This window comes from Miniopterus natalensis, chromosome 4, assembly GCF_054644295.1.
Source record: "Miniopterus natalensis isolate mMinNat1 chromosome 4, mMinNat1.hap1, whole genome shotgun sequence".
In the NCBI taxonomy this organism is placed as follows: Eukaryota; Metazoa; Chordata; class Mammalia; order Chiroptera; family Miniopteridae; genus Miniopterus; species Miniopterus natalensis.
Genome location: NC_142084.1, coordinates 3,600,444 through 3,664,206, shown reverse-complemented (window position 1 = coordinate 3,664,206; position 63,763 = coordinate 3,600,444). Strand labels below are relative to the sequence as shown.

Here is a 63,763-nt window from a genome sequence, read left to right as displayed (position 1 = left end):
ACTCAAGTAATTGGCTGAGGGGGCCTGGAACTCGGGAGAGTCTGGGCAACTGAAAGGGGTGCTTGGCATTTGGGTGATACTTGAAGCTCCTGGAGTGGATTCATTCATTCATTTATTCAACAAGTAGTTTTTGACCATCTGAGTTATACACTGTTCTAAAAGATGCAGCGAGGAACAAAGACGAATCCTCGACTTCGTGGAAGTCAGACGGAGACAGACCAGTGTGTCTGGGGCGTTGGGCAAACAACAAGGAGTAGGGTGCGCGAGGGCAAGGGTGGACATCAAGGGGTGGGGGCCTTACTGCTCCTTGTAAGGACTTTTATTGTTATTCTTTGGGAGCCATGGAGACCTTGGAAGGATTTGAGCGGAAGCATAACATGATCTGATGTGTATGGGTGATGTGGCCGGGGGCAGGTATGGAATGTAAAGGGGAGAGGAAGAAGAGCCCTCAGAAACACCCTTTTTTTTTAATAGCTTTACTGACGTACAATTCACACGCTTTTCAATGTACCTATTTAGAGTATACAATTCAGTGGGTCTTGGTATATTCACAGAGTTTTGCAACCACCACAGTCTATTTCAGGACATTTTTGTCACACCAAAAAGAAATCCCATACCCATTAGTAACCACTACTCAGCTCGTAACCCCAGCCCTCAGCAGCCACTGATCTACCTGCTGTCTGCGGGTCTGCCTGTGCTGGGCCTTGCCTGTGACTGCGGTCACAACATGTGGCCCTTCATGAGTTGCTTTCGTCATCACGCTCTCAGTGGCCGTGCGTGTGAGTCACGTGCCAGTCCCTTAGCCTTCCATGGCGGAGTGAGACTCGGTCACATGGACTTGCCATCTTGTCCTTATCTGTTGGTCAGTTGACAGACATTTGGGTTGTTTCCACTTTTTGGCTGTTTTGAATACGGATATGAACATGTGTGTGCAAGTTTTTGTGAAAACATGTTTTCATTTCTGTATCTACCTAGGAGTGGAATTGCTGGATCCTGTGTCAGTCTGTTTAATCTTTTAAGAACTGCCAAAGTTCTACAGTGATGGAAATAGCAACATTTTAAGGGCTGGGGGAGGCATGCTTGTGAATGGCTACAGAGACATGAGGAGACACCTCCTTAGTTTCCTTTCTCTCCCTGTGCCTCCCATGCACAAGTCCTGTTCATCCTGCCTCGGACACAGTGGCTGCCTGCAGGCCTCGTCATTGCCTGACCTCCCGCACCATGGTGGCCGTCTCACGACTGTCTCCTGCTTTGCCTTTCACACATTCCCACTCTCTTTGCTTCCCAGTCTACACCAGAGCCTCCTGGCAGGGATTGTTTTTAGTTTCACGTGTGTGCCTTCACCCTGACTGAGTGACGTTTAAAACAGACACCCTTTCTAATCCAAGTTAAAGTGAGTCACCCCCTTACATGATTTACTCACAGAACAATTTTAGATTTGCTATTGAAGATGTTTAAGAAAAGCAGACTTATGTTGTGTCCTATTCTAACATTTAATTTGTTTTAACATAGGCAATTTTATATGATGACAAAGGAGAATGTTTGGAGAGTTTATTTCTGAAGCACCTTGAGGTATTTTAATGTATCTACCTTATTTTTATTTTATATTTGTTGATTTTAGAGAGAGAGAGAGAGAGAAACGTCAATCTGTTGGTCCACTAACTTATGCATTCATTGGTGTGCCCTGACTGGAGATTGAACCCACAGGTTTGGTGTATCTGGACAATGTTCTGACCAACTGAGCTATCCGGCCAGGGCGTGTCTACCTTATTTTTAAGTATTGTTTAAAAATCTCTTTAAATATATCTTTTATGAATGTTGTTAAATAGTGTAGTCAAAGCTACTAATAGTAATAATTATAGCTAATGTTTATTGAGCACTTATTATCAGCCAGACTCTGCTAAATGAAAGCTTTTAGATATTGTCTGATTTAATGTTTACATGACCCTGTGAATTGTAGGTTAGGAGAGATGCACAGAAAGTTTAGTAACTTAGTGACTCTCATCTGACTCTGTTACGTGGTTTGACAGGCAGAGCCACAGTGGGACTCCTTTGTGGGTTAGTCCTATTTAACCTTGTCTCATGCATTGACCCTGTACTTTTCCCTGTTGCAGGAGCAAGGGAGGGGAGCTAAGAGCATGTTAGTGTGAAGACTTAAGGATAACCGATTGTGTGTTCCAGGTCATTTCCCACTTTCTGCTACTCCTGCAGCTCAGCTGTGCATCTGACTCTGCTGTGACATGCAGGAGGGGGCAGACTGCTGGGCTGAGCTGCGCACTTGGGAGAGCTCATGAAAGGCGCCCAGCAGTTCAGTGCAGTTACTCTAAGGTGTTAAGATATATCTTTTTTCTTTTTTTTAATATACCTTTATTGATTTCAGAGAGAGGAAAGGAGAGGGAGAAAGAGAGATAGGAACATCAATGATGAGAGAGTCGTTGATCAGCTGCCTCCTACAGGCCCCAGACTGGGGATCGAGCCCCCGACCCGGTCATGTGCCCTGACCGGGATCGAACCCTGAATGCCTGGATCCTAGGTCTACGCTTGACCACTGAGTCACACCTGGCTGGGCAAGATACATCTTCTTGTCATTGTGCTGGTTTGGGCCATGTTACTCTACTTTTAAAATTTATATGACAATAATAGTGCTTGTGGTATTTCTATATTTATCAAAAGAGGGTCCAGAAGCACTTTTCATTGGTGGTAACTACTGTTGTTATTTCATTTAGAATCATTTCCCTAATTAAGTACATTATCTCTGATAATACTCAGATTTTATCAACTAGGTTGATCATTTATTTTTATGCTGCAGTCAGAGATTTTCGCATGTGCTATACTTTATTTAGGTGATTAAAATGCTTTTTTTGGAATACAATTGTTTAAGCAACTAATAATTAAAATAATATTTAATTTGTGATAATTAAAGGCATATAATTGATATTTAATAGCTCTGATTTTTTAAAATTGCATTTAGTTGTATGGATTCTAAGTGTGGTCCTTGAGAGGAGTCAGTTTTTCTTGCTTCTGTGTGTATCCCCAGCACATAACAAAGGGCCTCCTGTAGTTCCCTGTTGTATACTGTTGAGTAAACAAGTTAGTGACATTTTTGTTGTACTCTTATTCTTTGTTGTGCTTGTTGGTACTTAAGTAGTTCATAGTAATAATCATTCAATAACTTTATCAAATATCCATTGTGTCTACCAGTGCCAGTGAGCTTACAGGACACAGAGGTCATCAAATAATTAGATATATGTGATTTTTACATTTATTCTTTAACATCTAGGTGAAACCCGGAGATGGCTTAGAAGGTGATCGATATTTAATCACAGTGGAGGAGGCTAGAGCTGCTGGAAGCATGGCTGTTAACCAGGAGGCCATCCAAGAAGCACCAGGGTACAAACCAAGGCGGGCCATGCCCTCTGGCCGGTCCCCCAGATATCAGCCTCCCGGTTTGAAAAGGAAGTATGCTGTAAGTTTCTCTGAAAATACTGGACCAATTTATACCTGTAAAGTCATTTAAGGAGTGGTGAATTTTGAAGCTGTTGTAGTTTCCTTCATGTGGCATTTTATAGTATATGTTTAGGTAGAAAGTAAACCCTAATTAGAAAGAATCTTAATAAAAATGAGTTTACATTTTAACTTTGCAAACTGTAGGTGTTAATTATTTATTACCTTAGAAAACACACACTCCTTTTTCTTTCCTTCTTTTTTTTTTCAGCTGGTACATTTCACACTTTATAAGCAATAAAACAGCTAATAATTGCTTTAATATTTTAGGGTTTTCAAGGACCATGTCAAGTGCCAAAGAAAATGGCTATTGTGGAAAATGGCGAGTCAGCTGTATCACTTGAAGCTGTTACCCCTGGTCCTGCCTTTCTCTCTCCATTCTTGAGCACCCCTCCTTTATTTTCTGCTGCTGCCAAGAAAGAAGTAAACAGGATGCCAGCAGAGCCCAAGAACATTGTCGTCTATGAAGACACAGGGAAAAATGGCCCACCTCTTTCTTACATAGGCTCTGCCCTGTCTTCCCGGAGTAACCCAGAGGTGCTGTGGGAAGAGCGTCATCTTGGCTCCCCTGTCAGCTCTGCAGACAAGCACGCCATTTCTTTACTGACCGACAAGCCCACAAAAGGACATAGTGTGGACCCTCACTGTTCAGGAGTTGCACAGAACATCAGGAGCAAAGCACAGATCCTAGCTCTTCTGAAGTCCAAATCAACCAGTATGTCCAAGGAAGTGGACTCTGAGATGTTAGGACATGTCCTTCACGTACAACCACAAGGAAGTTTACAAGTTCCTCCTAAACCACAGTGCTCGATTGAGTGTGCTGAGAGGAGAACAGAAAGCTTACAGTCCCAGCGACCACCAGAAAGCACCCTGAGAAGTACAAGCCGGTGGGCTATGTATTTATCCTTACAGAGTTCACCTGTTCATTCTGCTGTAGATGGAAATAATCTAGACAGGAAGCCCAAGGTTCAAGGTGATGACATAAATTTAAATCAGAGAGACATTTTGATACAAAAAAGGATACAGTTATTTGAAACAGGTGCTGAAAATGGGGAAAAGTGTAATGAAAACAAGCTAGTAGATACTACTGATTCACCCTGGGATCAGGAAGAAAAATTGGAAATTCCTTTGTTTTGTGAAAGCAACAGCTTACCCATTACCTGTGGCAATGTGGAAAATGATGGCTTAGTGTCAGAATCTAACATTCAAGAAAATACTCCAATACCTGTTAATCAGAATGACCAGTTGTGCATAAAAGGATCGATTCCCATTAGAGAAAATGCTCAGGAGATAAATACATGTAGAACAGCAGAAAAGGGGTACAAACGAACCGTGGCTTATCTGCCAGAATCGGAATGTCTACAAATTGAACCTTCACTGAGTAACAACTCTAAAATCAATGATGCCATCACTGACATGTTTTCTAGAACTAAAACTGATAATGAAAGTCTTAGTATTTGTGGACCCTTGAGTAATGTAACACAACCAGTTTTGGAGGTAAATTTTAATCTGAACAATTTTGAAACCAGTGACACTGAGGAGGAACCCCAGGAAAGCAACAAAATGCCCCAGGATCAAGCGGATTGGGAAAAGGAGACCTTGGCTGAGGACCACTGTTCGGGTGTTCAGGGTATGCACTGTGAGGAGGGCAGTGGTGCACCTTTGCCGCTCTCGGTGCCTATTGGGGGTAAACCTACAGAGATGTTTCTTACCATGGAGACTGTGCCGTCACAGCTTTGTGGTCAGGCTGGACCCGCTGGAGGTGAAGTGGCAGAGTGCACTGACTCAGCTTCAGAGTGGACCGGGGATGTGTATACGGGGAACGGAGCTGCTGATACACCTATCCAAAAAGTCAGAAGTAGCTATGATTTTGCCTCAGTCCCAAATAAATGTAAAGGTATAAACTCGAATTTACACAGTCCTCATTTTTTAAACATAGACACTAATCAGACTCCTGAAAGCAACCTGTTTTCAGAACAGACGGAACATCAGTCTTTTATTATGAGCAGTGACTTAGACACAGATGACGAGCAGGCTTTACCGCGGCCCCCTGCCAGTGACAGCAGTACCCAACCAGGAAGCGGCCGTCAGAACCACTCTGGCGAGTGTGTTGCTCTTGATAAATCAAACACCCAAGTTTCCAGTTCTTTGTTTTACCCTCTGGGAAGAAAGCATCCTATTTCCAAGGACACAGAAGCACACATTCCTGAATCTGAAGATTTGGGAAGGATTTCCAGTTTATCCCATGACCGTGTTGAAGCAGATACTGCTGGAGCAAGCAGGCAATACTGGAGTAGTCCTCGGAATTCTTCAGAGCCCTCAGGATTAGCAAATAGCATTTCCCTTTTAAAGTCATTGTCTGAACATAGTACAGCTTTAGAAAGCTTGGAAATGTTGAAAAAGAAAAATACTTCCTTTAAACAACAAGGAACGCTGCAGACACATGAGCCGGAGAACAGCCCTGAAGGTTAGGATGGTTAGGCTGGATTCTGTCTGGATTGTTCTTAGAGCTTACAGGATGAGAAGGTACTTGCTCTGGAGGCTACGTTAAAGAATCACATGGTGGTTAAGTAGGTAATACGTGTACGTGGTAAAAAGTAAGGCTCCTTCCTCTCATATTCTCTCAGCCACTCAGCACGGTTTCTGTCCAGAAGTGTCCTATGCACACGTAAGCAAATGTGTGTGCATGTCACATCATTCCTGTCATACGCTTTTGGACATGTGCTAGGAGCTACTTTTTTAAATAAAGTCATGAGTTTATAGTGATTATCTCTAATTCCACTTCCACACCTCAGAGCTCTTCTCTTTCCTGCATTCCATAACGTGTTCCTTTGTTCCAAATTGCAGTGAGAAAGGGCCCAGGTTCCTACCACATCAGTCCATTTACTTCCTCAGTTCTGCAGTACACCCCAAATGGTTTCCAGGTTGTTACCCCAGTATCACTGCCAGAAAAAGCAAAGTTTGTAGAATTCACAAATCCTTTTTTTCTTTGTAGACTGTGTCATACTGAGAGTATAGAGTTGAGTATTATGCTCAAAAGTTACTTCGGTAATTTGTTCTCTTCTGGGTGATTGTTATTCAGTATAAATATAGTTAAGTTCATTTTTTATATTCAGTAGTAGTACTTTTATGGCCATCCTTGTTGATTTACGTATTTCTGACTATGTAAAATATTGACCTGGTTTAAGCTGAGCCATATACAGGCATCTGCTCGGCTTCCTTCCTTGTGCCTTCCACCCTTTCCCTACCTGCCTGCTGTAGGTAACCTCTATGTCATACCTGTGTTTCCTTTTGCTAAAACATACAGCTCCACATAGAACTTGTTTTCCCCTGTTCAACAGAAGACACCATGCTCTATGTGTTCATTAGCACCTTGCTGCTTTTCACCTGGCAGTACATCCTGGAAGGCACCTCATTCATAGGACCCGTCTGCATTCTGGTACAACTCTGTGAGCCTCCTGTGTAGATGGACCAGCATTCATGCAACCAGCCTCCAGTGTTTTGCTATTACACATAACGTGACAATAAGTAACCTTACATATTTATATAAGTATATGGGCTTTTGCCTATTGTTGGAGGGATGCAAATATGTAGCAGTGGGGTTGCGGTAGAAGTGTCTGTAGATACTGTACTTCAAAATTCCCTCCGTAGGAATTACACGCTTCTCACTGGCCAGCCACGTGTGGGAGTGCCTGTTCTCCAGGGCCTCGCAGCCTGAGCCATGGGAAGTGGCGTTTTAAATGTGTGTCTGTTACTGCAGGGTGTTGAGCTGCTTTCCATGTGTTTAAGCATCGTTCGTATATATATTTTTTCATGCGTTATCCTACCTGTCAGTTTTTTTTTTAATATATCTTTCTTGATTTCCGAGGGAGGAAGGGAGAGGGAGAGAGAGAAACATCAGTGATGAGAAAGTCATTGATCAGCTGCCTCCTGCATGCCCGGACTGGGGATCGAACCCGCAACCCGGGCATGTGCCGTGATTGGGAATCGAACCTCGATCTCCTGGATCCTAGGTCGATGCTCAACCGCTAAGCCACTCCGGCCAGGCCCTTGTTAGTTTTTTAACTGTTGTTTTTATTCTCGATTTATATAAGTTCTTTATATATTACATATTAGCCCTTGTGATATATGTTGCAAATATTTTCTTTCAGTATGTCATTGGTCAGTTTACTTTGCTATGGTATGTTGCCTATAGCATTTTAACAGGAAAATAATGAAACCAGAAATAAATTGGCTAAAAATGAAGTTTATACCAGATATAGCTGTAAGTTTTTTTACATAAGAATCACTTAAAAATGGTAACCACCTTGGTATCCTTAGGAGAAATTGAAATGATTGAATAGGCACTTTTTCTTTTAAGAAGAAAATTCTATTTTTAAAGAGATACCCTTGAGGTGGTCCTGCCCAGCCACCCTCCCTGCTTTCCTGCTGCTGGGGGGGGGGGGTCCCCACCCCCACCCCTGCCCTGCCTCTGAGACCTATCTCCTTCACCTGAACTGACCCCGACAGCTGTTGTTTTCTTGTCTTCAGGTCTCAGCTGAAATGTTACTTCCCATGAGAGGTCTTTTCACCATCCTATCTAAAACTGCTCTCAAACTTCATTGACATGAAACTCTTTGTATCACAGTCTGAATTTACCTGGTTTATTTGTTTATTTTCTGTGTCCCTCCCTTTTGAGGGACCTTGTTTATCTCTCACTGTTTGTCCAGTGCCTGGCACACAGTGCAGAAAATAATTGAAGTTTTTTTCAACAGTTATCAAGATTTTGCCACATCTTAAAATTTAAGTTATATTCCTTGTTTCATTCAGTTTTAGAAATAAGTTTTAAGAAAGTTTAGAGCACTGCAATGTGTTTGTTGAATGAAATAATTTCATTTTGTCTATTGTAGCTGGGAAACCCTTGATTCCAGTAGTTTCAAGAGCTGTTCCACAGTCTCCTCGTCTGAATCAGGATTCTCACCTGGTATGTTACCTTTTCTATCACCATATTTTATTTTGATACAGAATGTTCCATAGTTCATAATGAGGTTATAATAATACAGTGTTCCAAGCTATCTAGGTTCACTACCTCACCTTGTATCTCAGTAATGTTTTCATCCCTCAGCCAAAAGAAATGCCCAACAGCTCCACTTGTTGATCATGTCCTGGTAATCAGTATACGTTTTATCTTCCCCCCCTTGTTTTATTGAGATACAATCAACATGTAGCATTGTATTAGTTTAAGGAATACAATGTAATGTGATACACATATACATTGTAAAATGATCACCATGAACATTTTATTCTTAAATAAACACAGTTTCTAATGGAATGTGTGCACTCGGGCAGCTTCTCAGACCCAGACTAGATTAGATTTCTTGCTCCCATTGATTCATGCGTGTAAATTGATTTTTATCACAGCAATTTCCAAAAACCCAGCTTCACGAGGACATGATGCCATGGAAAGAAATGACATGAAGTCTGAACTATGTTGAGTTAGTTTGTTCAGTGTCTGACATGCCAAGTGACACTTACTTCCCTCAAATGTAAAATATCTGCAGAGCCCCAAAGTACCTCGTTGCACCATGGGAACCATGGCAGTTAACAAAAAGTAACAGCACTAATTCCGGTGAATTGAAATTGTAGAGGAAGTCGTCAAGGTTAGCATTTCTCAGTGGAGACAGTTCACTCTGGCTGCTCTTCCTGGCAGGCCTGTTGAGAGGAAGGGGTGAGGTGGCCATTGGCCCCCGTGTGTATCTTACTCTAGTTTCCATGTTACTGGTCTTCCCCCCCCCTTCTAATCTTGATTTTTTTTTTACCCCCTTCTTTTTTAAATACAGAAAAAGGTAAAGAAAAAAATAAAACTTACCCTACTACTCAGAGATAATTATTAATATTTCTAGCTTTTCTTGACTTGTGTTTAAAAATATGGCTAGATCGATGTGTTAAGTAGTTTTCTGTCCTTTCCGTTCTCACGTCATCGAGCACTTCCTGAGCGTCTCTCAGAGGTTACCATTTCATCCTGTGGTTACCTTCCACTTTGCACAAACCGTTCGCTATTTTTGAACATTTTGATTATTGCCAGCATTTTCCTATATAAATAAAACTTCAGTAAGTGTTTTTACACACAAATCGTTGTTTACATTTAAGTTATTTTCTTAGATTGGATACCCAGAAGTAGAACTAACCTGAAAGGCTAAAAGTGACTTTCTTAGGTTCTTGATATAAATTGTCAAATCTAAAAATCTTATGTTTTACAATATGCATTTATTTCACTTCACATTCACCAGTATTATTAAGGTCTTTTAAAGTTCTTGCAACGTGCAAGTAGTGTTAATCAATATCTAGTTTTTATTTTTTGGTGTTCTTACATTTATGTTTATAAAGTTTTTATGTTACTTTGTAGCTTATGCCTTTGGTTTCTCTTATGTTAGTGTTCTACTCCGATGCTGATGAAAGAAAATGAAGTTGAGTCAGTTGAATCACTGCAGTCTTCGCAGGTGAATTCACCTATAAAATGTAAAGTAGCCGGAAGTTATATTGGTGCACGTGCATGTGGCGTATAATTTTATGTTTGCGTTTTACATTGTCTGTTTTCAAACTTATTTGTAATTAATTACCCTGTCATACTGGCTTAGCTGAACCTGCTGTCTTTTGTGTAAATGTCCTGTGTGGTCTATAGGATTTGATAAATAGCCAGTCTTTTTCATAAAGCTAATTTTGTAAGCTGGCAAGCATCACCTGATCCACAAATTGTCATTGACAGAGCTGCACTGACAGCTCTGCTGCCTAACACAGAGCAAGGTGAACAGATCCATGTTGTGAGGAAATCATAAACAATCAGCAACTGCATCATTTAGCTTACAAGTGATCACATTCTTGCTGGTTTTTCCACTGGGAAAAAATAGGGTTTAAATTTTTTCAAGGATAGTTATCACCAAGTATAAACTGCAAATAAACACCATCACTGTATTTTCCTTCAGAATGAGTTGCCATTTAAAATAAATGTCACTTTTTTATTATTATTCATTTTAGAGAGAGAGAAAGGGAGAGGGAGAGAGAGACAGAGAGAGAGAGAAACATCAATGTGGGGGAGAAACATCCATCGGTTGTCTTCCATGCATACCTCGACTAGAGGCCAAATCTACAACCTGGGCATGTGCCCTTACTGGGAATTGAACTGGTGACCTTTCCATGCATGGGTTGACTCTCCAAATAACTGAGCAACACTGGCCAGGGCAGTGTCACATATTTTTTTTAAAAAATCTGTTGTAATCTCACAGTAATGGAAAAGGTCTTACAGCCTTTCAAAATAATTTTGTTTGTTTTGTTTTGTTAATCCTCACTGGAGGATATTTTTCTATTGATTTTTAGAGAGTGGGAGGGAGGGGGAGAAAGAGAGAGAAACATCGATGTGAGAGAGACACATCGGCTGACTGCCTTCAGTACATGCCCCAATCAGGGCTGGGGATTGAACCTGTAACCCAGGTATGTGCCCTTGACTGTCACCTGCAGTGCTTGGGCAGACACCCTAGCCATTGAGCTACATTGGCCAGGGCCAGAATAAAATTTTAATCTTTTTAATATAGGAGTACGTTCTTATTTTTCTAATGACTTTGCTACTACAACTGTCTTGAACTAAAAATGACTAGTTGGTGTTGCTGATATCTTGTGTTTTGGTTGCAAGATGATTCATTCTTTATATAAACTGTTACACTGTTTACAGTTTTTCTTCCTTTAATTTCATCCTTTAATTTTTGCATTAAATAACCTTCATTAACATCAGCATTAGGTCTGATGGGTGATTTATAATGTACCCAGTAATTTTTTTCTAGTCTTAAAAGATTCAATTAAAGTTTTAGAATCAGAATTTTCTAATAAATTGTAAGGTTAATTAGCATGGTACAGAGGACTTCTTTGCCACAGGTGGCTTGCTACATGTCTAGAGAGAAGCAAGATGGAAATAACAAGTGGATTTTCTTTTCTTTTTTTAAAAAATTTTTTATTGATTTCAGAGAGAGGAAGCTAGAGGGGGAGAGAGAGAGAAACATCAATGATGAGAGAGTTGTCATTGATCGGCTGCCTCCTCCATGCCCCTAACCTGGGACCAAGCCCGCAACCTGGGCATGTGCCCCGACCGGGAATCGAACCGTGCTCTCCTGGATCCTAGGTCGATGCTCAACTGCTGAGCCATGTCAGCCTGGCGACAAGCAGACTTTCAAAGGGCAAACCTAACACTCAGCTGTGGAGTATTTTTCTGTCAAGCTCATGAACACACTTACTGGTGTTTTATTCTAGTTCTTTGCCTTGGGAGGTGAAGAAGGGACAGTTTTTCCAGCTGTTACTCCAAAACAAACAGAGAGAAACATCTGGGGCCCTCAGGTAAAATTTGTGAAGAACACTTATTTTTCTAACTCAGTGTTTTCCTGCTATTTTTTACACAATCATCAGAGTTTTCATAGGCAGGTTAGTGAGCATGAGTGCACCTGGTTTTAAGAAGAGAAACAAGAGGCTCCTACCCGTTTTGGTCCTGAGCCCTCTCTGTTGTAGTGACCTAATCTGAGGGTGTACGTCGATGCCGAGGGCTGGTCATAAGGGCTTCGAGGTGTGGTGAGTGATGCTTCTCCACAGCCTTGACTGTAGCCGCCCACACATCTGACTCAGTGTACGTGTGTCTGTGGTCAAAGCCCTAAGGGGTGCTGCTCCACATCAAAAATGGGTGGAGACAGCAGCATCCCAATGGGTGACTTTGGTTATTGATTCTGTTCCTGACACCCAGCAGGCTCTGGAAGGGACTACACGGCACCACAGAGAACAGGCATCATTTGCTTGTGGAGAAGTGTCTGCCCACCCAACAAAGCAGACTTTTTATATTGAAATGTGTATGTTTCAAAATTCAGAGTAATGTTTTCAACAAAAGTCCTGTGGAAGGGACATTTTAGATTTGAGTTTCCTTTCAAATATGTGACTTAGAATATTCTTTCTTATTAGGAGAATATACAGATTATGCATCATTCTCATTTTGTTCATTTATCAGTTAGAAATAAATTCCTTTGGATCTATTAGCAATCTTATTTTTCCACAGTTTGGATAGGCTTGGTCGCCCTGTATAGTGTAAAAATCCCAGCACCCTCATGGGGGCAGCAGAGAAAGCCATTGCGAGCCTGAAAGCTGACCACACCTGGGGATGGAGCCATTCTGAGCTGCAGCGGTGCTAGGGTCACACTCAGGCCTTTACTCTCAGAGCAATGGGATGAGATCTTCTGGGAGGCATAGAGCCCACCCTCCCTTGGAGTGAAGCTTGATATTTACAAAACTTCAAGAAAGCTTTCTGTGTTCCTTCCCTTTCTGCCCATTGTCATGTTTCTTGCTGGCCTTCTGTGCCAACATGGTGTGAAATGAGTGTAACGACACCCTGGTGAAGTAAAAGGCCTCTGTCCTCGGGGCCCTTACAGCTAGCAGAAACGTCACTGTAGTGACTGACAGGTCTGCAATGGGGCATCCTACAGTGTACAGTGCAGCGGAGAAAAAGGGGCAACCCCTTGTTTCTGGCTTAATTAGCTCATTACTATAGTTCTTGTGCTCATAATAAGTTCACCCTTATTACTGCTAAATAAGTGCACTTCAGTTACCTTCAGCATGTTTTAGGATAATAGTGCTAGTCCCTTGGTAATTATTTACATTAAGTAATACTTAATAGGAAGCTGACTTGTGCACTATTTTCTCTCTATAAGTACATTGTAAACATATGTGTCAGTATGTACTTCTGCAGGATCCATTCTTAATAACTTACCGTAGCCTGTTGAGTTTCAAGGGCACCGAGTGCAAGGATCCGTGACTAGTGCTGTGATGGTCAGGGGACATGGCTCACAGCTGGGCTGCAGCCAGGCTCCGGGGCACCTTGAGGGTGACAGCTACACAGCCGACACTCATTCTTGGGCCATGGAGCTGCCTCGCACCTGTACACAGGTTGACTTCTTGCAGGTAAAAAATATTTTTATAGTTGCATCTTGCCAAATCATTTTCTTTATGCCAGTGCTAAATGTTGTGAAGGGAGTATTATAATCTCTGTACAGTTGTAAGTTAAAAAGGAGTTCAGGAAACTCACAAGAAGCATAACATCTCAGATCAAACTAAATAAGGCAAAAGTATTTTATTTGAAAGATTTACTTTTTTGTTAGGATCAGGAATTTAAAGGATTACTTTTCACTTCAGAGAAGACTAGGAATTTATGACAAGAGTGGATAGGCAGGTTACATTTAATAGCTAATAGATTTGTTTTCTTCTGTTATTCCCCCCCCCCCCCCCCCCCAGTATGACACCAAGTACGTTTCATTGCTACCAGCTGGAATGATATGTGTGTATTTGAAATGCAGAGGGAATGATATATGTGTATTTGAAACAGTAACTGTTAAAAAGATTTTAACATTTCCCTTTTATTAAGCCACAATACACATACAGAATGAGCATACAGTTACCAGAGAGCAAACCCACCCTTAAGAAACAGCATTACCAGTCTTCTGGAAGCCTGCCCCGTTTTGCTTTTAAAATTGTATATAGTCTTGGCTGGTGTTGCTAAGTGGTTAGAGCATCAGCCCACCCACCAAAAGGTCATGGGTTCGATTCCCAGTCAAGGGCACGTACCTGGGTTGCAGGTTCACTCCCCACCTGTGGTCAGGGGCATGTGGGAGGCAACCAGTCCATGTGTTTCTCTCACATCGATGTTTCCCTCCCTCCCTCCCTCCCTCCCTCCTTCTCTCCCACTCTCTCTAAAAAGCAATGGGAAAAAAATATCCTCGGGTGAAGATTAACAACAAAAAATTGTACATAAATAGAGTAATACACAGTTTTGTGTCTTTGTTCAATGTAGCAGTTTTGAAATTCATCCCTGTTGTTGCCTGCGACTGTGGTCACTCAGTTCTGTTGCTGCTGTGTGTTCCATTGTGTGAATACCCCCAGCTCATCGTGTGTGCCTCAGGCAGGGTTGTTGCAGTTGGGGCTGTTACAGCTAATGCTGCCATGGATGTTCAGGTGCTGTCATGAACATGGGCTCAGGTGACATGCTTCCGGGAGTGTCCCTCCCAGCAGTGGGTCACCTGTCCTTCCTGAGATTTCAGAACTGGGCAGGTGGAGAAAGTGAAAGACGCTCCCCAGCTGGACTGTAGGAGTGAAAGGGGGAAGAGCTTGGGAAAGTACGTAGACCAGGCCTGCCTGTCCTGCCTGTGAGGGTAACAACTTTGATGCTGTCACCGGAGGGGTGGCAGCAGAAAGCTGTGTGACTTAATTTACATATGATGGAGGGGTCTGATGGGTGAGCAGTGGGAGCAGGGAGACCAGTTGAGAGGAGCCTTAGATGATAGTGGCTTGAAGTGGGGATTGTGGCAGGAAATGTGCAGAGGATTTGATAAGGAGGTTTAAGGTAAAATTTGAAGGAAATGCATGGAATGTTGCTGCTTTGGATGTCGAGGGTGGGGTAAGGGGAAGGGTGAGAAAGCCTCCAGACTCCTGAGGTGTGGATGAGGTGGTGTTCACTGGTGAGTAAGATGGAGGGGCATGTCAGTCAGCTCCAGCTGCGTGTGGCTTACACAGATTTATTTCTCACAGTTCCAGAGGCCGGAAGCCCAAGGTCCATGTTCTGGCTGATTTGGTTTTCTCTTGAGGACTCTTCCTGGCGCAGATGGCTGCCTACTCTCTGTGTCCTCACATGACCTTTCCTTGTGTGTGCACCTTTGGGGGTGGGGCAGAGGACACCAATTCTCTTGGATCAGGGCCCCTCAGCCCATGACTTCATTTAACTTTTATTACCTCTTAAAGGCCCTATTTCCAAATATAGTCACATTGAGGGTTAGGACTTCAAAGTGAATTTTGCGGGGAACACTTCAGTCACATTAGATTTTTAAGGTGATTGATTTCTGAAAGCAACAACAAAATTAAGGACTTCTAAAGAGAGTAACAGTGAATAGTATGATTGTTGAGGTCTGGAACCTGTCAAAAAAGAGCACTCATTTGGGAGCAGTATCTTGAAGTTTAGGTCAACTGTAGGTCAGCTCTAGACCCGTGGGCGTGACGGAAGCTGCTCAGTCATTGGGTCTTCCTGCTCCAAACATGACTTCTCAGCCTGAGCACCCAGATGGGAAATTGATCCTTAGAACCTGATCCCCATAACCCGGATCAGCTCAAGTCAGAGACTGACATGCTTCAAATAAATCCAACAGGTTTACATTCTGTATTTCACTCTATCATTTTTTTATTTTTAAATAGCAAATAGTTTACTGGTAAGTACTAAGTACATGGTTTCAGTGGTAGTACATTCACTTGACCAGGAAACAATAATGACATGACAAGAATGAATGCTTGCTAATCATCAGAAACTGGCCTTAGGCCATCATGTAGAAATGTGAAGTCACTCAGAGGCCAGATCTTAAAGAAGACATGTCCTCTTAGTGCACACGGAGTAGGCCCACGGCACCTGGAATCTGTAGAACTGTGCAGATTACCACCTTCTAACCAAACATGACTCATTAGCACAGAACCATGGCTTTTAAATAAATCTAATGGGCTGTTGGTGAAGATTTTATCTCCTTTCAAACCAATTACTCATTTACAGATACTTGATTTTGGATCACTTGGGCCTTTTGCAATAACAGTGTCACCTGTTTGGATACCATAGAAATGTCCACTGAGGTTTTCTGTAAAGAAGACAGTATCTGAATTCTGAATGATAGGCTCCACTGCTGGCCCAGAACACCTGATAGCACCACCCACATATTCAAAAGCACAGAGCCAGCAAGTCGAGAGGTTTCCCTGAGCACCAGGAAGCATGTTCTGTGCAGACTTGGGTCTTCAGACAGTACGCTCTGTGCTTAGGGTAGTTTCAGAGCTTCCAGAAAAACCATGCAAAGCAAAAGTGGGTGATCCATGGTTTCAGGGTTTCCAGGACTGGGGGCGGGGGTGCGCTTTCTCACCTGGGCCCCGCAGAAGTCCCCACTATCTGTTGATTTTAGTGAGTTTATTCTGTTGTGTCCCTTTTGGGAGAGTCTGTGCCCACTGTAGCTCTACAGTTTTCACAGTGTAGCTAACTAGACTTTCAGATGGGAAACGCAATAAGAAGCTTTGTTTCTTCTTTCCTGATAGGTGACATCGCCAGCACAGGAGGGCTTAGCATCAACCCCTGTGTCTCTTTTTCCTCTGGACTCAAGAGATGAAGACTTTGTGTTGGAATTCTCTGAGGAGTCCCTGAAAGCGCAGACTTTACCAGGTGATCTTCACTTTCCCAACTTGGAGAGTTGTTCCATTTTGCTCCAGTATCGATCTGCCCATGGAAAAGAAGAGCTTTTTATTTGAGAGACTGTTAATAACTAAAAATGTGTTGGAGCCAGATCCCATGTCCTCCCTGAAGTCTTCCCCAGCCTTCTTTCCTTGGGACTTTTCCTGTTGCAGATGGCTCTCACCTCCCTCTGGCTCTGGTTCCTCCCCTCAGCTCCTAGTCACCCCAGAAGGTCACAGTGGTAACCCAGAGCCAGCCCTCTGCAGCCCCTCCCTCCCAGGGGAATGTCTGATCCACACCATCTGTTGTCCCAGGATAACCTCTGTTTCCCCCTTTCTGCTCTGGGGTCCTGGCTGTGCCGGCACGCTCTTCAACTGTGCTGCGCGCCGTGCGCCCAGGCCCAGTCCCTGTGTCCTGACTTCCCTGTGAGTACTCCCTGTTTCCTGAAAGCCGGCTTTCTGTAGGACCCTTCCACTCACCCTTTCCTCTCTCCCTGTAATCTCGTCTGTGCTTGTCCCAATTCTGAGGTTATGTTGGATGGATGGGGAGCGGAGTCGTAGGCAATTATTTTGTCGTGGGTGGGTGATACGGAAAAGAACTTTGCGATGTGCGTGGGTGTTTGGGCTGGAGCAGGTGTAGTGGGTGTGGCTGGTAGAGCAAACAGGTTGGGAAGAGCCAGTGTGGCGGTGGGGTGCCTGAGACGGGTGAGGTGACAGTGCAGTGACAGGTGCCTTCACAGCCACCAGGAGTCTCTGCATTTTACTGAGGTTTTAAGTTCTCTGTCAGTGTTGCTTGATGACTTGTTGAACAAGTATCATTGGCTCACCTACTGCTCTTCTAGCTTCCTATATGGTCTCCAATTTATTTCCAAAAAATAGAAACTGTCAAGAAAGGTACTTTATTATAAAATAAGAAACAGTGCTGTCTGATAAAAACCTTAAGTTTGTATAGTTCTCACACAATATTATTCAATCACTTATTTATTCAACAAATATTGTTGCTTTTTACATTTTCAAGGATATATCTATTACACTCAGCCAAAATCTGCCAAAACATGAGTTTACAAGACATGAACTCTTACCACATACCAATAAATCAAACTAAAGCTAAAATTCTATACCCCGAAGGTCAACATATTAATTCATGAGTGTAATAAACATGTAAAGGAAGTTACAGTGATGCAGATAAATGAACCACAAACTTCAGTCTCCAGAGAAGGAATATAAAGTTGAGGATAGTCTATTTCTGGACAGTATTGTTCTCAACCTGACTGCCCATTGGTCATTGGTCGAGTGACCTCTAGGCCTCTGTAATCTCATCTGTGAAATGGGTGACAATTCCCTTCCTGACTAAAAGTTCTCTGAAAACAACTGTGCCATGTCAATAGAATATAGTAATTGAGGGGGAAATCCTCAGCTCAGGGAGATAAGAAAAAGTACCAAGTTCATCAACCTTAAAAAAGTTTCATAGTCTATTTATTAATTCATCTTTGAAATCTTTTTTTTTCTTTTGAGACTAAAACCATTAAATTTTTTATTTTTAAAAAGGAAATAAAAGTATGTGATTGTTTTTTCAAAGCAAATTGGTATTTTTTGCTTTTTTTGTGCAGATACTCACAATTTTCTAGAGCCTGGACGATGTTTGGTGTCTAGGGAAGTGACTCCAGGGGATCTCTCACTCCTCAATCAAATATCTGCTCAAAGCAAGTGGCTGAAATATCAGAACACACCCCAGGGTGACTTGATGGCTCCGCACAGTCTGGATATGAGTGTCACAGATGGCTTCTTTGCCAAGGCTGTTCCCAGGATGTGTTTTAGTGACACAGCTGAGAGACACAGTGATGCTGGGAGGGACAGGTCATTAGACTCTGTGTGTCTGCAGGTGGTCAGAGGCGTGCTCCATCAGGAGCAACAGGGCGTGAGCTTGCAGGATTTTGTTTGCAGAGAGAAAGCACTTTCTTTGAGGTTCAAGCCTACTTCCAAGGCTGAGGATGTTCGGAATGTGCTGGGAGAGCCTGCTTGCTCCAGCTGCAGCATATCAGGGTTACAGGTGAGGAGGTGTCCAGCGTCTTGGTGTACTTGTTCCAGTAGATACTCTTGGAGCCGATGGCTGTGGTTTTTTTGAGTTTTCTGTAACTCTGGCTCCAGTCACATCTTGGATTTAAGATCTTTCCTAGCAGTTGTGAGCATTAAATGAAGTTACCCATTTGAAAGTGTCTGGTGCAGTATTTCGCATACAGTAGGTTCTTAATCATAGCTCCAACTGTTCCACCCCTCTCCTGGATCTGCCGTTTCTGTGACTGTTCTTATTTTACTCTGTCAGCTCAGTTTGTGGATCAGATCAACATTGAGGTGAAGGTACATCTCATACACGTTGATTGTGAGCAATTCTTGTTATAGTTGTGGTCTGAGATGGAGATATATAGTGATCCATTCATATCAGTTAACTTTCCTAGCAAGACCATTTAAAATTTATTAAGGGTCAGTCAGGAAAAGTTAGTTCAGTTTATTAACAGTGCCATGCATAGCCATTTTCGCTATACTGGTTTCTCATTTAAACTTAGAAAATTATTTTCAAGGATTCTGGAAATTTTTTTAAAAAATTGTTTTCTTAAACATATCTATAGAAAATCATTTACTCATTAGTAAATAGCATTTTTTGTAGTTGTTATAATAACTTGAATTATTCCATTTCAGGAGATAAATGTTTCTGAGCTATGCTTCCCAAGTGGGCAGAAAATAAAATCTGTTCTCCTTCCCCGAAGGCGGACTCACATACCCGCTGTCTTTCAGTCTCCTGCTCATTATAAGCAGGTCTTTACAGCCTGTCTCACAGGTATGCCTGTTACCTTTTTGTTTTATTGTGATTGATTGCTGCTTAGTGGAGGTGGTATAGCTGTAAGAAATGTAGTATCGTTTATTGTGAGCTTTCATTTTAAATTTTCTACTTGAGGTTTGTTGTTTCCCATGTTTACTCCAGTATTTGACAGTAACTTCAATATCAAGTCAAAGCTGAGTTTTAAAAATGGGGAATGACAGTATTATCTTTTCCAGGTTATAGTTCTTCATTTTCTTTTAAACTCAAAGTGTTACAGATGGTCTTGTCAAGTAGGAAATTTTAAGTATGACACGTGATTTGAGAGCTCATTCTGTTATACAAAGGCAAAACTTACCTTTAAAATGTGGGTATTAGTGTTCGGTTATAGTTTACTCTGTTAAAAGGCTCTTTTCATATTTAACTCACAAATAGCACATATGTGATGCAAGTACGAAATTATTTTGCATTTAATTTTCACCTGTGTCTTTTGTAGAACATCTGAACATATTGCTGTTCGGGTTGGCACAGAGGCTGCACAAAGCTCTCTCAACAGTTGACATATCATTTTACATGTCGTTGAAAGGAGAGAAAAGGAGAACTGTAGAAAATAATGTGCCATCCTGCCATCACCGTCAACCTGCCAAGCTTGTCATGGTTAAAAAGGAAGGTCCAAATAAGGTCCTGCTCCCTCTTCCCCTCCTGTTGTCCACTAATTGTTTCGTAAAAGGTGTAGGTGCCTGTTGCTTTCTGAGGAGCTCAGTGGAGTGTAAGTTTAGATGAGGAGCCTTCGCCTGAGGCTTTAGTAACTAACAAACTCTCAGTGTGTTTTCATTGAAAGATGATCTCTGTTCAGGGATTCAAAAATATGAGTGAAGATCCACCTTCAGGCAGCTTAGGAACTTATTGCAAAGTAGTGGGTAGAGCCCGGCCAGTGTGGCTCAGTGGTTGAACATCCACCCATCCATGAACCAATAGGTCACCGGTAACCCAGTCAGGGCACATGCCTGGGTTTTGAGCTTGATCCCCAGTAGGGGGCATGTAGGAGGCAACTGATCAGTGTTTCTCTCATTGATGTTTCTCTCTATCTCACTCTCCTCCTCTCTAAAATCAATAAAAACATATATATTTTTTAAAAAGTAGTGGGTGGAGAGAGACATAGAAGGAAATGTTACACATTGTGGTTGATAAGGCAGGAAGAATACGCCCAAGCTCCAGTGAGAGCCCATGGGCTTGGGAGTGGGGAACCAGAGCCTGGAGGAAGGGACCCAGGACTCCAACCAGAGGGGGCCTGAGGGGCAGGAAAGCACCCTGATTGACTTATTTTGCCGAATACACACTGTTATGGGAGAAGTGAGTAAAATGTTTGTGTAGCGATGGATGGATTGTCCTCACTGTAAGACCAGGCTCTCACAGGAACACAGTTTCCATTGTTTGCACCCTGAGTATGTAAACTTGGATTTAAATATAGTTGTCAAAAGCAAAAGTCTGTATGTAATATTAGAACCATAGAATAAAGTGTAGAGCCACTAAAAGTCTTTTTATGATTATTTGATGGCATGATTGGCTTACTAATAGTATGTTGTTGGCTATAAGGGTTAGGTTATAGAGTAGAAAATGTTTCTACTGAGTTTCATTTTAAAAAACAACACTACACATGTGTATCGTGTGTGCATGTGCACTTCAGTGAGAGAGAAAAGGCTAGAAAGAAATGCACCAGGTTCTCCTCATACCTGTAGCTGCTTCTGGGCAGCTCGAAGATTGTCTGTAGTGATCATTTTAAATCAGAAAAACAATTTCATTTTTCAAATAGGCTTATATTCTCAAAATAATGCAACATGTAACTTTTTGATAAGGAGACAAATGGAAAACTAGGTGGTTTTAAATTTTAATTTATGGTTTAAATTAATGAAAAGATTGAGTTGTATAATGACTGATTTATTGGAGTACATTAATGCCAAGCAACCTTTGTAAAAGTCTTAAACATAGTGCAAGCCCTGGCTGGGTGGCTCAGTTGATTAGAGCATTGTCCAAGGTTGCAGGTTTGATTCCCAGTCAGGGCACATACAGGAATCAACCAATGAATGCATGAATAAGTGGAACACCAAATCGATGTTTCTCTCTCAAATTAATAAAAAACCCAAAAACTTTCCCTTACAAAAAAAATATACAAAAACAGTAAAAAGTAGAAACATATTTTTCTCACTAAATTTTATTATCTTCTTCCCCTAGGGTCGTCTTTTTTATACCTGTGATGCACCCAAAGCTGAGCGATGTAAATTTTTTAAGTGGCTTGAAGAAGTGGCCCCAGGACATTTAACCCAGGAGGATTCTCCACCTGCAATGGTTTTAAGTGATATAAAGAGCATTGGCTTATACTTAAGAAGTCAGAAAATACCCCTCTATGAGGAATGCCAGCTTTTGGTGAGGTATGTTTTAGGATAACAAACAATTGCCTCTTATTATATCAGAGTGTACCCTCAGTTTTAAGAGATTGAGATAGGTAAAGTATCTAAGCCATAGAGTACCTCAGTGTTTCTAACTGAAATGGGAACAGTTCTCTAAAGCTATTTTGGCTTCTCTGAATATCAGGCAGTGTCAGCAACATCAGGGTTAACTGGCAGGAATGCAGTTTTTCTAACCATTTTTATATGTAATCACAATCACAAGGGAAACTGTATTGAAAAAAAACACAAGAATGGTTTGATGAGGGCAGGATACCAGGTGGTGGTCTGTCACAGCCCGAATTACATGGTGTGCAGGATAGTGCTGCTGTTTGGAAACATGTCTTATAGAAGTAGGCTCACCCAGAGGCAAACAGTGAGTATGTGCCTGATAATTTTATAAGAACAGTATGCACTGGGAGCTTACATGTGCCGGGCACTCTTCTAAGCATTTTGTGTGTCTTATTTAATTATCGTGATAACCTATAAGATATGGAAGTAATGGGGCTAATTTATTATTCCCATTTTACAGTTACAGCAGCTCCTTAGTTGCTTAGATACTTTTTCTATCTCAATCTCTCTTAAAACAGGTGATAATTCTGTGAGGGCCGCTGCTTCCTTCCTTTGACATAGTATGTGTTTATTTTGTACGTATGTATGAAAGAACATAAATATACACACACCCTGGTTCTTTTCATACTGTATTTTGAAACAAGATTTTAAAATGACTGTACCTTCAAATTTTGTTAAAATAAGTCCTGGGGGTGTCATGTACAGCATGGTGACTATGGTTAGTAATACCATATATAGTACATTTGAAAGTTGCTAAGAAAGTAAATCTTAAAAGTTCTCATCACAAGGAAAAAGATGTGTAACCATGTATGTTAAATAGACTTATTGTGGTCATCACTTCACTACCTATGTAAAATTGTTATGTTGTATACCTGAGCTCATATAATGTGTATACCAATTATATTTTATTAAGAAAAAAATTGTAACTTAATATTCAAATTCATTTTTGGTTTTTACTAATTTTGCAGGAAAAGATTTGATTTTCATAGAAAACAGTACGGCAAACTAAAGAAGTTTATGACTGTAAATCCTGAATTCTGTAATGAACCTAAAAGCAAGCTTTATCTTAAGCTGAGTCGGAAGGAAAGTTCTTCAACTTACAGCAAAGGTAAGTTGATCTGATCACATTGTGACTTAGGCTAGCCTTGCCTCTCAGCTACATACAGCTCTGTAAACTCTTTTTTTATATATATATAAATATATATCTTTATTGATTTCCGAGAGAGGACGGGAGAGAGAGAGAGAGAAACATCAATGATGAGAGAGTCACTGATCGAGCCCGCAACCCAGGTATGTGCCCTGACCAGGAATTGAACTCCAATCGCCTGGATCCTAGGTCGACGCTCAAGCACTGAGCCACGCCCAGCCGGGCTGTAAATTCTTTATTTACTTTTTTTCAGAGCTTAGTTACTTTTATTTCATTCCTCCTGGAGCAGCAAAAGTGGAACTTTGGAAGGGACTAAAACTACTGCACTGTGTAGAGGAGGCGCTTCCTCCATGAGTCGTCTTAGCCAGTCTGTCCAGCTGTCACTGGAAAGGGCCTTTCAACCATACCTCCCTTCACAGTCTGTTCATGTAAATTCCAATCTATGGGTCCTCAAAAAATGTTTCTATAAGAGCATGTGGCCACATAATTAAATGTACATTCTGGATTTAACTGAAATATTTATAGGCAGTGAAATATAAAAACCAATTTTTGGTTGTGTTGCTACATTTAAACAATGTATGTTTCCTAAATAATTGGAATATAATTCAGAAATCCAAAATTGTCCTGGAGAACTAAAACAGTAAAAAAGTACAAAATCATAAATAATTAAAACTATAATAAAAATTAATATTTACTTGTATAATTTATTATCTGTATACCCATAATAAACTGCTATCTTAATCTTGGTTTTGCTAACAAAAATAACTTTTAGCAGAGGTAATCGACTTTAAATAGCTAAAATTTCCTCATATTTTTCCATTATTATTTCAAATATATCTCAACATTTATTTTCAAGACAAAGAAACACAGATCTAATCCACTTCATGATGAGCACAAATAAGGAAATCTGAGAGTTATAATCTCAAAATTTTTTAATGAAGGGGACAGTCTGGGCATATTTTTAAAAATCAGTTTATGTAGCCAGTGCCACCCCAATAAATTCAGTGAAAAGGAAAATGGAAAAAAATCAATTTATGCAGTTTATTTATGGAAAGTTTATGTAAACACAACTTGAACTCACTTAAAAAGACAACAGTATAAACTTTCCCTGGCCAGGTGGCTTAGTTGGTTGAGCATCGGCCCGTGCACTTACAGGTCAGTGGTTCGATTCCTGGTCAAGGCACATGCCCAGCTTGCGTGCGGGTTCGATCCCTGGTGGGGTGCAGATAAGAGGCAACTGATTGATGCTTCTCTCTCACACTGATGGTTCTCTCTCTCTCCCTCTCTCTTCCTCTCTCTGTAAAATCAATAAAAATATGTATATATATTAAAAATATGAGTAGCTTTTTTAAAAAAACTTATTTCAACCCTCCAAAGAGATTTATTCAAATATGAGTTTAAATAATGGGCTGGTAAAAAAAAAAAACCACACAGAGAAAGAAAGAATTTTTAGATGGGAAAATTCAGTCATCAAATGTAATTCTCCCCCGAAACCCAGCATTTTTCGAGTGCTTTCCTTTCACCTCTTGCTTGCTCCGTGAAGGAAGCAGAGGCAGCACACCTGCTGAGCATTTTCAGGCCCTCTCTCCACTCTTAACCTGATTCTTGAGCTGAGGTTCATTTTGCTGAAAACCTGGGGTTTTTCTTTTTGGAGCCTGTTGTCTGTATTTCTTCTAGAGCTTTTAGATGTAGATAAGGAATGGGAAAACGCTGATCCAGACTTCCTTGCGTCTGTACTTGACTTGTTTTTGTCATTTCTTGTACCCTGAGCAATTTCAAGTATGTCTTCTTCAGGGAACACTTTTTGGGAGGACTTTGTTCCAAAACTGAAGAATGGCCACTGCTTTCCTTTTCTTGTTTCCATCTGACTCCCATGAAGAAGTCATCACCACCGTCACTATGCTCAGACATGGGAGGCTTTCTAAAACCTCTCTCCTGTGCTGTCATCAAAGTGCTCCTTCCCTCCTTCCTGTAATTCTCCATCACTGTTACCACCAGTGAACTGTCGGATGGACTCTTTCTTTTTTCTGGTTTGATGTAACATTTTCATTTTGGAGTCAGCAGGTGTCTTCTGGGTTCAGAAGGAACTACAGGATCCTTTCAGAGGCCTTGATGGGGAATTTGGAATGTCTGCTGCCATGGGTCCATGTTCCATCTCAGCTATTTTTTCTTTTGAACTGCTTATTGGTTTCTTTCACAGTATTTTGGCTTCTCTGTCTTTTTGCTCACTGATAATAGTTCCTTCATGCTGTAACTTAATGGCATGGTCGTCTGAACATGAAGTACAGCACGATTGTCTGGTTTGTATACATATATTGGGAAAAGCTGTACTTTTAGTTCTGGGAAATTGATCTCCATTATTTCTTCAGATAATTTCCCTCTTATTTTTATTTCTATCTCTAGAACTTTTACTATTCAGATGTTAGCACTTCTAAATCTGATGTCTAATCTCTTCACATGGCTTTTACGTTGTTTGGGGTTTTGTCTTATCTTCCTTCTAAATTGCTTATTTTTCAGATGTATCCATTCTGTTTATCCCATCAATTATTACTTTATTTCAACTACTGTATTTCTCCAAAGTAACATTTTTGTTCACTTCTTTTTTGTAGTTTGTTGTTCTTAGTTGGTATTGCTGTACCTCCCCTACTCTTCACCTTTTTGCCAGGCTAACTAGAGTCTTCGTCCATCTGTTCTGGTGTTTCCTTTTCTGAAGGACTCTGAAATCCAGTGTGTTTTTCTCTTGAAGCCTTTGTGCCCTTTAAATGTCTCATTATTTGGCCTATGAACTGATTTCCCCCTGGGGCATCAGATGTTCCTTCTGGCAATGCCTGTGGGGGAGGCCGGCCTAGTCTGGGGCTCCAGTGAGCTCAGGGATTGGACTCCGTCCCAGATCTGCAGTTTACTCACCCTCTGTCTATGGATAATTTATTTAACTTCTCTGTCCAGAGAATAACAACAATAATAATAATAATAACAACACTCCACCTATCTGGCATTTTAAATGTGCCCCAGCCTACTTTCTACACCCACTGCACTGTCTTCCTGTGGTTGCTGAGCTTGGGGTTTTCCTGGGAGTCTACTGGAAAAATTCTCACTTTTCCCCCCAGAATTCCTTTCTATCATCTGCAAGGATTAGGAGTTTCCCAGCTTTGTAGGATTTTATCATTCTTCTCATTTCCTGTGGCTTCCATAAGAATCTCACTTCTCTGAAGTGAGTGTGGCTTTCCTGCCTGACCCAAGCCCTGTCTTGTGTCAGTACAGTCATTTCAGTGGGACGCAGGTGAAAAGGAGAGGGAACAAACTTCCTGGCAACTGTCTTGAATTAGATATTTTTTTATGAATTTTGGCAAATGTTCAATAAAGTAAATATTAGCAAATGAGAAGAAACTGCTTAAATATGTTACCTCAATTGGCAATACTTTTAAGTAAATTAGGTATAAGATATACTGTAATATAGCTCAACTTTTTCTAAAGTAGTTTCCTAAACATATTTACTAAAATAATAGTTCTGGGGGCTGTTGGTAAGAGTTAATGTAAAGAATAGGTTCTGTGGCTGAATAAATCTGGAAGGTGCTATATTAAACACCTAACCTCAACCCAAGACTTCCCAGAGCCTTAATCTGTTGCTGTGCATTGCCCTTTCCAAGATGGGAACGTCACCCAGGGAGCTGGCTTTTCTAATGCAACTGAGACTCATGCTTGGTCCGTTAATTTTAAAAGTTGTTTAAAGTCAGGATTATAAAAAATAATACATATGAACATTAAACATTTTATCTTAAAATGTATGAATATATTTTTGTCTGATGATCTTTTGACAAAGAGTGAAGACTTTTGTTCAGATCTGGGTTTTTGATTGGAGGTGCTGTTCACCGTTCTGTGTAAACCACAACCACAAGTGCACTGTCCATAAATAGGCTACTTTGAGTGGTTAAACATGGGCAAGGACTGAGACACTTCTGCAGTAACTTAAGTGGATAATTATTTAAATTTTTTCACTCTCTTTTCTAATGTTTTGCATGGATGATTTCATCTGTACTTGAGTCAGAAGCAGTTTTTTGCATTTTGGGTCCCTTTCTTTAGGAAATCTTTTAAATTAAGTCTAAGTTCTTCACTTAAGTTTTTTTAAAGTTTTTTTCTTCACACTCTTAATGGTTCAGTAATACATAATTAGTTATATGATTATGACAACAGGTACAAGTGGTATAAATAAGTGTGTTTTTTGATGTTTTTATTAATTTGAGAGAGAGAAAGGGAGAGAAACATCGATGTGAGAGAGAAACATTGTCAGTTGCCTCCCACACACACCCCAGCCAGGATCGAACTCGCAACTTGGGCATGTGCCCTGACTGGGAATCCAGCCTTTCAGTGCACAGGGCAACACTCAACAAACTGAGCCACACAGTCCAGGGCTACAGTTGACTCTCTGTAAGTGTTAACTTCACTGGCGGTAGAAGTTGTACTCGGGTGTTCTGGACAGTGGCCTGCTGGCTTCTGGTGCCCAGTGCGCTGTGGAGATGGGTGGGTGGGAAGGTTCTACAGCCTCAGTTTAGCGGAGGTCTGTTAAGAGAGTGGGTTGCAGACCTTATTTGAGCATGGAAACCACTATATGGCAGAGCATCTCCCTAGACCAGCAATTTTCAACTGGTGTGCTGCAAGAATTTTTTTTTTTCTAATGTACCTTTATTGATTTCAGAGAGAGAGAAACATCAATGATGAGAGAATCATTGATCAGCTGCCTCCTGCAGGCCCCCAGCTGGGGATCGAGCCCACAACCCCGGCATGTGCCCCGACTGGGAATCGAATAACGATCTCCTGGATCCTAGGTCGATGCTCAACCGGTGAGCCACGCCCGCCCTGGCTGCAAGAATGTTTAAAACATGCAATGCCTATTTAGTCAGGGGCACTGACCTCTTTTCTCTTAGATGGTCAAATAAAAAAAATGCCAACAGCCAACACAACAATAGCCATCCAGTGTGAATGAATCAAAATTGTAACCTATTTTTTGTGTGAAATTGGCAAAATATATATATTTTTTTGGTGTGCTGCAGAATTTTAGCAATTAGTTTATGTGCCATGAGATGACAAAGGTTGAAAATCGCTGCTGTGGATTAATAGTCTATGTTGGGAAAGTCTGATGTAGCTCTGAAGCTGTTTTAGAAGGAAAAGATGAGTTAGATGTTGTTTTTGCTTTATTTACATTGGTTTTTTTAAATTATAAAATAACTTTAAAACATAGACGTAATCTAGTTAAAAATGTGGAAGTGAAATGTTATATGTCAAGGTTCTAGTTTGGATAGAAACTTGCAGATGACAATAACCAATTTTTTTTTTGAGAAATGATGTAAGACCAAGAAATCCAAAGTAGCATAGTTCCATTGAGCATAGTTCTGAGTTCTTTGAAAGTGTTTTGTGTTTTTTTTCAGACGACCTGTGGGTGGTCTCCAAAACCCTGGACTTTGAGCTGGACACTTTCATTGCCTGCAGTGCTTTCTTTGGGCCCTCAGCTGTCAACGAGGTGGAGCTGCTCCCTTTGAAAGGCTACTTCCCCTCCAACTGGCCCAGGGACAGTAAGTACTGCCATGCCAGCCTTAATTTATAGTAAAGGAGAAGACAGCCATGAGGTATGCTGTGAGCAAGAATGCTAACTTGTGTGGGATTCGTTGGTTAAAGCTGAGAAAAAGCACCCAGTTCTGCTTCCTGAAAATGTGCATGGCAGTTGACTGTATAAACATTTCTGCAGCTCAGTCCCAGAGGCCTATCAGTGCCATAACATCTTCACCCTGCACTTAAGTATTTTGTTGAAGTTGAATTTACACAGCATATACCTGATTTTTAAATGAGTTTTTTCAAATAATTTCTTGTATCAAGTTCCGATTCTCTGGATTTATTTAATTCCCTTCGTTTATTATTCTGATAGCACACACTGTAAAGAAATAATTTATTTTTATATTGAGAAGTTCTCAGGTTTTGCAAGAGATTTTGGGAGCAATTGAGCTGGAGGGTGAGTTTTATTTGGAGGGATGTTATCACCACCCTGGGAAGCTCTTGGTGAGGCTGAGGGCCGACAGCCTCATTACTCAAGGAGCCAGTCCCACCCCTTGAGGAATCTGGGCATCTCCCGCATTGTCAGCTCTGGAATAATTTCTCATGGCCAGATTTGGCCCATGACTTATTAGAGACACAACATGTAATAACACATTCAAGTATTTCATTCACGTGTTAACTTTCGACATTTTGTGTCAAAACTGAGTAGACCAGCTGGAGTTCAGCTGCCTAGTTAAATGAACATTTGTCACTTTCAGTGCATCCTCACCAACATCAGCATCTAATTTCCTGCTTTCCCTATAGTTCTATGAAATAATTGTGGAAGAAATGCAACAAAATGCTCACAAATGACAGATTCTGCAGGCACATGGCAGTGTGCCGACTGTCGGCGTGTCACCCACGTGACTACGCAGCATCTGTCCATCGGCTGTTGTGTGGGCTGTGCCCTGTAGGTGCAGTCCTGGGACCCGCGCACATGCTGAGCACTTGTTGCCATCCTGGGCTTCATCCATCCAGTAGCCCGCCTCTGAGTTATGTGGGCGCTCAATAGAGTGCTGATGGCCCTTTCCCTGTGCATTGATGCTCACCCTCTGTCCTCTCTGCAGCGGTGGTCCATGCGCTGAGGGTCTGCAATGCCAGCATGGAGCTGACCGCTCTGAGAAACATGCAGGACCACTTTAACCCGGCGACTCTGCCTCTAACACCGCACCTGCTAGCAATGTAAGTCCTTCACCTCTGGATGGCAGCTATTCAGAAACACAGGCTAAATGTGAACATGGAAATGCAGTAAAAGCACATCCCGTAAATTTTGCCAACAAAATTTTAATCCGTCTTTCAGAGACTACCAGAGTGCTCTCTGTCAGTAGTTGAAAATTAAAAGAGAATGAGAGATACATTGCTTCCCATCAACCAAGCGTTCACCCATTTGTCTCTTCATTGAGGGTGGACGAATCAATAGTGCTGCAGATTTTCCCCTGTGTTGGAATAATTTCTTAAGGATCATTTGAGTAGTGATTTTTTTTTTTATTTGTCTGTATTTTTATGCCACAAATTACTTAACATTAAAAAGAATTATTTTACAGTATAAAAGTATCATGTTATACACCTTAAATTTACAATGTTATATGTCAGATTTATTCAATTAAAAATCTTTTAAATAATTATTTTAAGCTTGAATCCAGTATTAGTTTTATTTTTGACATAATCTTTATCTCATTTTTAATTTCTTGAGCACCATGCCCCCTTTAAAAAAATTGGAAGGCCAGACTGGCATGGCTCAGTGGTTGAGCATTGACCCATGAACCAGGTGATCACGGTTTGATTCCCTGTCAGGGCACATGCCCCGGTTTCAGGCTCAGTCCCCAGTTGGGGGCGTGTAGGAGGCAGCCTGATCAATGACTCTCTCTCATCATTGATGTTTCTCTCTCTCTTCCACTCTGAAATCAATAAAAACATATTTTTTAAAAAAAATGGAAGTGATATTTTATTAAATTAAATGACAGAAAACTAGTTTCGAATTTGGAATGTTGTGGTCTATCTGGTGGTGGTTCGTTTTTCTTACCATGATGAAGCCCTAGGTTAAAAAATCCATGTAATTTCAGGATGTTATTTTTGTCCTTTGAAAAAGTCCATTTATCTCTGACAGTTTTACTTGAAATAGAGACTATTTTAATTTCCTAAGCTAGCTTGCATAATAAAGCATGGGCTTCAGTGTCAGTATACCACTTAGTACTTTTTGGGAAAAGCATTTAATATTTTGTGTATCTCTATTTGGGTAAATTAATTACTTCCTCATGTTGTGAAGATTACAACAAATAATAGATGCAGCACTCAGCACAGTGCCCACCCGCATGCACGCAGTAGGCATTCAACAAATGTTCGTTCTTTTCTTTCCTACCCGCCTCCAGGTTGGAGGATATTCGCTTGTGTCCACGAAACGATGTTCTGAAGTGCTTAAAAGTGAAGGTTAAGTTATAAATAGGTCTGCTCGCCTATTTCAAAAGCCGCTCATTTCTTTGATTTTATTTGCTGCCCCTTTACTAGGCCTTCATCCACTACAGTCAGCAACAAGAGCGTCGGTAACAGAAAATTTATTCCACCGGCCTTCTCAAAGACCAGCACGCACTGTGACCTGCCCAGCCTAGAAGCAGCACTGCAGTTAGCTGGCAAGTTAATCCAGGCACACAAGTTAAACGAGGGTCAAGCGGCCGCCCTCGCCCAGATAGCTCGGATGGTAGCATCGCAGGGACGTGCGGAGGGAGTGAAGGAGCTGCCCACCTGCCCCCTCCCCATCACCACCATCCACGGTGAGGAGCTGGGAAGGGCAGTGCCGGTCGGCGCCCGGCTGTGGTAACCCTCTGTAATCAGTCTCCTGGTCAGCGCCTAGCTGCAGGTAACCCTCTGTAACCAGTCTCCTGGTCAGCACCTGGCTGCAGGTAATCCTCTGCATAGAAGTACTTAACAGCGTGTGCTTCTCCAAGCCTCTGCCCAGAATGACCCTTTGCTTGGAGCGCCTGCTCGTCTTCTCTGGGAGACAGCTCTGCTGCTGCTCGTTTGGAGGAAGCATGCCCACCTCCACCAAATCAGAGGTGTTCTTTCTCTGATACAATCACAGGGTTACTTACCATGTTGATTACTTTGTATTAAATTGATTGGAGTAACATTAATAGCGTTATATGTTAGGTATATAAGATTATAATTTGACATCTGTGTACTGAAGCCTGGTTTCCTTCCATCACATTTTTTTGACCCCTTTGGCCTTTTCTCCCTTCCCCACCATGTGATTTTATTATTGTTCCCTTTTTGTCTGTCTTCCTAAGTAGACTGGTCTTACTAAGAGGTCTTTTGGTTATTTATTTGTTTATCCCTGTGCTGAGCACATACTGGGCATTCTATTCATGTTTTGGGTTTTTTTTTTAATCTTTCCCTGAGGATATTTTTTCCATTGCTTTTCATAGAGAGTGGAAAGGAGAGAGAGAGAAGAAATATCAGTGTGAGAGAGACACATGGATTGGTTGCCTCCCGCACTTGCCCCAACCAGGGCCGTGGATCGAGCCTGCAATAGAGCCTGCAACCCTTCAGTCCACAGGCAGATGCTCTAACCACTGAGCCAAACTGGCTAGGGCCTATTCATATTTTTTTAATAAATTAGTTAAATGAAGGCGAGGGAGATAGTGAAATTATTTCTTGTGCTTTCAGAAATTTATAATACTGTTATTTATTTCCCTTTCTTCCAAACAATTAGGTGTTTTTGGAGCAGGAAAGAGCTATTTGCTGGCAGTGGTGATTTTGTTTTTTGTGCAGCTATTTGAAGAAAGTGAAGCTCCTACAGCTGGAAATGCAAGACCATGGAAAGTTCTGGTTTCTTCTTCCACTAACGTAGCTGTAGACAGAGTACTCCTCGGGTGGGTATGACAAGAGTGTTTAAGTAGCTTGTGTTTTAAGTCTCTTGTTGAGAAAGGCCATCTTCCTGGGGCCCAGAAATGCAGGACCTTTGTCTCTGACTCAAGCAACATCCACGAGATGGCAACCAGCTAACTTGTTAGTAAGTTGTAGAAAATCAGATATCAAACCTGACAACTTTGACACAAGGATAGGATATCCATTCATGTAAAAATTTGAGTCCAGCCAAGACCATATAGGGCTGGGATGCTCAGGACGCAGGGCCCTGACCACCCTTACCCAAGACAGACCTCAGCTCAAGGTTGTGTCGGCAGCAGGCAGACTGATGAACTGGTGTCTCCCTCCAGGACAGAGAGCCTTACTCACTGCTCATTATAAACTAGTGGGCCCCCAAGCTCAGTGTTCCTTCTACAGCTCAGCCCTCTGCATGTGTAGGTTCCCTCTGGACCCTGCTCATCCCATGGGGCTCGGATCCAGGGGAGCCAGCGCAGATGCAATGCGTATGCCGGTTCCTGTGCCACTAGTAAAAGCCCTTGGTTTCTGCATCTGTGACTTTGGATGGAGCTGAAAGTGTGTATGTCCCAGCACAGACAGGTGAAGCAGCCGAACAGCTTAGGCTCTGGTTTCATACGAGGCTCTGAGGAAGGCAGCAGCACGACTTGTTCTGCACAGTTTTTATGATTAAGATTTTATTAAAATCTCAAACAGATGTTACGTAAGATTTTACCAGTGTTTAATGATCTGAATTTCAACATAAATGAAAAGTTTGATTGGGAGAAATAATTCCTTATGTATAAATGTAGACTTTTAAAAAATGAACTTTATGGTAAAAATATGCAGTCTGTATAGATATTATATTTCTTTACAGATTTTTTTTATATATACACACACTCATTTTGTTTTCCAAACTTGATATGAATGGTATATGTTGTGTTGTGTCCTCTTTTTAAATCTTCTTAGAAAATGTACTTTTTTATAGCTCTATTATATGTAGTGATTTGCTTATACCATACTTTAATTAAGCAATACTTAGTTCTTTCCAAATTTTCCCCATTATAAATAACATGGTGACAAAGACCCTTAAACATAAATCTTTGTCTCCGCTTCTGACTTTTCTTAGGAAAAGGTCCTTGGCCTAGAATAAAAGTCAGGAACAAACTTTGCAAGCTTGCCCTTTAGAAAGGCTCTCCTGAGTAACATTTAATGAACTCTCAATGGAAGGTAATGCATATTTTAAATCCTATATAAGTTGCATTATATATGTATATATATATTTTAAATATATCTTTATTGGTTTCAGAGAGAGGAAGGGAAAGGGAGAGAGAGATAGAAACATCAATGATGAGAGTCATTGATCAGCTGCCTACTGCACACCCCCGACTGGGGATCAAGCCCGCAACCTGCGCATGTGCCCTGACCAGGAATCGAACAGTGATCTCCTGGATCCTAGGTCGATGCTCAACTGCTGAGCCACGCTCGGCTGGGCAAGGTGCATTATATTAAAAACCCTTTTAGCCACATTGCATTTCACATTAAATTATGTAACTATAAAATACACTGTCACCCAAAATTAATTTTAATAACATAAATGTTACATGAAACTTTGTTTTATACTCTACTTTCTAAATAACCAGAATCTATCTTACCTTGTTTTGTTTAAAGGCTTCTCAGTCTCGGATTCGAAAAATTTGTCCGAGTTGGGAGTGTTAGGAAGATCGCCAAGCCAGTTTTACCTTATAGGTGAGAATGCTTAATTCCAGAAGTCACAGAATGCTCACAGAAGTATAATAATTTTATATAACTCTTACCTTAAGTTGGGTTTTTGAAGAAGAGAAGAGAAAGCCTTATTTTTTTCTCGGTTAACTTAGAAAATCTGTGTTTAACTTTCTTGTAATGTTACGAAACGGAATAAAGGGGTATTCTTCTATGTCACTCTTTTCAAGCCTGCACGCTGGCTCCGAAAGTGCCAATGAGCAATTAAAAGAACTACACGCACTGATGAAAGAAGACCTGACTCCTGCAGAAAGAGTGTACGTGAGGAGAAGTATCGAGCGGCATAAACTGGGCACCAACAGGACCCTGCTGGGGCAGGTGAGGGAGCAAGGGTCCACTTGCACGCAGCTTCCAGAAGCGCCAGGTCCCTCCTCCTCCCGCTGATGGTGGCTGTTTCCTGTGGAGAAACTGTCGGCTATGGTAGCTCAGGGTTAGCAAAGGTGTGTGTGCCCATCCCAGGCACGTTTCATTTTACTGCAAAGTGTTCTTTGAGTTTGTGAACAGATCCACCTCACTGTGACAGCCATCTTTTCGCTTTCTCCCTGTCAGTGCATCTTTTTTTTTTAGTCTTGAGGAAGGTGAAGGGGTGGGAATATAATCCTGGCACATTAAGTAAGATTTGATTTTCTTCTGGAGAAATAGAGGAAGAGGCAGAATATCCAGTGAAATTTGTCTTCAGTGCTCCCTCAAAAGCCAGGCCTTTCAGGGTCCGCCTGTACCCAGGAGTCTAGGAGGCTCAGACACTTGTTCTAGGTATTGGGAGCCAACACCCGACACGTAGGATCCCAGGCTGTGACAGCAGCAGCACTTCCATCCTTTATCATATTCTGACCCAAAGGCAGCCTGGGGCAGCAGCTGGTAGGAGACACAGAAGTCATGTAGGAGCTTCCTGCTATGAAGGGAGAACTTGGGGAAAGAAAGGGGATAGGGAAAGAGGGTTGTGCTTGTTGGACCATGTGGATGTCGGTCACTTTCTGCAGGAGATTTGGGAAAATCAACCTGCTTGGGACCCTGTATCAGTCAGCTATTGCTGAAATAATACTGCTTAACAAACAAAACATCCTTCAGGTCCTAAAGTGTAAGACAACAAACTTAGGACTCTGCAGGTGAGTGGTGTGGCTCTCTCTGAGAACAGTTGCCTCTGGCATGATGGTCTCCTGATAGATGGCTGAAGTTCAGGAGGGCAGGCTGGACCACACAGTGCATGTGTGGCTTCCACTCGCATCCTGTCTGCTGACATTCATGCCTGGGACAGGCCACGTGGCCAAGCCCAACACCCTGGGTCAGGGACGCTGTCTGCGCCCACTTCTCTAGTGGGAGGCACTACAGTCACATGGCAGAAGGAGGGAACTGATGACCATCTACAACAGCTTAGGTTCCAGAAGTCCTCAGAAGGTTCACACCAGCCTTCTGTTGCCTGAGTTACAGAGTTAGCTCCACTCCCATCCCCAACCCTAACCCGAAGGGCTTAGTGTGGCTGTGGTCAGTGAACACAGATTAGCTGACTGCTTTACTTATTGATCCAACATTGTATTGATATGTTAGAATAGCTGTTAATGGTTTCTTTGATAATTTTTTTTAAAAATATGTTTTTGTTGATTTCAGAGAGAGGGAGAGAGAGAGAAACATCAATGATGAGAGAGTCATTGATCGGCTGCCTCCTGCACGCCCCCAACTGGGGATGGAGTCCACAACCCGGGCATGTGCCCTGACTGGGAATCGAACAGTCATCTCCTGGATCCTAGGTCGATGCTGAACCGCTGAGCCACGCTGGCCAGGCACTTTGATAATTTTCTGAGTGAAAGCCCAGTTACTGCAATGTATTGCTCATTGATGCCTCCTATTCACAAGTGAAAATGCTTTTAGAGGAAACAATAAGTTGAACAAATTTCCAATTACTCATTCAGACCTGAAGGGGTCCTAAAGTAACATCTTTGCGGTAAAACTGATTTTTAAAAATGCTTCAGAGTTCATTACTTCCTAGCTCAATAAAATCTTTCGCTGTTAGAATCTCAGCAATATAATGACAAATTAAAAGATACAAATAATATAAATTTTTTTAAAGGAAAAAAATTTCTTTTGGTTTTTATATTAGATATTAGATATTTCTTTAAATAAAAAATTGCTGCCCAGCCAGGTGTGGCTCAGCAGTTAAGCGTCGGCCTAGGATGCAGGCGATCAGGGTTCGATTCCCAGTCAGGGCACATGCCTGGGTTGCGGGCTTGATCCCCATTCAGGGGCGTGCAGGAGGCAGCCGATCAATGACTCTCTCATCATTGATGTTTCTCTCTTTCTCTCCCTCTCTCCTCTACTCTCTCTGAAATCAATAAAGATATATTTAAAAAAAATAAATAAATAAAAATTGAAAAAAGCTTCCTGATTCAGAACTTGAGGTTCTCATCCTAAGGTGGTCTTTGTGAGACACAGTTACCAGAAACTAGATAATGAGCGGTGGTGGAGTGGCAGCTGCAGGCATCCCCTGCCAGATCATTTTAGAGAAACTGACTGTGTAAAACTGGAGGCTCTAATATAAAAGTGGCTTTAGGGTTTTTGTTTGGTAAGGAAGGAAAACCTAGCTGACAAGGGCTGTTGTATATGATGAATGGTATTTATCACTAAAGGAAAGAAATCGTTTATAACATTTTCCCATTTTACAAGATCTCTGGAGGCAGTATTTAATTGTAAAGCATATTTTTGTCAGTCACATTTGTTGACAAAAGATATGGTCAGTTTGCGTGGACGGCTCTTGCTACCAAGAAGTGTAATTATACTTTATTGTGAGAGGAGAAAAAAATAAACGCGTGTGTATATAAAATGTGCAAACATGTGTATATGTACTTACATATGTGTCTGCATATAGGTGTGTATAGTTACATGTGTGTATGCCTGGGTGTATTTGCATGCGTGTACACACATATACATGCACGTGGCTGTATGTGCGTACATGTGCATGTGTTTGTATTTGTATGTATATTACACACATTTGTGTATGTGTACGTGTGCATGGACGTGTCGTATGCATACACACACATACACTACCAGGCCAGTGACCACATCCAATTAGAAAATTCATTGATTGTCCTCTTTTTTATATTTAGTTCCAGAGATTAAATATTAGCTTTTATCAGGCATTTTGCCTTGAGAATAATGGTATTCTAGTATAATATTTAAGTCTGTATGGTTCACATAAACTTACAGCTATAAGAGCATTGAATATACTGTTCACATTAGTCAGCTGTCTCTTCCTTCCTAGTAAGTCAGATGACACGTATGCTTGACAGTTAATCACGTCTGTTCATCAGTGTGTTCAGTGCGCTCCGTGAAGAGCTGGCCTGTGCTGTGTTCATCCTGCCTCCTCTAAAAGGGTAAAATGTGTATTATCCTTGGCATTTAAAAAATTCTGGGTGTTATCATACCTGCTTTCTGTGTGTCAGAAAGTGCCTTTTATTCTCATGAACAGGCTTTCTGCTTAAGCAGCTGCACTCTGACTGGCATCTCATGTGGAGCAGTGAAAATGTGGACATAGTGACCTGTGATTTCTGATGGCCAGTAATTCCCACTTACAGCTCAGATTTTACCCATAAAGTTCTTTGTAAATACTCCCTCTTTTTTAACTAGTTGATAATTATAGCATCCTTCCTGTATGAAGGTTCGCGTAGTCGGGGCCACCTGCGCGGCCTGTCCGTTCCCATGCATGGATGACCTGAAGTTTCCCGTGGTTGTGCTGGACGAGTGCAGTCAGATAACCGAGCCGGCCTCTCTCCTCCCCATTGCCAGGTAGGCTGACAAAACTGCCACACAGGCCCTAGGGGCAGGTGCGCCACATTTCCTCGGTGCAGACTCTACCAAGCTTTTGTGAAAAGTCTTAGCAATTCAAGTACTAAACTGTTTGGTTTTTTTTTAAAGAATGCAGAGGGGAATTTTGAGGGGTTAAGGTATCAAGTTTTGTTAGATGGCAGTTTAGACATTTGGGTGATGTGATCTGTAACTGGGGTGTTCCTAGAACTGTGTACTGGGTTCTCACTAGGTGAAAGGTGCCTCTAGCTGTCGTCCAAGAACCCAGACTCTAGGAATGTTCTTCCGTTGCCTTACCTTCGTATAACTCCCATGCTTAGTTTCAGAAAACAGTTTTTAGATTATGAAAGGACATGAAGTATATAAAGAAAAATAAGTTGAAAATGATAATTTGTCTTAAAATTTAGAACACTGAACTCTTGTAGGCTATCTCAGCCACTGACACCTGCTTCTAGGGCAGGGGTGGGGAACATGGGCCCAGGGCCGTGTAAGGCCCTCGAAATCATCTGGTCTGGCCCTGCCAAGGCAACCACAGGCGGGACTCGAAATTCAATAAATCTAGCTTTTTTCATAGCAACATAAATGTATATTAAGTGAATCATCATCATAACATCAATTTTGAGGGACAAGCAAGGAATGTCCATTACGGGACAGGCAAGACACATACGAGCACATTACAGGACAGACAGATGTGCTTCTCGTCGGCTGCCCAGGGCCTGTCTGCCGGTACTGTGGTGACTCAGAGGACAGTCAGGGCCAGGCAGGCTGGGAGTGTACACGCTGAGAAAGGGTTAACACTGTGGGGAAACTACGGTGACCCCTGATGATGAGACGAGATGCGATGAGATGATTCCTCGAGATGTTGACGACCTTGCCTCTAGTGATTGAGGACGATGTTGTCAACACAGAAGATGACTGCAATCCAGCCTGTATCCACACATCTACGACGAACAATGCTTACAAAAGCAATCTCAGAGGAAGATTAAGGAAGTTACAGTGCACAGAAGAGACCTCAGGAGGCGATACGGACATTGGATATGTTCCAAATCCAAGACGCAGGATTAGAACAGCAATCAAAGCAAAATAATCACATCGCTGGCAACACACACACTGGATGGTTATTAGAACTTAAGTGGTGTGATGTCCTACAAATGGCGACTACCAGGAAGAGTTGATGCAGAGTGTCGATCTTTCCAACAGAAATGTACAAATGTTTATTTTTTTGTTCAAGTCAAAGGCAAACCTGTGTGCCTAGTTTATGGCGATGCGTTAGCAGTAATGAAAAAAGCCAATTGGGAGCATCATTACAGCTCAAAACATGCTAAACTCAATGAATTGGGAGGCCAAATGCATCTGGATAAAATCCACACTCTTCAGCGGAGTCTGAAATCAATAAGCCACTTTCACTAGGCCTTGTGACAGAGACAAAGTTATTCAGACGAGGTATGTAGTGAGTGAGCTAATCACAAAGAAGCTGAGGCCTCATATAGAGGGGGAGTTTGTGAGAGTGCACGGCGGCCTCTGCGGAGTTGTTAGCACCAGACAGTAAAATTGTCTCAGTGTGTCAATTTGTCTCAGAGAACCGTCTCAGATCAGATTATTGACTTAGCACAAGACATGGAAAAACTGAAGGATTCTGCAGGAGATTTCCAGTTTTTCTCTCTGGCTTGTGACTAGACAACAGACATAACAAATACTGCCCAACAGGCCATTTTTGTTTGTGGGATAACTGCAGAGTTTGACACGCAAGAGGAACTGCTGTCACTGGAAGCCATGCACAGCACTACAAGAGGTGAGGACTTGTTCCTGAGACTTGTTTTATCAATGAAAGGACTGGAGCTAACATTTGAAAAGTTAAGTGGCCTTACTACAGATGGAGCTCCAGCCATGGCTGGCTCGCAAAAAGGTTTAATTGTGTTTGTCAAGAAAGAACTAAATCATCTCAGTCCTTGTTTTTTTAAAAATTTTTTATATGTTTTTATTTATTTCAGAGAGGAAGGGAGAGGGAGAGAGAGATAGAAACATCAATGACGAGAGAGTCATCAATCGGCTGCCTCCTGCACAGCCCCCACTGGGGATCAAGCCCTCAACCCGGGCATGTGCCCTGACCCAGATACAAACTGATCTCCTGGTTCATAGGTCGACGCTCAACCACTGAGCCATGCCGGCTGAGTTCATCTCAGTCTTAATGCAAATGATTTAATTATATGCCACTGCGTCATACACCAAGAAAGTCTCTGTCAACAGTAGTGTCAGGCATAGATTTTGTCAAAAGCAGAGGGTTTAACAGCCGCCTGTTTAAGGTGTTACTGAATCATCTTGACTCAGGGAATAGTGACCTTGTTTATCACTGTGAAGTGTGGTGACTGAGTTGCGGGAACATGCTCATGAGGTTTTAGGAACTGGGCCATGAAGTCAAGCAGTTCATGGAGATGGAGGGAAACCTGCCAGGGAACTCAGTGATGGTAAGAGGCTGTGGGATCTAGCGTCATGGTGTACATTACCAAGTACCTCTCAAAGCTCAGCTTCAAGCTGCAGCGCCCCAACCAGCGTCTCGGCTTTCTGCTTCCAACCGTGAAATCGTTGAAGCTAAATTAAGGCTGTGGAAAGTGCAACCCCAAAGCAATACCATGGTGCCTTTCCCTGGTCTGGAAGGACCGAAGCCTTCTACAACACTTGAATATGCCCCTGGATGTGCGAAACTAATTGAGGCATTTAACAGAAGATTCAGGGACGTGAAAAGGAAACAAGTGGAACTGAACATCTTTGCCACTGGTTCAGTGTGGGCCCAACTGATGGGCCTGATAACCTACAACATGAAATCATTCTGCTACAGAGCGGTGATGAGCTGAAAGCTGGGGGCAGCAGGCTCCCGCTGCTCGAGTTCCACAAACGCTACATAAGCAGAGATGAGTTTCCCACTTTGAGGAGACATGCAATGAAATACACATCTGTGTTCTGAACAGCTTACTGCTGCGAGCAGATCTTTTCAAAACTTAGCATCTCAAAGAGTCAACTGTGCTCCAGGTTGACTGACACAAACCTGAAATAGCAGCTGCCAGTAGCAGCATCATCAGTACCAGCAAACATCACAGGCCTCACCAAAGAGAAGCAGTTCCCGCCATCACATTAGGGGTGAGTTAATTGTTTGACCAAACAGAGCAAGCTAATTTTTAATTTGATAATTTTGTATGGCCCATGAATGATGTTATAAATTTCCAAATGGCCCTTGTCAGACAAAAGGCTCCCTACCCCTGCTTTAAAGCTTCCCTCACTAAAGCATCCTGAAGGTGGCGGGATGAGTCCTGGGCTTGGACTCAATAGGCCCGTCCCCAGGTGAGGAGGGAGCCAGTCCCAGTTGTCACGATTGGCTGGGATATAGTTCCTGCATCACAAGGCTTTCACTGTTTAAACTGGGACTGTCCTGAGGAAACAAGGATGAGTCGGTCATCCTACCAGGAGCCAGGGACAAAGGAGCGCTAGGGCCCTGCGTGGAGGGTGGAGGAGTCACCCCTACTGTATACTAAACACACTGTCACGTGCTTTACTAAGTCCTCACTATACCATGCAGGGTGTGGTCATGACCGGGTCCCTGACAGAGTGCTGAAATTCGGAGAGATTAAGTAACTTTCTGTGTCCATAGAATATAATAGAGCTGAGATGTGAATGTAGGTTTTTGAAATATGGGTTCCCAGACCCAATTCCAATGTGGGGTAGGGGAGGAGGAAGGGTTCCCCGGCCTCCAACAAGCAGTTCTGACACCAGTAGGGTGTCCAGGAATCAACTCCATTCTGACACTACCTACCCGCAGACACTGTCAGATCCACATGGTAAGGGCTCAGTCCTGCAAGGCCCCACTTCAGGCGCCAGCGGCAAGTCCTGGGCTTCTGACCAGCTGGGAACAGACTGGAGGCTCCAGTGACCCCTCCAGCTCAATGCCAGCCGCTAGTCTAGGCTATTACTTGCAATTCTGACCGACTGGCTATGAATCAGAGGTTCCGACGGCCCCTCTTTGGGTTCCATTAATTTTCCAGAGCGGCTCGCAGAACTCAGAAACACGTCACTTATTAGATCGCTGGCTCGTTGTGAAGACGTCACTCAGGAACGGCCAGGTGGGGTTGGTGTGCAGGACAAGTGTGTGGGGGAGGGGCACAGAGCTGCCAAACCCTCTCCAGCCACCACTCTCCCCACGTCTCCACGAGGTCACCAACCTGGAGCTCTGAATCCTTTTGGGTTTTTATGGAGGCTTCATTACATGCACATGATTGATTAGCTCATTGACCACTGGTGATCGATTCAACTTCCAGCCCCTCGCTCCCCCTGGAGGTTGAGGTTGGGCCTGGGGCTGAAAGTTCCATCCCTCCAATCACATGGTTCCCCTGGCAACCAGTCCCCATCCTTAGGTGCTTTGCAAAAGTCGCCTCATTCACGGAACAAAAGACCTTGATCTCTTTCAACACTTTGGAAATTCCAAGGAATTCTGGGGCTGTGAGCCAGGAATTGTGGATGAAAACCAGATGTGTACAACAAATAGATTTTGGTCATCTGAATGATCAAATATATATATTTCTTATAAATTACAATATTGCAGTTTTTCTACAAAACTTGGGCATTTTCCCTGTCTTATTCCTACTTGGAAAGATATTTAGCTCCTGAGAGCCTAATTTACTTCTAAGAATTTAAGGCAAATGACTTCTAAGAAAGCTTCTAAGTCTACATTTATTGATTCTAAAAATCATTGTTTCTCAAAGTGTGTTCTGTGAAATACAGATTCCATGCAGAGGAAGGGCACGTAGTAGGCTTTATGTGGAAAAAATAAAGTTATATAAAGGATTTCTTTACTGCATAACTTCAAAGCCTTTTAATACACTCATTAGCACTGTTAAGTTTGTCCTCAGAGCAGGCATGGTATTCTAATTCTTTGAAATGCATTTTAGAAAATAGGGCAGTAAATGTCATAGCTTTTCCTGTCACTTGGTCTAACTTTAGGATTCTGTTTTCAGATTCGAATGTGAAAAGCTGATTCTTGTTGGAGACCCCAAACAACTTCCTCCCACTCTCCAGGGATCCGATGCCGCTCATGAAAATGGATTGGAACAAACTCTCTTTGATCGACTTTGCTTAATGGTACTACTGCTAAACTCACCCAGATTACCACTTCCTGGTTACACACTGTGCAGGTTGCTAGAAAACGAAAATATTGGAAGACCTAGCCCCTGCCCTAAAATAATTTTAATTGGACTTGTTTAGAAAGCAGCCATCTTAAAGATAAGTTGAAAGGTTAACATCGGTGGTGTGCGGGCAGCTAGATAGCCTCTCAGATGGAGAGTAAAGAAAAATAGAATTTATTTAAGGAAAGGGGATGGAGGATGGGTATCCAAAGGGAAGGGCTACACAGCACTGAGCCCAAGGGTGCTGGGTCCAGGATGGCAGCAAAATACACTCGGGGCAGTGAGGCAGGGAGGGTGCATGCAAGTGGCAGCAGGAGAGCCTGGCTGGGCTGCTCTGGCCCCTGAGAGGTCAGAGAGAGGGGGCCTGAGAGACAGGGTCAGGGGGTGAGCCCTGGTCGAGCGGCTGCTGCCCATTGCTCCCTTGGTTGCAAATCTCCTGGGGTCCCCTTGGAGGGATGGAGATGGCGCCGGCATGCTCCCCTGGTGGGAAGGGCGCACTGGGTCCTTTGTCCTGAGTGTATTTCTCTCTTTCTTGTAGGCGGGAATCTTAGGGGTGGTCTCAGGGGAGGGTCCAATAGAATATTCATCTGCTTTCCAGGTGAGCCCTTTCAGGGTCCTGGCCTCCACGGACTGGTCGGTGCCAGGACAAGGGGGTCATTAGTCCGTGTGGCTGGTCCTGAGGCAGCCACTGCGCCACTTGTCTGGTTTTGCTGCTTTTTGGGCCTGGAGCTGAAACACAACTGAGACCTGGATGTTATCTTTAGGGAAGAAACGCTCAGGGGTCTAAACCACATGACCAGGAATGTGCTGGGGGAGGAAAGGTCCCCTGGGGACAAGGGTCTTGTTTTCCCAGTTTTGCCCCTTGCTAGGCATCCGGAGCCTTCTGCCCTGGTGAGTCTCTGTACCTGGCCCTTTGTCCTTGCTCTGCTCATGTCTGTCTGACATAAGTAGAACCCCATAATTTAAGTGCCCCTTTATAAAATGAATCTTTTTCCTGTGTATTTTAGTCGTAGGTAGAAGTACATTGCTTTTGCTCTAAAATTAAAAAAACCTTATAATCCCTCTATTACCCACGTCCTCTGTTTCAGAGTTCTCCCTCACTTTTAAACTTTTTGTTGTTATTTTTTTGTTAACCCTCACCTGAGGATATTTTTTCCATTGCTTTTCAGAGAGAGAGAGAAAGAAACATATTGATTGGCTGCCTCCCACACACGCCCTGACCCGGGCCAGGGATTGAGCCTGCAACCAAGGTACATGCCCTTGACGGGAATGGAACCCAGGACCCTTCAGTCCTCAGGCTGACACTCCAACCACTGAGCCAAACCAGCCAGAGCCCATTAATATATTTTTAACTGAGGTGACATTCACGTAACATAGACTTAGCCATCCTAAAGTAAGTGGCATTTATTACATTCACAGTGCCGTGCACCCACTCCCTACCTCTGCTCCCTCCTCCCTCCTGGCCCTGGCCACCATCAGTGTGCTCCCAGTGTGTGGATTTGTCTGTTCCGGGTGCTTCATGTATCACAGTCTTACAGCCTTCATATCATGCAGCTGGGAACCACACAATGTGTGACCTTGTGTCTGGCTTCTTTTACTCAGCACACCCTTGAGGCTCGTCCACACTGCAGCACGTGTCAGTACTGTCACACTGTAGTCGCCCCTTATCAGAGGGAACACGTCCCAAGTCCCCAGTGGATGCCTGCAGCTTCGATGGGAACCCTACATATGCTGGTTTTTTTCCTATACACACATACACTGTGGCCTATTCACATTTCCAGCATCACTACTATTGTGCTTTGGGGACATTATTAAGAAAATCAGGGTGACTTGAACGCATGCCCTGTGATACTGTGGCAGCCCATCTGATAACTTGAGACGGCTAAGTGTCTGCAGGGTGGACACGCTGGACAAAGGGATGATTTGGGAGGGATAGGTCCAGATGGTGCAAGATTTCATCCCCCTACTTATTAGATAGTAAATCTAAGGTTTGACATGTTTCATATTTTATAATTTTATGGTATAATAGTAATTTACTATGAAAATATTTTCAGTAATTAAATTATTATTTATTGTCTGCTTTGTCATGTTTCTACTCTGTTTACTAAGAGCATAACACGGTAACACTTTTAACTTAAAATATTACCTTTTTTTCCTTAAGAGAAAGTGTCATTTTAAGTTCTTATTTTTCTGCATTTAAATGTTTTAGGGTCACAAGCCAGTTCTGTTGAGAACCCAGTACCGATGCCACCCCGCAATCACTGCTGTCGCTAATGACCTGTTCTATGGTGGGAGCCTCAGGGATGGCGTCTCTGAGGCCGAGAGGGGCCCCCTGCTGGACTGGCTGCCCACCCTGTGCTTCTACAATGTCCAAGGACGCGAGCAGGTGAGCGCCGTCAGCGCAAGGGCTGCACCACGCAGTCTCCTGGTTAATGTTATGGCTGTGGTCTGTGGTTTTCTCGGTCTTTTCTCGCCATTCTGGGAAGTGTAATTTCAGGTCTGTTTTTCATTCCAGATGGAAGGAGGTAACAGCTTTCATAATGAGGCGGAAGCTGCTTTCACACTGACGCTGATTCGGTCCCTGGTTGCAAGTGGAGTTGCTGGCTCCATGATTGGGGTGATAACACTGTACAGGGCCCAGCTGGTCAAGGTTTGTGCTCCATTCTAGGACTTCATTGTGTACCAAACAAAATTTTCCATCACAGCGTTTGATATATTTGTAAGGGTTTGGTTTAGTGCTTGGAATCTTTTGGGACAGTAATTAATGTATTCAAAAAGGAACATTCTGATTTTTGTGTGGTCTGGCTTTTTTTCTGTATAATTAAATGTAAACCTAACAAGGTTTAATTAAATTCAGTTTACAGCTGTTGGGGCAAAAATGCAAATAAACAAATTAGAGGGAAGAAAATGTGTGTGTGCTTCATGTTTCGGGACAGATGGGATTGACTCTGTTTTCCAAACTGTTCCCTCATTATTACTACATTTTATCAGTAAGTCAAGGACAAACACCAGATAGTAACGTACCTATGAGCCAACTGCATGTAACTAGTTTATTTTTTAGTATTTTCGCATTTCATTGTTAGTTTATCAGCTCCGACTTAGCATATCCAAATGAGCTTCCTAGCAATAGATTAAATCATTGCTTTCATTCTGCCTCATCATTTATGTTGTCATCTAGTTATGTGTCTATCATTTTAGAAACTGGGCAAATCTATGCGAGTCGCAGAAAAGAAAGTGAAATTTCCACTTTAGTTAATACAGCTGTGAGGGGCTCCATCTCTGTTTCTTCATGGTCCCTGAAGGGTGTGACCGTCTCCTTCCCCCCACAGCTGTGCCACCTGCTCGGTGCTGTGGACTCCGACCGCCCCAGCCTCAGAGCCGTCCAGGTGTCCACGGTGGACGCCTTCCAGGGAGCGGAAAAGGAGGTCATCGTCCTGTCCTGTGTGCGGACGAGACAGGTGGGGTTCATTGACTCGGAGAAGAGAATGAATGTGGCCCTGACCCGAGGCAAAAGGCATCTACTGATCGTGGGGAACTTGGCCTGTTTGAGGAAAAACCGGCTGTGGGGGCGTGTGATCCAGCACTGCGAAGGTAAAAGGGAAGGGCGTCCGGCTCCACCGTTCTGGATTAAAACTGGCTTTGGGGTTGTCCTTGGAGGGGCTCGGGCAGGGGCGGCTCTGACTGCCACCCGGGAGGAGACTGAATGGCGGGGGCCACTGTGAAATCGTCGCCTCACAGTTTGTGCCTTTCTAGGAAGGGAAGATGGGTTGCAGCACGCGAGCCAGTGCGAGCCACGGCTGCACCAGCTCCTGGAAGATCACCTTGGAAAACAAGCGGAAGGAAAGCAGACGAAAGAGTGGGAAAGACAAATGTGAAGACAAGTCTCATTCACAAAGGGGCTGGTGTAGTTCGCTCCGTAGAAACAGGCTCGTCTTCCACCGCATACTTCTTTTATTTTTATTACCCCAAAACCTCTGTTCTCAGGAAAATACTTCATGATATTTAAATAACATTAAAGAAAGACATAAAAGTTTACTCTTCAAAAAAGTACACATTACTTATATAAAAAATGATTTTTCCCCCTAAAAATTAAGAATTTGCTTAAAAAATAAATTTTACAAGGGGCAGGGGGAAGCCTCATGGCTCTTCAGAGTTACTTCAAAGTAAGTGGGCCCCTCAGAGGCTTACCTGGTAGACCGCTGCACAGCTGCAGCGCCCCCGAGGGGGGCTCCGTCAGGCTGCAGCCAGCCCCTGCTGCTTTCTAAGTAAAACTGCTCACGCTCAGGCTTCTACTCGGTCACGAGGAGAGACAGAGCTCGCTCCCGGAGAGGCCGTGCCCGGCAGTCGTGAGTCTGCAGGTGGATGAAGGGGGGCGGAAGGAAGACGGGAGGGAAGGACTACCTTTGGTTCATTTCCTTCTAGCCTTTTCCTATGCATTTATTTGCCCAATAGTTATTGGTATATATAGTGTATAATGGTTTTTTAAAATATTTATTGTAAAAAATAAATTCTGCTTGTAGAAAATCCTTGCCTCCGTCTTTATGCTTAATGCTCTGTATCTGAGTACAGTGAACAGTTTGTCATGGTTCTTAAACGTTATTAACGAGGGAACAGGGACTCCCACATGGCAAATGGCAGGGGCTTCATGGTTACTGATAACAATGACATCCTTACCTGTTAAAAAATCTGTGACCCAAGTCACTCAACATTCATTTCAGAGATGTGAAAAATTGCTTACTTGAATTATTTTGGAAAAAAAAACACCAGTCAACTCTTATGTTTTGGAAAAAATTAGTTATGTTCTGACAAACAAGACTTGTTTCGTAACCCTCCACCCTTGTCCCAAACGTGGGCTGACCTGACAGTTGCTCTGGCAGCCTCTGCCCAGGCCAGCAGGCTCGGCCGCGCAGCTAGTCCCTTCCCAGCCCAGCTGGTATCTCACCCACACGCACACTGGGGCCTGAGCTCTGCTGCCCAGCTCCCCCCGTGTTTCATTTCTTAATTTTGAGCCAGTTCTTAGCCAGCTGGAGTGGAGTTTCAAATAACTTTTTTCTAGAAGAGTCTGTGGACCGTACACACCTGCGGCAGTGTCGGAAGGATGTGTTTCTCTCGGATCACTGGGTAGGAAGCGGCCTGAGCACATGGGAATCGCCCACCTGCGCACCTGGTGACACTTGATCCCGGCTCAGGGCCACAGCTGGAGGGCAGGGCTCCCAGTCTAACCTGACTGGTTCTCCCTAAAACCGCTCCGACTCTGGCCGTGCTGTCCTTAGTTCCCACCCACTCTGCCTCTCCCTTGGTCCGTTTTCAAGAAGAGCTGCTTTCTGCTAGGCTGGGGAGAGGTCCGGATGGGTAGAGCGGCAGCCTCCCCGCGTGCCCTGACCCTGGGCTGGAGGCTTCTCTGGCGGGCTGTCCTGTGCCTCGCGGGCTGCATGGCTGCATCTCTGCTCTGCGCCACTAGATGCCAGTTGTACCTTCCCCCACACATGGACACCTGAAAGTGTCCCCAGGTGTTGCCACATGTCCTGAGTTGGTGTGAGCCCCAGCCATGGTCGAGGTGTGTGTGGAAGGAAACCAAGCGACGTGGTTTTTCTCTATCTCCCTTCCATTCTCTCTGAAAAAGGAATGGAAAAAATACCCTCAGATGCAGATTTAAAAGACAAAAATGAACAGGAACGTATTGAAATCTTTCAAAGAGCTCCCATTCCTTCAGCAGCCTGTCCGCCTGGGACACAGCAGGTACGGATGTTATGGACTAGAGAGCGATACGACTGTTTTTGTTAAGGAGTGGCTATCTCTTACAATTACCTAATTTTTTTCTAGTTTACAGTCTATATACATGTTTTTTCTTTTTTTTGGAAGGAGAATCTTTTTCTTTTTTGATAAGTTGACACTCGGGGTTTGTTTGTCTTTTCACCTTTGGACCCTCCCTCCACCCATTTCTCCTCCCCCAGCCCTGGAACCCACCAACCTGCTCTTCGTATCTGTGCGCTTGTTCTGTTTTGTTTTTGTTTTAGATCCCACATGTAAGCGAGATCATGCTGTATTTGTCTTTCTCTGACTTACTTTACTTAGTATAATGACCTCACAGTCCATCAATGTCGCAAAGGGCAAGATTTTGCTCTTTTGCGGCTGAGTGATGTTCCACTGTGTGTGTATTACGCACTCATCCATGTCTGGGCCATTGTAAATAATGCTCCAGTGAACATGGGGTGCACATATCTGTAAAATTTGTGTCTACCTATATAACTTATGGCACATAAGTTATAGTACAATTAGCAGAGTTCTAAAACCTAATTAACAGAAAAACATTGGTGTTGCAGAATTGCTTCTGGGCTGAGCATTTCAGGTTTTTCTGCTTACTTCACCATATTAAGCACTTCAGGAAAATCCAAGTAAAGTGTGTGGATAAACAGGGAAAGATGGAAAGCGCTCAGTCTGTTCTTCCCTCCCCCCGGGGGAGGTTTGCAGGCCAGGCTTCCTTCCCCTCTGGGTGGACATGACTCAGTGGACATGGTGTTAGTGGTTTTCCTCTGGTTCCCTGGTTCCCATCCTGGAGAGAGACCTGCTTGGACCGGGTCCCAGCGCCACCCCAGGTGCGCTGTCTGCTGCAGCAGGCCTGGTGTGTCCATCAGCACAGTCAGGCCACACTCAGCCCTGCCCAGGGCCACCTCAGCCAACCGGGAGGGGCCGTAGCTCTCCTTCCTTCCTTCAGGGCCTAGTAAGAGGAGCCAGGGAGCTACTGACTTTCTTAGATGAAAACCTGAGTGGGTCTTGGTGACCACTGTAGCAGTGTCTTTGGTTTGTGATACCTGTTGAGCCAAATCATACTATCTGAACCCTGAATATGACCTTTTATTTCTATTTTCAAGAAGAAAAAGGCCATAACAATAGTTGATATAGAAAAACCTCCAAAATCCAGACTAATGCCAGCTTTATCTTTTTTCAATCTCAGATTTCAAGACTGGATAGATACAAATTGAATGTTTAGGAGTATTCCATTCAATAAACAACAAATACTAACATTTCTCATGATTTTACACTCAGTAACAAGCCAGTTCTACAGTGAGAGCTGCTACATATCTATAGATAGCAATACTGTTAAAACCGTGGTCTCCCCCTTGTGTTCAGCAGGTGATACAATGTATAAGAATAGTCTCTGGATTTTTATTTATGGAAAAGGTCTATTTATGCATCACATTGAAATAGAATGAAATTTCTAGGCTTTAAGCCATTCATCAGTTGCCTTTCCTTTACAGGGTATGTGTGGGAGGTTTTCTCAAGATTCTTTCACAGACATTAATCCCTAGTGAGGAGGACAGGCGCTTTCCCCATCTGATGAACCATGAAGCCAAGGGTCAGAGAAATGGAAGCAAGATCCACCTAACTTACAGGATGAGTGCAAGGCGGGGCCAGAACCCAGACCCATCCCACAGGCTCGTCTGCCCAGCCTGCGGTCCTCTCACGCAACCAAACACTTCACTATCATTTGCCTTGTAACAATTCATCAACTATTTACTTGCAGTCTATCTACCTTCCTGGGAAGTATATTTTACTAGAGAAATGGGATTATTGACTCCTTTGAAGTCTAGATTTGCTACTAGAACATCCAGTTTGCTACTTATTGCAAGAAAAACTGATTGTTAACAAAAATGTATTAATAGCTTAAGCTGGTGATTCTTTTATTATCGAAAGTTGATTAAAAAATAATTTGTTTCATGCTCAGCTCTGCAGCCAACCCCTATCCTTATGAACATACATTTCAACATGTTGAAGTTACTTTTGAAAAGTCACAATTTAAAACCTGAGATTGTGAAGCCAGCTTGAAACTTAGTAATAAAACGTAACTTTTGGTGTTCTTTAACATTTGAACAAAAAGAGTATTTGACAAGTTGGAGATGCCAAAGCAGGCCCCAAATGCTGCCTTCTCTCGGACTGTTTACAGACAGCTGTGAAGTAGCTTTGTGCTAACTCAATTCTCTTATATTAAATAAGTATTAAATGGAAATTGGTGATTTACTTGACAGATATTGGACCCTGAAAATTAAATAATTGTTCTAAAAACATTAGCTCAACACTGATTTGAAATGCCTGCTTTGTAATTAGTCTTGAGTGAGATGTATATTTAGTTTAAGTTGTGTTTTGGTTTATTTTAGCATGACTTGGTTATAAAGTACAGGAAAAATACAACCCAAACAGTTCTGCCACCTCTGAATTCCTTTCATCCTGAACCACTAGTTAAGACAGTATTTTTAAACTCTTCTGTTAGTCTTAATTATTGATTTTCCTTACTATTCTTTCAAATCAGGTGAATCTGTTCCAATTTCCCATTAAATAAAGGGGTGTGTGTGTGTGTGTGTGTGTGAGAGAGAGAGAGAGAGAGAGAGTCGGAGAATGTGTGTGTGAGTGTGTATGTGTGTGACCAGATGACACCCATTGGTCTGTGGCTTCTTTCAGGTATCATAGGCCCAGTGCTTTGAGTGGACAGTAGTGATATTCCTGACCCACGTGGTGACATCAGGTGAGTACAGATTCAGACTGTTAGGCAGGTGCCATGAACAGCAGTCAGGGTGATTGCTGAGTCTAGACCTTGCTGTATGAAACTTGTTTTCATATGCTGGGCCTACTGCAAAAGCAAGCTGTCTCCCTAGAAAAGCCCTTAGCATGTCAGCGAGAGTTGTTTCAAATTCCTGGTTTGCTGAGTACAAACACCTGCCATGTCTGGTTCTGATGCCTGCTCCGTCTCTTCAACTTATATGTTTTGCCCTTTGGTGTGCCTTGTAATTATTTCTTTTATTATTATTTTTTAAATTTATATTTATTGTTGAAAGTATTACAGATGTCCCCTTTCCCCCGCATTGATTCCCTCCACAGTGCACCTCTCCCCCCAGGCCTTCCCCACACTATTGCCTGTGTCCATGGGTTATGCACATATGCATGTAAGTTCTTAGGTTAATTTCTCTCCATCCATCCCTCCCTTCCCTCTGAGATTCCTTAGTCTGTTCCATGCTTCTATGTCTCTGGATCTGTTTTGTACATCAGTTTATTGTATTTATTAGATTCCACATATGAGTAAGATCATGCTGGTATTCCATGGTGTAAATGTGTGAGAAGATGCTTCATATGATTTCAATCTTCTTGAACTTGTAGAGGCTTGTTTTGTGTCCTAACATGTGATCTCTCTTTGAGAATGTCCCATGTGCACTTGAGGAGAATGCATGTTCTGCAGCTTTGGGGTGAAATATTCTATAAATGTCAATTAAATCCATCTGATCTAGTGTGTCATTTAGAGTCACTGTTTCCATGTTGATTTTTGTCTGGAAGATCTATCCAATGAAATCAGTAGGGTGTTAAAGTCCCTACTATGACTGTATTGCTGTCAATCTCTCCCTTAAAGCCCTACCAAAGATTTTTTTTTTTTTTTTTTTTCCAGCCTGTGGACGACTTTTGTTCTGAGGTGGGTCTCTTGTAGACAGCATATATTTGGGTCATGTTTTTTATCCACTCAGCCACCCTATGTCTTTTTATTGGAGCATTTAATCCATTTATATTTAAGGTTATTATTGATCAGTACTTATCTATTCCCATTTTATTTCTTTATGCCTATGTTTCTCTATTTCTACTTCTAATTACAGCAGTCCCTTTAACATTTCCTGCAGTGCTTTTTGTCTGGGAAGCTCGTTATTTCACCATCTATCTTGAATCATAACCTTGCTGGAGAGAGTAGTCTTGGTTTCAGATCCTTGCTTTTCATTACCTTGAATACTTCATGCCATTCCCTTCTGGCCTGTAGAGTTTCTGATGAGAAGTCAGCTGACAGCCTTATGGGAACACCTTTGTAAGTGACAGATTGCTTTTCTCTTGCTGCCTTTAAGATTCTCTCTGTCTTAAATTTTTGGCATTTTAATTATGATGTGTCTGGGTGTGGGCCTCTTTGGGTTCTTCTTGCTTGGGACTCTCTGTGCTTCCTGAATTTGTGTGACTTTTTCCCTGACCAGGTTAGGGAAGTTTTCTGCCATTATTTTTTCAAACAGGTTTCCTAACCCTTGCTTGCTTTCTAGATCTTTTGGCACTCCTATGATGTAACTGTTATGTTTCATGTTGTCCCACAGCTCCCTTAGACCATCTTCCTGTTTTTTAATTGTCTTTTCTTTTTGGATCTCTCATTGAGTGACTTTTTCTACCCTGTCTTCTAATTTGTTGACCCAGTCCTCAGCTTCCTCTAATCTGCTGCTTATTCCTTCCAGTGTGTGTGTGTGTGTGTGTGTGTGTGTGTGTGTGTGTGTGTGTGTTTAGAATACTTTTATTGATCTCAGAGATAGGAAGGGAGAAGAGAGAGAGAGAAACATCAATGATGAGAGACAGTCATTGATTAGCTGTCTCCTGTAGGCCCCCAACTGGAGATCGAGCCTGCAACCCAGGCATGTGCTCTGACTGGGAATCAAACCACTATCTCCTGGATCCTAGGTCGATGCTCAACTGCTGAGCCATGCCCAGCTCAGCGCAGTGGGTTTTTTTAATTATTATTTCATGTCATTCTTAATTCCCTTCATAGATTCCATTTCTTTTCTCAGACTGCTCAGCATCCTTATGATCAATATTCTGAACTCTATATCTGATAGCTTGCTCATCTGCATTTCATTTAGTTCTTCATCTGGAGAATTTTTTGTTCTTTCATTTTCTTTCATTTGGGGCTTATTTTTTTGTCTCCCCATTTTGGCTGTTTATTTGGGTTTGTTTCTATGTATTAGGTAGATGTGCTAGGATTCCCATTCTTTTGGATGGTCTCTGGTGCAGGCCAATGTCAGAGGCTGTTTGTGACTGGCCTTGAGTAACCTATTCAGAGTTTTCTGCACTCCCCAGTTTGTGGTTTCCTCTGCTGGGGCTTGGTGTGTTTAGACAGGACCAAAATGCACACTAAAGTCTGCTTTTCCAAGCCCTGGGTCCAAAAGCAAATCAGGCAGAGACTCAAAGCACCCAGAGGCTGTTATTCACTCTCTCAAAGAGCCTCAGGCTGTAGAAACTCCACAGGATGGGGTGAGGGGTTTTCCAACAGGGTGGGGCAATTGGTTTCCCCCAGGCAAAAGCTGCTTGAACAGTAAATGTATTCTTGAGAAAGATGTCCTCTGTCATATTGAGGAATGACTCAGCACAAGAATCCAGATGGCTGCCCTCTGAGCTCTATCTCCCATGAGCTAACACCCATGGATTCTCCTTACACAGCTCTAGTACACTCTGCCCTCCCCTCACTGGAGCCTAAGGTAAGTGACTGCACATGAAACTTTGTGCACTGGCCTTTTAAGAGGGGGGCCTGCATTTCCAGCCATCTCTCCCTGGCAGACAGAACCCTGCTGCTTTTCACAGCCAGATGCTATGTGGGCACCTTTCTCAGCTCTGGTGCTCTGGGCTGGGAAGCCCAGCCTGGGGTTTAGGCCCCAGAGTCCTCAGTGGGAACCCCCCACAGCTGAGATCTCCCTCTGGACCTTCAGCTGCCTGTGGCCCAGCCAGCCCTCTTGTGCCTCGGCACATCCTACCGGTCTCTATGTGGTCTCCCCTTTTCCTCCTTGCTTATGGGGGTGTTCTCCAGCTTGTCTTCAGTTGATTATTCAGGATGGTTTTTCTCTATTTTAGTTGTAGCTGTAGTTTGATCCTGGGAGAGTGTCAGTGTAGCTTCCACTCAACCCACTGCCATCTTGGAATCCCCTTTAATTATTTCTTGATAGCTGGACAGGAGATACCAGGAGAAAGGCCCTTAGTGATGTGGGGGAGGGGAAGCATCCAGTAGTCCTGTGATCAGGGCTCAGACTATGCCTCTGGGCTGTGAGTTCCTCAGTTTATTTCTCCATCTCATGTGAGAAGGAATGGCTTGAGTGGACTGGGATTGGATGTTCCCTTCCAAAGTCAGGCTGTGACTGTACCCAGCAGGCTAGGCTCCTGACAAGAGTTTGCCCTGAGGACAGGCCTTTTTAGAAGAACAGACTATTCTGACATGTTTCACACTGGTTCCTTTCCCCTCCTCTGCCAGGAATCCAGAGAATTGTGCAATCGGAGCAGAATAAGGAATCCAGAAATAAACCCACAAGTAAGGGCAATTTATTTTTGACAAAGATGCAAAGAGAAGTCAATAGATAATGGAGAGTTCTCAACAAATAGTACTGTAAAAATTAACACCCATCTGCAAAGAAATTAACCTTATCCATACCTTGAACCATTTTCCCAAATGAGTCATAGGCCATTGTGACAACATAGATGGACCTTAAGAATATCATACTAAGCAAAATAAGTAATAAAAAGTCAAGAATCATATGATTTCACTCATATGTGGGATATAAAACTGAAAGAAACAAACAAGACAGACAAACAAGAACTCATAGACACAGACAACAGTGTGGTGGTTACCAGAGAGAAGGGGGTTCGGGAGATAGATAAAGGGTAAAGGGGGTCAAATATATGGTGATAGAGGATGATTTGACTTTGGGTGGTGGGCACACAATACAATATATAGATGATCTATAATAGAATTATACACTTGAAACCTATATAGTTTTATTAACCAATGTCACCCCAATAAATTTAATTTTTAAAAACCCACCAAAAACAAAAAACAAAACACAAGACTTGAAATTGTATATCACACTTCTGTTTATATCTCATGGGCTAGAATTGGGTTGTGCTGACTACTCCCAGCCACAAGAACAGTGAGAAGTGAAATCTTTTCTATGGACAGCCATACGCCCAGCTAAAAGTCACTGTAGGGGATCCTATCACTTTAGGAGGAAATGGCTAGTAGAGGCCCACTGGCAGTCTCTTCATTGCTGGTGTCCTGTCAGAGACTCTCCATTCAGTCTTGTCAGGAGAGATCTATTTCCTTGAAGGTCTTGAAGGACTAGGGTAGTGGTATTTCTATAATTTCATGAGGTGATTCCCAGCTTTGTGTGGAGCTACGGATCCAAGTACAGGTGTCTGTGGGGACCCAGGTTCTTTGTGGCCACTGGTCACATGATATTTTAGTGCCCCATTAGCACTTACATTTCTGATCATGTTGGCTTAAAGTAGTAACTTAAAAGCCAATAAAAGAAAACAAAGGCAACTTAATATGTAAGTTATTTGTTGACACTTAATGACAGCCAATGACACTGTGCAGATTTCTCAGTACATCTAACAGAAAAGTAGTGGCCATCATCACACCATATCTGGTGATAAGAGAGGCAACCAAACTTGACATTCTCAGTGGCAGGTCATATGAATTTGTGTGGTGAGTATGTTTAGGTAGTTTAAAATATATATGTCTGTGTGTTTGTATAACTTTTCAAATCAAATTAATACTTGTTTGGATTCAATTACCTTTATACATAGTTGCACTTGTATTTATGTAAATTTTGTTGGTTTTGGTGGTTGCATAAGAGATATAACATCAGGAATTTACTCCAGGTTTATGTTTGTGCCCCTTGAGATGCACTGTGGGGCCACAGAGCATCTTTGTTTTCAGAAGGGCCAGCACATTCCTCAAGGAAAGGGCACAAGCATGGAATTGTGGGGTCTGGTGCAGCGACTGAGATCAGGACCCTGACTTTTAGTCAGCATTGACCTTGGGCAGCAGTTTCCTCATATATGCAAATGGCTATGTCATTCTTGGGAATCGTGTGAAGACTGAACAAAACATTGAAAATTCCCAGCTGGTCCAATGCATGGCTCACTGTAGCTCTGCTTCCCTCGACACTGAGCTCCTACTTCTTCATTTTTATCGGGAATCAGCCACAAGTAAGCCTTGGAGAAAGCATTCCAAAACCACTGCCACGTTGGATGCTCCATGCAACCTAAAAATATGGAGAAAAAACTGAAAAGGAGTGATTAATCAGCCTGCATGCAGAGCGGACCTCAGAGTGCTCTGAGCCTTTCCCTGATCTGATTCTGGACCTGGGCCTTGGAAAAGCAGACTTTGGTGTGCATCTTGGTCCCTTCCAAAAGCCCCAGCCCCAGCAGAGAGGGTATCTCTGTGGTCTGTTGATAGCTCCTAACAGTGCTCAAGGCCAGTCACAAACAGCCTCTCACATTGGCCTACACCAGAGATCCTCCAAAAAGACTGGGAGTCCTAGCACATCTACCTAATATATAGAAACAAACTTAAATAAGCAGCCAAAATGGGGAGACAAAAAACAAACCCCAAATGAAAGAACAAGGGAATTCTCCAAATGAAAAGCTAAATGAAATGGACATAAGCAATTTATCAGATACAGAGTTCAGAATACTTATCATAAGGATGCTCAACAGCATGAGAAAAGAAATGGAAACTATGAAGGAAATTAAGCATGACATAGCAGAATGAAGAATATATTGAAAGGAACAAACAGCAGATTAGAGGAAGCTGAGGATCGGATCAGTGAATTAGGAGATGGTAGAAAAAAATTACTCAATCAGAGATCCAAAACCAAAAACAATTAAAAAACAGGACAGTCTAAGGTAGCTGTGGGACAACATGAAACATAATAATATTCACATCATAGGAGTGCCAAAAGATCTAAAAAGAGAGCAAAGGTTAGAAAACCTGTTTGAAAAAATAATGGCAGAAAACTTCCCTAACCTGGTCAGGGAAAAAGTCACACAAATTCAGGAAGCACAGAGAGTCCCAAGCAAGAAGAACTCAAAGAGGCCCACACCCAGACACATCATAATTAAAATGCCAAAAATTTAAGACAGAGAGAATCTTAAAGGCAGCAAGAGAAAAGCAATCTGTCACTTACAAAGGTGTTCCCATAAGGCTGTCAGCTGACTTCTCATCAGAAACTCTACAGGCCAGAAGGGAATGGCATGAAGTATTCAAGGTAATGAAAAGCAAGGATCTGAAACCAAGACTACTCTCTCCAGCAAGGCTATGATTCAAGATAGATGGTGAAATACAGAGCTTCCCAGACAAAAAAAGTCTAAAGGAGTTTATCACCACCAAACCAGCATTGCAAGAAATGTTAAAGGGACTGCTGTAATTAGAAGTAGAAATAGAGAGAGAAACATAGGCATAAAGAAATAAAATGGGAATAGATAAGTACTGATCAATAATAACCTTAAATGTAAATGGATTAAGTGCTCCAATAAAAAGACATAGAGTGGCTGAATGGATAAGAAAACATGACCCAAATATATGCTGTCTACAAGAGACCCACCTCAGAACAAAAGACTCACACAGGATGAGAGTGAAGGATGGAAAAAAATTTCCATGCAAATGGAAATGAAAAAAAAAAAAGCTGGGGTAGTAATATTCATATCGGGCAAAATAGACTTCAAAATGAAGACCATAACAAGAGACAAGAAAGGTCACTACACAATACTAAAAGGATCAATTCAGCAAGAGGATATAACCCTGATAAATATATATGTACCCAATATAGGAGCACCTAAATTTATAAAAAAAACTTCTGGGGTGTGGAGAAAGGGGAACCCTAGTACACTGCTGGTGGGAATGCAGACTGGTGCAACCACTATGGAAAACAGTATGGAGGTTCCTCAAAAAATTAAAAATGGAGCTGCTGTTTGACCCAGTGATTCCACTTCTAGGAATATACCCTAAGAATCCTGAAACATTCATCAGAAAGGATATATGCTCCCCTATGTTCATAGCAGCACAGTTTACAATAGCTAAGATCTGGAAACAGCCCAAGTGCCCATCAGTAGATGAGTGGATAAAAAGCTGTGGGACATTCACACCATGGAATACTACACAGCTGTAAAGAAGAAGAATCTCGTACCCTTTGGGACAGTATGGATGGACCTGGAGAATATTATGCTGCGTGAAATAAGTCAGGCAGCGAAAGAAAAATATCACATGATCTCGCTTATACGTGGAATCTAAAGAACTTAATAAACTGATGAGCAGAATAGATTCAATGACATGGAAGCATAGATGAGACTGATGAATGTCAGAGGGATGGAGGAGGGCGGGTGGATGGAGGGGGAGAGAGTAACCAAAGAATTTATATGCATATATGTGCAACCCAAGGACACGGACAATGGTGGGGAGAGGAACTGGGGAGGGGGAAGGAACGGGGGAGAACGGGTCATTGGGGAGAAAAAGGGACATCTGTAATATTTAAAAAAAAAAAAAAAAAAAGAAGGCATGACATAACCTTGATTTTCAAAATAAATTATTCTATCAGGGAAAAAACCCCACAAAAAAAAAAACACAAAAAAAACTTCTAGAGGACTGTAAGGGAGAAATCAACAGTAATACAGTCATAGTAGGGACTTTAACACCCCACTGACTTCACTGGATAGATCTTCCAGACAAAAAGTCAACAAGGAAACAGTGACCCTAAATGACACGCTAGATCAGATGGATTTAACATTTACAGAACATTCCACCCCAAAACTGCAGAATATGCATTCTCCTCAAGTGCACATGGGACATTGTCTAAGATAGACCACATGTTAGGACACAAAACCAGTCTCTACATATTCAAGAAGACTGAAATGATATCAAGCTGCTTCTCAGACCACAATGCCATGAAATTAGAAATCAACTACAATAAAATCACTGAAAAGCATTTAAACATAGCATGTTATTAAACAATGAATGGGTTACCAAAGAGATCGAGGAAGAAATCAAAAACTTCCTGGAAACAAATGAAAATGAACACACAACCACCCCAAATATGAGAAGTTCCCCTGAGAGGGAAGTTCATAGCACTACAGGCCTACATCAAAACACAAGAGAAACTACTAATAGACTCTCTAACCCTTCAACTTAAAGATTTAGAAAGAGAACAACAAGAAAAGACTTAGAGAACAACAAGAAAAGTAGAAGGAAAGAAATAATAAAGATCAGAGCAGAAATAAATGACATAGAGACTAAAAAAACAATACAATACAAAAGTCAATGAAACCAAGAGCTGGTTCTTTGGAAAGATAAACAAAATTGATGAACCTTTAGCCAGACTCATCAAGAAACAGAGAGAGGACCCAAATAAAGAAAATCAGAAACGAAAGAGGTGAAATAACAACTGACCCAACAGAAATACAAAGGATTGTAAGAAAACACTATGAGCAACTATACGCTACCAAGCTGGACAACCCGGATGAAATGGACAAATTCCTAGAAAAATACAACCCTCCTAAACTCAATCAGGAAGAGTCAGAAAACCTGAATAGGTCTATAACGGCTGATCAAGTTGAAGCTGTAATCAAAGGGCTCCCAGCACACAAAAGCCCTGGTCTAGATGGTTTCATGGGGAGTTTTACCAAACATTCAAGGATAACACCTGCCCTCCTCAAACAATCCTAGAAAATCCAAGAGGAAGGAACACTTCCAAGCTCTTTTTAGAAGACCAACATTATCCTTAATCCAAAACCAGATAAAGACACTACAAGGAAAGAAAATTACAGGCCAATATCCCTGATGAACATAGATGCTAAAATCCTCAACAAAATATTAGCAAATCGGATCCAACAAGACATTAAAAAGATCATACACCACAACCAAGTGGGATTTATTCTGGGGATACAAGGATGGTACGATATTCGTAAATCGATAAATGCAATACATCACACACACCAACTGAAAGACAAAAATCACATTGTCATATAAATAGATGCAGAAAAAGCATTCGACAAAATCCAGCATCCATTTCTCATAAAAACTCTCAGCAAAGTGGGAATAGAGGGATTTCACCTCAACATAATAAAGGCCATATATGACCAACCTACAGCCAACATCATACTCAATGGTCAAAACATAAAACCATTTCCCTTAAAAACAAGAACAAGACAGGAGTGTCCACTTTCACCACTCTTATTCAACATAGTACTGAAGTCCTAGCCACAGCGATCAGACAAGAAGAAAACATAAAAGGGATCCAAATTGGAAGGGAGGAAGTAAAACTATCATTATTTGCAGATGACATGATATTGTACATAGAAAACCCTAAAGACTTCACCAAAAAACTACTAGATTTAATAAATGAATTCAGAAAGGTAGCAGGATACAAAATTAACACCCAGAAACCTATGGCATTTTTATACACCAACAATGAACTCTTAGAAAGAGAAACTAAAAAAACAATCCCATTTACCACTGCAACTAAAAAATTAAGATACTTAAGAATAAACTGAACCAAGGATGTAAAAGACCTGTACTTGGAAAACTACAGGACACTGAAAAAAGAAATAGAGGAAGATGTAAACGAGTGGAAGAATATACCATGCTCATGGACTGGAAGAATTAACATCATTAAAATGTCCATACTACCCAAAGCAACCTATAGATTCAATGCAATCCCAAGTATATACCAACAGCATGTTTCACAGATCTGGAACAAACACTCCAAAAGTTTATATGGAACCAAAAAACACCCTGAATAGCCAGGGCAAACTTGAAAAAGAAGAACAAAGTTGGAGGGATCACAATACCAGTTATCAAGTTATACTTCAAAGCCACTGTAATCAAAACAGCCTGGTACTGGCACAAGAACAGACATAGATCAGTGGAACAGAGCAGAAACCCCAGAAATTGACCCACATCATTATGGTCAGTTAATGTTTCACAAAGGAGGCAAGAGCATCCAATGGAGTAAAGACAGTCTCTTCAATAAATGGTGCTGAGAAAATTGGACAGATACATGCAAAAACATGAAACCTGACCACTAACTTACACCATACACAAGAATAAGCTCAGAATGGATAAAAGACTTAAATGTAAGATGTGAAACCATCAGAATCCTAGAAGAAAACATAGGCAGCAAAATCTCAGACATCTCTCATAGCAACATGTTTGCCGATATAGCTCGTAGGGCAAGAGAAACAAAGGAGAAAATAAACAAGTGGGATACATCAAAATAAAAAGTTTCTGTGCAGCAAAAAAACCATCAACAAAATGAAAAGAGAGCCCAGTGTATGGGAGAACATATTTGCCAAGAACACATAGGATAAGGGTTAATACCCAAAATCTATAAGGGACTCATACAATTTAACAAGAGGGAGAGGAACAACCCAATTAACAAATGGGCAAAGGACCTGAATAGACACTTCTCCAAAGAGGACATACAGGTGGCCAAGGGACACATGAGAAAATGCTCAACTTCGATAATCATCAGAGATGCAGATTAAAACCACAATGAGGTGTCACCTCACACCTGTCAGAATGGCTCCATCAACAAGTCAACAAACGACACGTGCTGGCGAGGGTGTGGGGAAAGGGGAGCCTGGTGCACTGCTGGGGGGGTGCAGACTGGGGCGGCCACTGTGGAAAACAGTGTGGAGGCTCCTCAAAAAATTAGAAATGGAGCTGCCTTTTGACCCAGTGATCCCACTCCTAGGAATATATCCTAAGAATCCTGAAACACTCATCAGAAAGGACATATGCACCCCGATGTTCACAGCAGCACAGTTTACAATAGCTAAGGTCTGGAAACAGCCCCAGTGCCCATCAGTAGGTGATGGATAAAAAGCTGTGGGACAGTCACACCATGGACACTACGCAGCTGTAAAAAAAAAAGGATCCCTTGCCCTCTGAGACAGCATGGAGGGACCTGGAGAGTGTTATGCTGAGTGGGATAAGCCAGGCAGAGAAAGACAAGGACCACATAGTCTCACTCATATGTGGAATCTAATGAACAAAATAAACTGATGAACAAAATAGATCCAGAGACATAGAAGCAGGGAACAGACTGAGGGACCTCAGAGGGAAGGTGGGGAGGGGGGGAGAGATTAATCTTGAACTTCTATGCACATGTGCATAACCCAGGGACACAGACTACAGTATAGGGGAGGCCTGGGGGTGGTGCGGATGCAGGGTCAGGGGATCCATGGGGGAAAAAGGGGTCATCTGTAATTCTTTCAACAATAAAGATTAAAAATAAATTTAAAGCTGGAAAAGAAACCACTCTCAGAGGACAGACAGTTCTCTGGGGAGCAGTTGGCACAGAAGTTGGCTGGGCTTGGTCCAATCCGCCTCTGGAGGCCTTGCTGACCTAAGCTTTGAGGTGGTCTACAGTGACTGACTTCATCTCACTGGGTCCGACAGTTCCAGGCTCATTTTCTCTTACCTAGTGAGTTAATGAGAATTTCTAATTGCAGCAAACTAGGTATTCTTTCTTGGCCCAATGCTTGGAACCAAGAAATGCATTTCCGACGTGTCAGACTGCGTGTGTTCTATCCGGTTAGAATCCTGGGTGGTTTATTTTCCTTCGTTCCTATTTTATGAGGAAGGGAAAGGCACTGAGCGTTTAAGATGGGGCCCTCAGGGGGTTGGGGGAGACTACTCCTTAAGTAGCTTATTTTGAACAAATGAACTGTTTCCAAGCATCCGAATGGGGCAAAGTAAGCATTGTTGGTGCTAATGCAACGAGATTGATGCCAAAGGAAT

General features: G+C 42.4%; 1 protein-coding gene and 1 pseudogene across 1 annotated transcript; one reads left to right on the top strand and one right to left on the bottom strand.

The window, feature by feature from the left end:
- The first annotated feature begins 8,393 nt into the window (after nt 1–8,393).
- Nucleotides 8,394–48,078, top strand: ZGRF1 (zinc finger GRF-type containing 1). Its single transcript, XM_087816205.1, is given in 23 exon segments — nt 8,394–8,467; nt 9,918–9,983; nt 11,782–11,865; nt 13,282–13,467; nt 16,618–16,741; nt 18,360–18,799; nt 19,447–19,585; nt 20,061–20,245; nt 21,797–21,993; nt 23,049–23,188; nt 28,651–28,794; nt 29,878–29,992; nt 31,316–31,578; nt 32,517–32,676; nt 34,337–34,414; nt 34,618–34,765; nt 38,097–38,224; nt 43,246–43,369; nt 45,623–45,799; nt 45,929–46,063; nt 46,743–47,004; nt 47,167–47,260; nt 47,262–48,078. Coding segments are annotated over 22 exon segments (3,528 nt in total). The 5' UTR covers nt 8,394–8,467; nt 9,918–9,929; the 3' UTR covers nt 47,413–48,078.
- LOC148093166 (serum response factor-binding protein 1 pseudogene) lies at nt 24,802–27,135 on the bottom strand (annotated as a pseudogene).
- Nucleotides 48,079–63,763: the final 15,685 nt, after the last annotated feature.